General features: G+C 45.0%; 2 protein-coding genes, 1 long non-coding RNA gene and 2 other non-coding genes across 8 annotated transcripts; 1 reads left to right on the top strand and 4 right to left on the bottom strand.

Annotated features, from left to right (window-relative positions):
• Positions 1-26,937: 26,937 nt before the first annotated feature.
• Positions 26,938-30,391, bottom strand: Rasl11a (RAS like family 11 member A). 2 transcript variants are annotated; one of them, XM_050161899.1, is made up of 4 exons: positions 29,456-30,385; positions 29,126-29,182; positions 28,927-29,006; positions 26,938-27,646 (listed from the first exon to the last, which is right to left on the bottom strand). In XM_050161899.1, the coding sequence occupies exons 1-4, from the start codon at positions 29,577-29,579 to the stop codon at positions 27,179-27,181; spliced, it is 729 nt and encodes a 242-aa protein (XP_050017856.1). In that variant the 5' UTR covers positions 29,580-30,385; the 3' UTR covers positions 26,938-27,178. The 2 variants fall into 2 exon arrangements, with proteins under 2 accessions (XP_050017856.1, XP_050017857.1); XM_050161900.1 differs by lacking the exon at positions 29,126-29,182 and having other exon boundaries at positions 29,456-30,391.
• Positions 30,392-38,749: 8,358 nt separating this feature from the next.
• Rpl21 (ribosomal protein L21) lies at positions 38,750-41,908 on the bottom strand. Of its 3 annotated transcripts, none has more exons than XM_050161970.1 (6): positions 41,883-41,908; positions 40,629-40,707; positions 40,293-40,354; positions 39,602-39,714; positions 39,031-39,181; positions 38,750-38,886 (listed from the first exon to the last, which is right to left on the bottom strand). In XM_050161970.1, the coding sequence occupies exons 2-6, from the start codon at positions 40,693-40,695 to the stop codon at positions 38,797-38,799; spliced, it is 483 nt and encodes a 160-aa protein (XP_050017927.1). In that variant the 5' UTR covers positions 40,696-40,707; positions 41,883-41,908; the 3' UTR covers positions 38,750-38,796. The 3 variants fall into 3 exon arrangements, with proteins under 3 accessions (XP_050017927.1, XP_050017926.1, XP_050017925.1); XM_050161969.1 differs by lacking the exon at positions 41,883-41,908 and adding an exon at positions 41,315-41,749; XM_050161968.1 differs by lacking the exon at positions 41,883-41,908 and having other exon boundaries at positions 40,629-40,942.
• Positions 39,435-39,563, bottom strand: LOC126513540 (small nucleolar RNA SNORA27). Its single transcript, XR_007595377.1, has one exon. It is a non-coding gene; the product is annotated as a small nucleolar RNA SNORA27 (small nucleolar RNA).
• LOC126513545 (small nucleolar RNA SNORD102) lies at positions 39,807-39,877 on the bottom strand. The gene has a single exon (XR_007595380.1). It is a non-coding gene; the product is annotated as a small nucleolar RNA SNORD102 (small nucleolar RNA).
• A 281-nt stretch (positions 41,909-42,189) lies between the features above and the next one.
• Positions 42,190-62,028, top strand: LOC126513517 (uncharacterized). The gene is made up of 3 exons (XR_007595362.1): positions 42,190-42,245; positions 49,575-49,706; positions 60,896-62,028. It is a non-coding gene; the product is annotated as an uncharacterized lncRNA (long non-coding RNA).
• The last annotated feature ends 8,693 nt before the right edge of the window (positions 62,029-70,721 follow it).

Here is a 70,721-nt window from a genome sequence, read left to right as displayed (position 1 = left end):
GGGCAATGGGAGAGCTGGCCCTGGTGGTGTGGGATCAAGTGAGCCCAACACAAGGGCCTGAGAGCAGGAGACCTGGCAGGCTTCAATCCAACAACCACCCAAGCCCAGAACCAGGGCTATGAGGTAGCCCACCCTGACATCTGCTGTGGGTCTTCTCTTCATCAGGGTTGTTGGCTACCAGTCCATTAGAGCTAAGGGAGTAGAGCGGCCAGCAGGGTTCGAATGACCATGGGCATGACAGAAAGGACTTTGGAGAGTCAGCTTCAGAAAGTCACAGCTCATTTTATTGGTCCAGGGGTAAGGAATATAAGGGCTCCTAGGGTTACAGGCAGGAAGGGCTGATTGGTCATGACACAACACCTAATTATCATACGGGTGGGAGGAAAGAGAATGACTTTTTTTTTTTTGGATTTTTCAAGACAGGGTTTCTCCGTAGCTTTTGGTTCCTGTCCTGGAACTAGCTCTTGTAGACCAGGCTGGCCTCGAACTCACAGAGATCCTCCTGCCTCTGCCTCCCGAGTGCTGGGATTAAAGGCGTGCGCCACCACCGCCCAGCGAGAAGGACTTAATGTATTGAGTCACACAATGTTTTCAGGGAGCCCTGTGAAGGGTCATTCTCCAAATAAGGTCAGGCATCTGAGTTAGAGACACCTTCCAAATAAGGTTAGAGGAGAAGAAGAAGCCTCCCCGAGAAAGGGAGTCCACCATTTTGCACCAATCTCAAAGTTATCCAGATATGATGGACTGCAACCTTAAATGAGGGTTCTCCAAGATCTCCCCACTTGATTTTATAATGGAGAGGTGTCATGATAAACTTTGAGACCTTATCAGAGGGGCCTAGAGTCTGATAGTGGACTATGCCATGATTTGTGGCAACACTAGCAGTGGTGGTGATGCAGGAGGTAAATATCAGAATAAAACATAGCACAATTAGGGGACTTCCAAAGGAAAGGAGCCAAGAAAACAAGGGATTGTTGAACCTGCCTAATTGTTCAGTAGATAGGAATTGTTCTCCATAACATTTGATTCATTTACATAAAAGTAACATTCTTCTCCCAACACTATGCAAGTCCCCCCATGTTCAGCAGTTATTAAATCTAGGGCCCCTCTGTTTTGTAGTACAACTCCTGCTAGGGAAGTTATCTGTCATTGAAGAGACTCAGGGCTGTTTGTGGCTATGGCTAGTAACCAGGCAAGTTCTTTGAGTTCATATAGGTAAGACTTAGGAAGAGGAGTTGGAGGGATGGTTCAGCAGTTAAGCGTGCTGGTTCAATGGCTCTTCTTCCCAGTAAGCGCACCTTGGGGTGCTACAAACAATTATTAGAAATGGGCTAGTTCATGTGCGAGAGTTAGCTGAGAAGAGGCTAGATATAATGGGCAAGCAGTCTTTAAATAAATACAGTTTTGTAGGGATAAGCCCTCCCCTTGTGGGCGGGCTGCCCTCGGGAGTATGTTTACTGATAAATTAGGCGCAGAGAGGCTGCGCTTCCCTTCCCTTCCTCGCTGTTTCTGCTGGCTACTCCGCTGGAACCTTGGTTTCGTGAGTCTGGTTTTGTTATTAAACTTGTTCAAATACTTAATATCATTGGTGCTTATTAATCCAACCGCTGCACAGTTTGTGTGTTGTTATTTCAGGCATGAGCTAGCAGGCGGCCTGGGTGCTGGGGACGCAGCCCTGCCGCTCTTATTTCAACAAGTCTGCACCAACTGTGGAGAACTATGAGTATACACAGAGGGATGTGAAGCATAGCCAGTGGGGTATGGCTTTCCCATGACTCCCACTCTCCATCTCTAAAGTAATGGTTAGACCATTACTTGGGTCTTGAAACAGGCTATTTCTTTGGGAACTGAGTTCAGTTGTACAGAACTAGAAACACCAGCCACTGTAATGGTCCTGATTCATGAGGCAGCCTGTAGGCAGAAGTTTCTGTCCTGCCAGCAGCTCCCAAATAAACATTGAGGTTTATGTTAATTACAAATCTCGGTCAATAGCTCTGGCTTATTACTAACTAGCTCTTATGTTTTAAGTTAACCCATCTTATCTTATCTTATCTACCCTTTGTCAGGTGGTAGTACCTTTATTAACATGGCATGTTAATCTCCTGCTCCCTCTGGCTGGCAACTCCTGACTCTGCTCCTCTCCCTCCCAGCATCCTCTTAGTCTGGGCTTTCCTGCCTAACCTTATTCTGTTCAGCTATTGGCCAGTCAGCTTCTGTATAAAAACCAATCACAGTGACATATATTCACACAGTGTAAAGTAATATGCCGCAGCATCAGCCTGCTTCTCCTTTGTAATCCTTTTGCCAATAGGGGAAGCAGAGAAACGGGTTGGGGGTCACAGGGGTGCAGTTAGGGTAGATGGGAATAGAAATAGAGCTTTGGCATTCTTCACTGGGGCAGTCCACAGACCTGGTCTCCTGGTTTTTGTTGTCATAGGTTTCCCAAAGGGAAAAACACCAGTGGTAGGTACTAGGTGAAGAATAAGAATTAGGAGGTGGCAGGACAGGCTGTAATACAACAAAGACTGTCATTGAACTAGCAGAGAAAGAGGCTTGGGGTGGGGTCAGGGAACACGACTTGGGCAGTGGCGACCAGGTGGTGAATGTCCTTCCAGGAGATCTTGTTGTTTTGCGAGGGGCGGGGTTTCCTCTTCTCTGTCCTTAATCAGTCGAGAGTGAGAGAAGGGTCATCTTTCTGATCAGTGGGGTGATGTCAGACATTTCTGGCTGGGACCCAAATAGGCCTCAGTTGGTCCTGTGGAAAAACACAAGCAAATACCCCTTCCTGTTGTGAGGTGTGTGTGGGGGGAGGTTAAGTCCCGTTCATATTCCATCCAGGGGGTCACTACATTGTACCAAGATGGAAGAGGCTGCTCCTGGTTTGTGTCAGTGAAGGAAAAATGGAAGGGTGTTTGGAGTCTTGTAGATGTCCAATATATTTAGGGCGACCAGGCCCATTGCCAATTGTATGCTAAAGGTGTAGATGCTCATTTTTGTTTTTAAGTTGAACCTTTAGAGTTTGATGTGTTTTTTTTTTCTATGATCCTTTGGCCCTGAGGATTGTAAGGAATTCCCTTGTGGTGGATAATCTCCCATTGTGAGCAGAAGGCCTTGAACTGAGAGCTAGTAAAGGTGGGACCATTGTCAATCTTCAAAATTTAGGGTGGAGTATGTGAGCCATACCCCATAACAAGTAGGGACTGAGGGATGCTGGGAGAACCTGGTCCAGCTTTGATATGTTAAATAGGTACTTCAGCCTTTTGTCCCAGGTTTGAAACTTAACACCTACCTCCAAGCTTTCCCACATACCTCTCCTTGCAAATTTCAAATTCATGGTCACATTTTTTAATTTTTTTTAATTTAAGCAAGATTTTATTAAATTTTTAAGTATTGACCAAGATGAAATTTAATCAGGACCATCATCTGGAAACTTTCCAGCTGAGTAGCCTGGAGATAAATGTTGTTGGAGCTTATATGGACAAAACCCATAGGACACTGTATTTTTTCCACGAAGCTTTGTTGCTATTTTTCAAGAACTACAACTCCCAGAATTCCAGGAAGTTATCTGATCCTTGGGCAGGTGGGACTTACAGGTTAATTTAGGGTCTAACAATCCCCCTGAAGTTGTATTCTGGATCAAATCATTGACTCTATGATGAATACCAGTTTATATTTGGATCTAATAGCCATCAGCTGAATGGTACCCAAATAGGAAATATCGTTCGGTTACTGCATCAATAAGCCAACAGAAATGAGCAGAAAGAAGAAGGGCCAAAGGCCCTATGATGGATAATATCTCTTTGTTTTGCAAAAAGCAGGCCAAGTGTCCGATCATACTGTAAAACCATTTTGGCTAATGAAGCTACTTGTTGAGAAATCTGAGTCCATTTTTCCTCGTATATTAATTGGCATTATTGGTAGCCATTTTGTCTCTGATGTCAGAGAGTTTCCTTTTGACTTAAGTCTTTTCCAGCCTATTATGGGGCAAGGGCAATGTACTTTGTTCTGTAGCTGCTCCCAGGTGAAATGGGCGTCAGTTGTCAGGGCCCGCGAAAGGCTACTCAAAGGCTGGCAATGCGGCATTTATCAGAAAGCATCTGGTTAGCTGACGCAGGTGAAGGGATGGAGAGAATGACTTCTGTGGGACTGATTCCTATCAACTTGCAGCAAGTCCAGAGCGCAGCAGCCTGCAGCTTGCAGGAGCTCCCTGGATTACGTGTCTGTTAGCCAAGTGGAAATTTGCTGAGATATAGATAAGGGACAGGAGTTAAAATTCATGAACTTAAGAAAAACCTTACATTTGGAACCGTTCCATTTGGCCTGTTGATAAGTGGACCTAAGCCTTATGACCTTTTTTGATTTCCTGAAGTTTATATGAATTTTAGTTGACTAAAGGAGAGAAAAGTTTTAGATATCTGAGCATAACCATTGTTTTGAAGTCCACATTGTAGAAAAGTCAGTTAACTGGCGTCTGTGAAACAGCTGAAGTGGACTCATGCCTTTGAGTCCTAGCAAAAGTCATAACGCTGGGTTAAAATCCATGAGCATTTTTTTCCTCTGTCCAGAGAGTCAGATATGGATTGGACAGAGATGGCTTCAGTCCTATGAGATACACCTTTAAGTCTATATTTAGAAGACAGCCAAAGGGAATTTAAAATCATGAGTCTGTGACTATAACAACAGTCGGTGTTTTACCAGAGCTAGATTAATAGCTTAACAGAATTCCGTTGGTGAATGGTAAAACTCTGAACTTTTGAAGTCTTAGAATAACAATAGCATAGTGAGGAAAAGGAAAACCTTTTTTTTATATATACCTTAAGCAATCTTTTTATACCTTAATAAATTGTATCCATCCACATACCCCAAAACACTTTCTCAGCCAAGCGGTGGTGCAAGCCTTTAATCTCAGCACCCAGGAGGCAGAGTCAGGTCAATCTCTGTGAGTTTGAGGCCAGCCTGATCTACAGAGTGAGTTCTAGGACAGCCACCAAAGCTACAGAGAAACCCTGTCTCAGAAAACCAGAAAACAAGTCAAAACGAAACAAAAGGAAAATACTTTCTCACATCCTTGCAACCCAGTCTTATGTCCTTAGACCTCTATAACTTGCATCTACACACCTTAAAAGTTACTTTATTCATGTCCTCAGACATTCATACATACCCTAAAACACCTTCTTAGACTCTAAAATATTTTCTTCAGTCCTCATAACTTAAGCTTTCGTATCCTCGGAACTTATATAAACTTTCCACCTTTTTTTTATTTGCTCATTCATCATAAGAAACAGGTGGTTGATTGCTGAAAGCAGGCATTGGAAAAGATTTTCCTTTAAATAAAGGAATAGTAAAAAGTTACACTGAAATCTGTTTTGTGAGTTTACCTGTAAACAGAGACTGTGCATTGGTTTCCAGACTGCCCTGGCCTGAATAATCACACAGAAACTATATTAATTACAACATTGTTTAGCCAATGGCTCAGGCATATTTCTAACTAGCTCTTACCTCTTAAACTAATCCATTTCTATTAATCTGTGTGTTGCCACAAGGCCATGACTGACAGGTAAGTTTCTGGAGCCTTTCTCCTTCAGCAGTTAAATGGGGTCTCTCTGACTCCACCTTCTTTCTCCCTGAATTCTGTTTAGTTTTCCTGTCTACCTATATTCTGCCCTTCCATAGGTCAAAGTAGTTTCTTTATTAATCAATAGTAAGAAAACATATTCATAGCATACAGAGGGGAATCCTACATCATTTGCCTGCCTTTTTGGAGTCTGGTATTAAGATAAACTGTGTTTAGATCTAGGAGTAGCTCTTAGGAAAGCAAGGTCTGTGTTCTGAATTTTATACATGTAGAGAACTAAGAAGACAGCTGAAGTCTTGGGAGAGGAACTGGGTGCTTGCTGCTGTTAAATCTGCCTATTTAGGGCTGGAGAGATGGCTCAGAGGTTCTTCCAGAGGTCCTGAGTTCAATTTCCAAAAACCACATGGGGGCTCACATCCATCTATAATGAGATTTGATGTCTTCTTCTGGCATGCAGAAAATTATGCAGACAAAGCACTGTATACGTACTAAATAAATAAATATTTTTTAAAAAGCTGCCTATTTATCAAGACTGTATATTATAATAAAATATTTTATAAACTCAAAATGATTAATAGCATTGTAAATTTAAATATTTTTAAAAGTTGCTTTTTAAAATATATCCAGTATTTTTTGCAATTTAAATGTTTTGAAAAATTCCAAAATTTTCTCTTAAAAGGTTTAAAATCTCTCAAAAAAAAGTACCCTTTTTTACTTCAAGAGGGAAAAAAAGCAAGCACAACTATAATTCACACAAGGCAAAAACAAGGCCTAATAGGGCAAACTATTTAATATTTAATGTCTGGGATTTAGTCATAAGCTGTGTTTAGGATAAGACAGGAATTATCACACAAAAATCCACTCTGATATAAAATATCTTGGAGACCTATTGTTTCCTCCTTGGTAGCCCCACTCCATGTGGTCACCTTTAATTAAGATGTCTGTGAAGTCACATGACACCCATCTTCTCCAACATTAGCAGAGATGGTGACCAGCAAGATGGTGACCAGCCACATGGCTGCCGAATGAGGGCAGCAAACCCCATGATGCTTTTGTCCCAGAATGGAATCATGCCACATGGTTTCTTTAAGATTACCTGGGCACAGATTTTTAACTACCAACCACATGTTAACTAGTTTTTAGTTAACCTTCTCCGTAGATTTTATAGATTTTTTTAACCTTATCCAATAAAATGAGTGTATAAATCTTGAGGCTTAGAATGGTCACATAAACAAAGTCTAATTTTTGGGGGGGTGTTCTGCTTTGCTCTCAGTGCCTAATGACTCAACCTGCCATGGGGCCTAGAGGAAGCCTTTAAACATGCTTGAGTCTAGAGAAGAGGGAGCCAGAACCCAACTCCAGAGCCGGCTCTCCAAGGAACTAGAACAGCATAAGACAACTAATGCGATCCACACCAAAAGGCATCTAAACTCCTGCTCACCGAAATCCAGGGACCAGGGGCTCAGAGATATATTCTGAGGTCCAGCCGTAAAAGCAACCATGTGGTGACTGGTGGCTGGTGGCAGCAGAGACAACAAAAATATCTGACCTATTTTTTTCCCCGTGCCATATTTAAACAATCCTTATGGACACACCAGAACGCAAAGACAGACTTACTAAAGGCACAGGCAGATACAACTTTCTCGAGAAACAGAGGAACAAAACTTTCCGTGGGAAACACACTTCGTTACAAATTATATAGATTTTTAAACCATGTCAGGTGAACAATTTACAAATCCTGAGCTAAGAGTTGAAGAACATAGTCTTACTATGCAGAGCAGATTTTTAAGGGTGGGGAAGTAGAACCTTAGAGGTAAGAGACTTTGGGAACGTAGCAGAGCAAGTTTAGGTATAAGAAATTTGGGGACCGTTTGTCTGTGGCAGTAACAGCTGTCAACAATTTGTGAGAATTTGGAAATCAAGTCCTTCGGTTTAGATTGTATTGAGGTCAAGGGATGAAAATAAAATCTGAGTTCATGGAAGAAGAAAGAGACGGGGCAGCAAAGTAGAGCCCTGCGGGTGAAGCAGGCTGCAGGACTGCAGGTGAGAACGGAGAGATGCTGTAGTGGATCTGCAGGGGGCTGCAGGTCGAAAGAAAACCAGTGGGGAGCAGAAGAGGAAAGAGGGGTCCGCGCGTGTGTAGCAGAGCCAGACAAGCGCATACGTGACCACGTGGGCATGCCGGCAGAGGGAAGCCGAAAATGAAGCAACAGACTCTAGAATTTGGAATCAGATTCATAGACAAATGATCCCTGCATACCGTATTGCGTATTGAGGGTTAGATCAGCAGACACTGCATGGGAGAACCCGGGAGCGGGCGGGGGGTGGGGGGTTGCTAGGAGCACTGCAGCTGCCCTCTGGCTCCCACATTGCAACAATGTATGGACAGGGTGTTTACACAGTTTAGGATGGGAGAACCTACAGAAACAGAAAGAGAGCAGATCTATTACGGGTGGAGGGGGCATGTAGGATTCCAGTGTGGCCAGACCAAATGCCAGGAGAACCTAGTGAGTCTTTGGCACCAATGAAAAGATAAGAAAGCGAGTGGTTGCCTTTCCGCAGACCCTGCCAAGGTGTACCACTAAGAGAATACATTATTTGCAACAGAATTAGTGCAAGATGTTTATTGGGGGGAGGGTGGGGGTAACGGGGCAGACATCTGGACCTGCAGATCCAAAACTGCAGGATCTCCACAACACAGGGCAGCAACAGGATATCCAAGAGGAGTCCCCTGTGAGGACCCAGCACTGATAGCGTAGCAGAAACCAAAGGCCTCGAACCAGACCAAGGACTCATGGCAATGAACACTTTAACAAGTAAGGATGCATAGACTAAAGGTACACTGTGTGACTCACTGTGTTACACTGTGACTTCCACAGTGTGCTGTGGAATAACGCTTTTGTGCACTGTAAATTTTGTCACTTGTATTAGTTTAATAAAACGTGGATTGTTCAGTAGCCAGGCAGGAAATATAGGCAGGGAAATCAGACTAAGAGAATTCTGAAAAGAGGAACAACAGAGAAGAGACATGAGCCAGCCAGCCAGCCGAGGAAACAAGACATGTAGAAAATGAGGTAATGCCACAGCCACATGGCAATACATAGACTAATAGAAATGGGTTAATTTAAGATGTAAAAGCTAGCTAGGAATATGCCCGAGATATCAACTAAATAGTGTTGCAATTAATATAGTTTTCTGTGTAATTATTCGGGTTTCTGTTTACAGCAGTGAGACTTTTGTTTACTTAATTATTTTTTCTTTGTATGTTAGTTAGTTTGGTTAGGTTTTTTTTTGTTTGTTTTGTTTTGTTTTGAGGGGGAAGGTTGCAAGGGTGGAGGGCAGTTGTGAAGGGACCAGGAGGTAAATGGGATTCGGATGTGTGATGTAAAACCCACAAAGAATCAATAACAATTTTTTTTTAAAAAATTGAAAATAGAAAGGGTGGAGAAAAGAAAAAAAGGTTGTCTTCTCATCACTTTTATTTGGTGGTGGTGGTGGGGATCTCTGAGTAGTCCTGGCTGTCCTAGAACTCTGTAGACCAGGCTGGCCTTGAACACAGTGATCCATCTGCCTCTGCCTCTGAGTGCTAGGATTAAAAGTGTGTACTGCTGCCACCACTGCCCAGCCACAATCCTTTTCTGTAAGGATGCTAGTCACACCACATCTATGCTATGAACTTGTTTTAATTTCATTACCTTGTTAAAGACCCAGACTCCAAATGTCACATTCTCAGGTACTGTGGATTAAGGTTGCAGTTTAGGATCCCAGGGGACACACTCAGCCCACAACAAAAGGACATCATTTCAGGAGAACAGAGCCACATGCAACTGTAGACACCCAAGGGGGTCATCCAAGGCTGCAGAAAAGAAAGACAGTCACAATAAAGCCCCTAGAAGCTTCTCTGTGCCCCAATCCAGTACCCTGCTCTGGGGACCAGAGACATAGCTGCCAGGGACCCTGGCCATGCAAGGCCTTGACTTTCCTGGCCTGAGAAGCTTGACTATGCCAACAGGTTCACAACACACTCAGAAAAAAAATGCAACTTTGACCTCCACTGGTCCCTTTAAAGCAGTGTTTTTGAACACCAGACACATCAGGAAGAACCCGTCCTTGTGGGCATGTGACAAGAGTCATAACCGAGTAGCCCTGTGAAGTACCGCTTTTCTGCCAGCTTTCCAGCACAGACAGACTAGGGAACGGAAAACTTGCAATTAATGATTTCATTTGCCCTCCAACAGTCATTAGCTCTTACCCTGGGAACTGGATGGACCCCAGGTCCGCTAAGATTCTAATATTTTCCTCTCATAAGAGCTAGGAAGAACTGTGGAGGCTGTGAATGTTCCTCTCCTTCCCTCTTTCAATCTCTCATGCAACAAACACATCTTTCTAAGTGCCTGCCGTGTGCTCAGGGGAGGGGACAAGATCAGAGGATACTGTGTGGAGGATGGGGGGCTTTAGATGACCCTTTCAGATAGGGTAAGGTTTCGATGGCCAAAGGAGTTCCGGCAGGAAGGGCATGAACAAAGGCCAGGAAATGGGAAGACAAGCCATACTTAGGGTCTACAGTGAGCTGCCGCTTCACGGAGTCAGAGAAAGGGTTGTGTCATACTAGGGGGGCTGCCATCTCCACGTGTCGGTTAGAATCATTCTGTTGGGAAGGGAGAACGCCACCACCCCCGTCCTTTGCTTCTGCTTGAGGTAAAAAAGAAGGGGCGGAAGAATTAAACGGGGGGGGGGGGAAGGCGGTAGAGAGATATTTCTTCCGGTGAAAGGATGCAGACAGAGAGAGAGAGAAAGCTGTGATGATTACAGCTGCTTTGCTGAACAAGCGCACTGTGGGAAGAGTCGCTGGAGCTCTTGATTCAGCTGGTGTCGTGGGCGGTTGGATTTGCATGTCAGTGTGGGAAAAGTGACTTGGCTCAGGCCTATTTCTGAGCATCTAAATCAGTCACCCGATGAGTGATTTTGTTTGTATGCCATTCACAGGCTAAGTCTCAGCGCTTAGGCAAACACTTCCGTTCAAGTGGGGGTAGAGGAGCCTACAGAAGGATACACACCACAGCTTGTGATGGCCCCGCAGGATTGGAGTTAGCACCTATTGCAAGATCCCTCAGACACAATCATACGTACACCATAGCCTTCCCAAGAACAAGGAGAGGGTCTGTGACCACCATCTCCATGTGAAGGACAGACTGTCTCCTAACAGCTGATCACTGCGGCCATCACGGGGACTCCCGCCCTGTCTTGTCAGTCAGACACTGACAAGTGTGAGATTCAGTCTTCTGAGCATTGAGGAAACAGCAAAAGGAAGCTGTAAAATGCCATTTCCCTTCTGGAACACAAAGAAAAAGTCAGGAATACTCTGCGATGTGCCAAAGGATAAAAGAGGCTGCCTCTCCAGAAGAGAGGTGCCATTCAGAGAGACTGCACACAAGGCTCAAAACGCTCCTTGAACTGTTCTTTTCTAAGACTGTGTGTGCCTGTAATAGTCAGCTAGATCAACGAAGCCTTAAAGACGTGACAAATACAAGCTTAGCTCACTCACTGGAGGAGAGAAGATACTGTACGCAGTATGACTGGGACGGTGAGACGGCTTGGTGGTTAAAGCGCTTGCTGTGCAAATGTGAGTACCAGAGTTCAGATCCCTGGAACCCATGCCAGGGGGAGAGTCAGCCTATCTAGAATTCCAACAGTGGGAGGCAGAGGCAGGGGATTCTCTGGACAAGCTGGCTAGCCAGACTCACCATACTGGCTCTGGGCTCTTCTGAGAGACCCTGCCTCAACAAAACCTGGTGAATGAGCAATTAGTGCCGGTTCTCAAAATCAATCTTGGGCCTCCCCACATGCACCCACCCCCACACACATGTTGTGCACATACATACGTGCATACCATATGCACACCACATGAACATGTGAAAATGCTCTAAAGACAAAGAAAGAAAAGGAGAGGAAACCATTGGGCAATGGACCCTTATCACAGCCGCTTGACTGTCCAAAGACATATCACAGCAAGTCGGGAAGGATGTGAGAAACTGGAACCCTCACACGTTGCTGATGCCAACATAAACTGGCACAGTCACCTTGGAGAGTGGTTCCTCGAAAGGCTGAAGTTACCCCACGATCTAGCAATCCCGTTCCCAGGTATGGAAACAGATCCAGACGAGAATTCCCATGTGTGATGGTGTCCCTGACAGCAGTAGCAGTTGTACAAGCGTCCATCACCGGACAGGCTGATAAGCGAATGTGCTCCTGCCAGACGTGGGACATGGTTCAGCCCAGGAAACAAGCCATCCAAAGTCACAGAGGGCCAAGCGTGCTGGCTCCTACCCACGGCTCTAGCTCTTGAGAGGCTGAGGCAGGCTATCTACCCAGGGCCAGCCAGGGCTATAGCTGAGACTGGAGCTCCAAACCCACAATAAAGACAAAGACGACTCTTAGATGCATGTGTCATTAGCCACGTGACATTCTAGAGGAGGCAAAATGATGAACACAGTAAATAGTGCAAAAGTAAACGGGAGTGGGGGTGAACAGGTGGTGCCGAGGAGAACTTAGGGGGCAGGATTGTTCTGTAGTGCTGCTATCAAGGTGGGTGTGGGTCAACACCTATTAGCACCTATTAGCACCTAAGAGTCACCCCTATTGTCATATGGGCTTCGATAGTTAAGCTGTCTTTTTTTTTTTCTTTGTGGTGTAGGGTGGAACCCTGGGCCTCCAGATGACTAGGCCAGCACAGTGCAACTATGTTACTACCAGGACCCTCTGCTCAAATCCCAGTGGAAGACCAACGAGCCTAGCTTCCGTAATAGGAGGTAACAACGTCTGTGTTGATGGAATTCGCAAGTCTTTGATAATTTATCCTAGCAGCCTTAGGAAACCATGCAAGGCTAGGCATGTTGGCACAAGTCTGTCATTCCAGCACTTGGAGGCTGAAGCAGGAGAATTGTCATGAGTTAAGGCCAGGCTGGGTTACATAGTGATTTTTAGGTTAATCTGGGCTTCCGGGCTACAGTGTGAAATGCCATCTCAAAAAAAGAAAGCTGGGTAGTGGTGGTGGTGGTGGTGGCTGCGGTGGAGCACACCTTTAATCCCCACACCCAGGAAGCAGAGGCGGGAAGGTCATGAGTCCTGGTCCAACCTGGGCTACACAATGAGACCCAGACTCAAAACAAAACTGTCAACAAATTACAGGGACAGCCTCTTCTAAAGTCCGCTAGTCCCTCTAGAGAAAGGAATGGCAGTCGCCTATAGATTCGGAAGTGGAAGGGCACAAAGACGAAAATGTGTCTGTCGAGCACACGGGACATAAACTCGCTGCACTGCCTTGGTGAAGTGGCACCCAGCAAGGCAGAATTGTTCTAAAACTAAAAACAGGGGCTGGGAAGCTAGCTCAGTGGGTGACGTGTATGCTGCCTAAGCACAAGGACCTGAGTTCAGATCACCAGCGCCCACGTGAAACCCAGGCAGGGCGGTACCTGCCTGCAACCACTCAGCTCCAGGAGCCAGACAGTCCTGGTTGTTTACAGGTTCAGCTGAGGTGTGGCGGATCCAGGGAGAGATCCTGTCTCAGAACAATAAGGTGCGGCCCGGAGAGACGGCGCAGAGTGGAGGGCACTGCTTGCTCTTGCAGAGGACCTGGGTTCCCAGCACCCACGTCAGGGAACCCGTAGCTACGTGTACTTCCAATTCTGGGGATCCGATCTTCTCAGTGCCACAGGTACCCAGCACACACATGTGCACACGATTCATGTAAGCACACACACATACAAATAAAATAAATACACATAGAACAGTAATAAGGTGGAATGAAATTCTCAAAGAATACATTTTAAAATACTATATTTTTTAATAAAGAAAAGCAATAAGATGGAAAGTGGTATAGGGAGACACTTAACAATGCTCTCTGCCCCTGGCCATGCGCAGACCAGTGTGCCTGCATACACATACGCACACACATACACCATACACGCATGCATACCCACATACACCATACATACATACAGCACATACACACATACTTAAACATGCAACACATACACCACACATTTGCATATCCACATACACCATATACACACATGCAACACATGTACACATATTCACACATACACCACACACACACATACGCACCCACATGCATACACCACACATGCACACCCACATACACCACACAAACACATATCAACATATACTACATACACAGACATGTAGACCCGCATAGACCGCACACATACTCACATGAATAAACCACCACATATTCTAAAAACAAAACACCACTTCTTACGGTACGGATCTAACCTGTCAGTTGGAACAAATGGAGTCTTAACAGCATAGACTATCTTTTTGTAAAGATTATTATGAAATCAAACATCCTTACAGGGAAAAGGGATTGGTGCTAACTCTGAGCCCTCTGAATCACACTGTCTGCCCTTCGACACAAACGGTGCCACACTTGCTAAAGCCACTGCCTCTACTCTCAAGGGGCTTCAAAAATCTGCACTCTGCATGGCCTCACACTCTCCAGATCTCCGCCTCCTCCTTCTAACCTGAGTGGAGGCGTCTTCATGCCTCTGAATGCGGGACCTTTCTCCAGCTCTCCTGTGCTGCAGACGCCAGGTCACCTTTGACACCTCTGGTCCCTTCCGTGTCAGGCACTTTTCCGGTACACTCGACTTTCAAACTGTCTCTACTGCATCTTCTGAGCTCTGCTCCTTCTGCTGCTGTGCTGTCTAGAGGACACAGGAGATGCTTCCCCCATCTTGGTCATTCCCTTGCACACTGCATCTTGAAGCCGCCACAGCTCCCTCAGCTGCTCCTCAGGAACCCTTCACAGAACAGACCACACCCCTCCCCGACTCTGCTGCACATCCGTGTTTCTCAAAGGGCAGCCGCCTCCCCTGAGCCTGGCTGTTGCCATTGTCATGGGCTTATTGACCTGTCATCACTAAACAGGCACAGCTGCTTTTGCCATTTTCCTGTAACTCTCAGTCTGAAAACTGCCCCTGCAGTGAGTCTGTACGTAGACGCTGTGGGTGAGCCCCCGGACCCACTTCTCCCAAGCAGCTGGACATTGCAACCCTGTCTCGGTGTCTTGTGAGGACAAAGCCCCCCCCCCCACACACACACACCTTGGCCCTCTAGCTCTCCTCGGTCTGTGACTCAGTTGCCTCTCAAGACACACTTTAGCAAATCATCTGGTCATTCTATCTGTGCAATAGTCAGGAACTGGTTAGGAAGAGAGGAGCAGGTTCTAGAGAACTCACTGGTACACAGATGACCAGATGATTCGTACGTGACATAGCACATTAGATGTTACATAGCACAGAGGCCTCAAACCACAAGGTTCAGATTTCAGTATGAACTGTGCCACTTACTGACAGACCATGAGATAGTTACTCAAACTCTCTGAGCCTCTATTTCCTCTTCAACCAAAAGGCAATGGTGAGGGAGGCACTAAGCGTGGGGGAGCCCGATGATTGCTGTGTTAACAGCTCAGCTGTTCATCCACATTGCGTGGCCACCAGCACTCCCACATCGGTCACACATCAACCTGGGTGTGTCTGTGATGTGGCTGTAGAGTGGACAGCGTGAACACTTTGGATCATGGGTGGAGTGAGCAGATTGCCCTCTCCAGGGTGGGAGGATTTCTCCAATCAGGTGAAGGCCCAGGTGAAAAGGCTAGAAGCAGGAGAGAGTTCTGCTGCAGCCTTTGGGCTCTATAACCTCAGCTTTCCTGGGGCTCCAGCTTGTGGAACACAGAGCCGGTCTGCATCCACGACTTCATGTCCTAGGTGGACACTGATGTTGGTCTGGTGATTCTTGAAGTTGTGGATCCCTCCTGTCTATTCTGGTTTCCTGGAGAAGACAGCCTAATGTACCCTAATGCATGAACTAATAGCTCACACTCAGTAACCATGGAAGCTGAAAGTGCCCATTATCTCTATCCCTGCACTATACACGTGACCAGCCTGTACTTGGCCCCATATCTTGAGACACTTAGGGTTTTTTTGTTTTGTTTTTCAAGACAGGGTTTCTCTGTAGCTTTGGAGCCTGTCCTGGAACTAGCTCTTGTAGACCAGGCTGGCCACGAACTCACAGAGATGCGCCTGCCTCTGCCTCCTGAGTGCTGGGATTAAAGGCGTGCACCACCATCACCTAGCTCATTAGGCTTTTTTAAAAAAAACTCTGGGCCGGGCAGTGGTGGTGCCCACCTTTAATCCCAGCACTCGGGAGGCAGAAGCAGGCGGATCTCTGTGAGTTCGAGACCAGCCTGGTCTACAAGAGCTAGTTCCAGGACAGGCTCCAAAACCACAGAGAAACCCTGTCTCGAAAAACCAAAAAAAACCCTCTGAGCCCACATACAGCATATATACACACATGGACATATACATACTCAAACACATATACAATACACATACATACAACATGCACATACGCACACATATGTATATGCATGAAGACCCACATCTATATATATTCACACAAACAGATCCACACATGCACACATACACATAAACATACACACATATAGTCCCACACCTACACACATTCATATGAACACATGCACACATATAGACCCATACGTGCACACACACATTCACATGTACATATATATATACATAGAGATTCTACAGACATACATAGACTCACATATGCACACATGAATATGAACACATGCATGTGGGCAGACTCACATGTGCACATATATATACAGACTCACACATACACATATTTATGCATACACAAATGTATATATGCACATACATATGTACACATGCACTTGTACATACAGAAACTCACACATACACTTGCACACTTACAAACAGACCCATGCATACTCTCACACACACTCAGAGAAACCTATGGATGCACACATAACACACACACACATACATACACATGTTCTTGAGGCAGTTCTGGACCTACTGGTAGGAGGCAGGCCATATTCAGGCCTTTAGCTCCTGAATGTGCCTTGTGGTTTCTGCCTCTGGCCTCTCTACTCTTAGTGGTAAGCCTCTGGGTCCCAGGGCCCCTGAGACTCTGAGGTTACATTCAGTCATTCTCCTCCTCCCTCAGATCTGAAGGGCTGTGTCCAGAGGGAAAGGAGGCTGAGTCACTGGGGGCAGCTTCCCAGGGAAGTCAGAGGAAAACTGAATAGAGAATGTGTCCAGTGGGGACCCCCAGGATCAGGAAGCTTTCATGACCACCTGTCATCTCTCACCTCCCACCCATCCTAGAGTGGCTCTCAAAAAGCTGGCTCAAGGGTTAACAGGTCATGGTGCTGAGAAGATCCAGATGCAGTCCCTCCAGGGTGCCACACCCAGCCCTAGCCTCTTAGCAGCACACCAGGTGATCCCCAACATACTCAGCAAGGCTTTCATGTCTGTTTGCAGCTAGCTCGGACCCGAATGAGCAGGAAGCCTGAGAGTCAGGCTGGGGTCCTGCTGCTGAGCTACAAACCCAGGACATCAGATGTCAGTACAAGCCAGGGGCCTAATAAATAGCTTCCTCCACACAGCTGGAACAGTGACCCCCGAAATAGGAATCCAGTGCCCCCTTATGACAAACTTCCCAAAGAGGGTGGCCTGGACACAGGCACATACAGAAGTAAGAGCCCTACTTAAGGGAAAACGTTCCTTCCTGGAGGCAGACCTTCTAGGCTCTTGACTTCAGGTCATTGCTGGGCCTCTATGGCCTCAGCTCCCTCATCTGAAACATGGGAGCTATTAAGTTGTTAAAGCAACTGGTTTCAATGATTTGAAAGTCCCTACAGAGGTCCCCAAAATGTGTGTTAAGCCCAAATCCACAACTGGAAGGTCATAGAGAACAGAAGCTGAGCTGGCGGCCTCCAAGAGGTGGAGCTTCCTCAGGTATTCGAGTTATAATAAAGCCGTGAGATGAGCCACTTCGGGTGGGTTCCTGACACAGGAGACTTATGAGTCAGGGAAGGATTAACACCCAGCATCACCCCAGGCTCTGCAGAGTCCCCACTAGCAGGGAGCCCCTCTCCAAATGGGGCTGCCTGATCCTAAACTTCCCAACCTTCCATCCAGGTGTGAAAGAAGATTGTTTTCTCTGTAAGTTACTCAACCTGTGGCATTCAGTCGCAGCAACATAAAATGGGTGAAGATACCAGCACACAGAAAAGGGTCAGTGGCTGTCAGGATTGTCAGTGAAGGAACGCTCCCCACCAAGCTTTCCCTCAGATACAGAAGGAGGGAAAGAGGGGGCATATCTTTCTATGTGGGGACTGTGTCTTTTAGAATGCACAGGCAGGCCTCCAAAGCACTGTTTCTCCAAATGGCTTTGTCATATGCCCATGTGTAAGGGCATGAGGGGAGTTTACTGAGTACCTGGCATGTCTGGCCTTACCAACCATTCCTCCCGTGGTCAATATTATTCTCATTTTAAGGTAAGAAAATTTGAATGTACCTTGCCAAGGTCACTGGCCCATCAATGGCAAAGCTGGGATTTAAACTCGGATCTCACGGTGGCACCCCATGCTGTCCCTCTTCCACAATGCTAGGACATCTGTTCAGCAGCAGGGGCTCCTGCATTTCCAGTTAGAGATCCATGTCAGTATTTATAGGCAAAATCTGGCTGTAGATGTCAGTCATACAGTCAACAAATCCTTCTGCAAATATTAGGAGGAAACGTTAGTATATGCTTTGATGCATTAATCTTCACTGAGCAACAAGTCCCTAGGAGACCGTGTCTTACTACAATTTAAAATTAAATTTTATGTTAAGGTTTGTGGATATGTCTCGCTACTAAGGGCATTTGCTGCTCTTGCAGAGGATCCAGATTCAGTTCCGAGCACCCATATGGTGGCTCACAACTGTCTGTCACTCAGTTCCAGAGAATCTGATGCCCTCTTCTGGCTGCCTTGGGCACTGCATGCATGTGCACATACAATCACACAGGTTCACATATGTACATATAAATAAAAATGACTGAATAAATCTCAAGCTTTTGTTCTATTCTCATTATATAGAAGTTTATTGATTTGTATAGATTTCAGGTCCAGTTAATTTTTATGTGTGAAGTTTTTATTTATTTGCAAGGGTTTTTTTTTCTTATAATAAAGTTTTAAAAAATTTAAAAAGGAACTTTCCTTAATTAAAATTTTAAAGTCACGTTTATTTATTTATTTAGTGTGAGGAGGGTTGGAGAGTATCTTGGGGGAGTCAGTTCCCTTCTTCCACCTTGCAGGTTCGAGTGTAACTCTCGGGCTGTCAGGCATAACTGCAAGAGCCTTTATTCATGGAGCCATCTAGCTGGCTCCTCACATTTTACAGTTTGCAAAGTAAAAAACAAAGGTGCTCTCTTGTTCTCTGTGAGATACCTCTCCTTCCCCACAGACCTTGTCAACACCCTCAGATGAGGTCAGAACCCTCATCGTGTCTCTCCCACAGCGTGCTATGCCCCCCAGAACTCCACTGCTCAGGGTTCCTGGGACAGGGATATCAACCCCAGCCACAGCAGTCCAGGCTTTGCACGAAGCCGAGCAGAGCTCCGGGAGTGTGGCTATGGAATCCTGCAAATCTTTTTTTTTTTTTTTTTTTTTTTTTTTTTTTTGATTATTTTTTTTTCCGACTTCTCTGTTTTTATGACAGGCCACACTGTTTTCATTACTGTAGCTCTGTAATAGAGTTTGAAGTCAGGGATGCACACATGACCTTTTTAAAGGTGAAGAGGAAATTGAAACATCCTTTTTGTTCAAGGAGCCCTTCTCTGAGAATGCTTACTTCCAATTAGAGAAGGAGGGGCTGGAGAGATGGCTCCGCGATAAGAGCACATACTGCTTCTCCGGGGGACCAGAGTTCTGTTCCCAGCCACCATTCAGGCAATTGACAACCCACCTGTTGTCAGCAACGCTTGCTCCATGGAGATCCAATTGCTCTAGATTTGCAGGCACCTCTGCACTCAAGCTCATGCACACACGCACACATGTGTACACACATACATACACACACAATTAAAGATAATAAATGTAATTTTTTTTGTAAATTTTTTTAAAGGGAGAGGAGGAAGAGCAGAAGAAGAAAAGGAAGAAACCTAGCATGGTGGTGCACACCTCTAATTCCAGCACTTGGGAGGCAGAGTCAGGCCAAACTCTATGAGTTCAAGGCCATCCTGGTCTACGTAAAGAGTTCCAGGACAGTCAGAGCTACACAGAGAGACCCTGTCTCAAAATAAATAAAGAAAAAGAAAAGGAAAGGAAGAGAGTAACTGGAAAAGTATGATGGAAAAAATAGAACACACACACACACCTGGGCTCATGAACGAGCCAGAAATAACCCTAGGTAGCTGTTTCAGGCTCCTCTAAAGGAACGGAGATGATAAAGTTAATTATATATCCAAAGGAGATTTATTAGACAGTTTACAGAATGTGGTCTGAGTAACTCCTACAGTTGCTGTCTCACACTAGAAAAGCTGAGAACCCCGCAGTGTTCCGTCTGTGAGGCTGGATGTCTCTGCAGTCCCAGTCTGGAGCTGGAGTCCTGGAGGATCCTGGACAGCTGCTGTCTTCAGGCTATGTTAGAATCCTGAAAAGGTTGGGTTGAATACCTACCAAAACTACAGAGTAGATGATCTCGTCAGCAAGAGTGAGAGCAGGCAGCTTGGTGGTGGGTGGCTCAGGGCTTTAATCCCGCTCTGCACTTGGGTGGGAGAGGTAGGTGGAGTTTTGTGAGTTCAAGGCCAGGCTGGTCCAGGACAGTCAAGGCTCCACAGAGAAAACCTATCACAAAAACAAACATTAAAAAAAAAAAAGAGTGAGAGCAAGCAAACGCTTTCTTTTCCTATGTCCTTTTTTGCTGCCAACATTTATGGTGGGTGGCTCTTCCAGCTTCAAATGATGCAAATAAGAAACTCTCTCTCAGGAGTGCCTCGTGGCTTGGGGTTTGGTTGAATCCAGATATCAAGTTGACAACCAGGACAAGCCATCACTACACCTTTTAATTTTTCTAGTGTTCCACTTTAGCAAATGTTTTCAATGTCCTGTTGTGCATTTGGTGTGACAGCAGGTCAGTGGCACCAAACACCAAAGACAGTCCATCCTAACTCTAACAGAGCTGACACACTGCAGAACCTGGGCAGAGGTGGGGGAGGGACGGGGAGGGATGGAGTTCAGGCCCAACAAGGATGTCTATCAATGACAGGGAAATTTCTACTTTGTTGTATTGAGAACTGCTCTGTTCTTCCAACCAAACCATCACATAGATCAAATTTATCACATTTAGGAAGAAAAAAATCTTTTTTCTCATTTTTATGTCTTTCCATATAGCTTAAAACTAATTTGAGCAGTCTTTCAAATGAGCCCTTGATTTAGAGAGCATGGAATAGAAGAACGGCTGGTTTCTTCATCGCACCTAAAGTCTTTGCACTGCAAGTCAGAAATAGCTGCATAAGAAGACGTGCAAATCACAACCTGATAAAGTGCATTACTTTAGTCCCAGCACTTGGGAGGCAGAGGCAGGTGGATCTCTGTGAGTTCGAAGCCAGCCTGCTCTACAGAGCAAGTGAGTTCCAGGACAGCCAGGGCTACACAGAGAAACCCTGTCCTGAAAAAATAAATAAATAAAACAAAACAAAACAAAAAAAAGTCAAACAAAAAAAGAAGAAGAAGCAACAGCAGCATCTAGAGAGAATAGAGACCTTAGGCTCATAGCTTTAGAGGTTGCAGTCCATGGTCTTTTTGCCCCATTGCTTCTGGCCTGTGGTGAGACATGGCATGAGAGAAGCGTGTGGTACAGGCAAACCATTCATTTTGGAAGCAGAGAGAAGGGTCAGTGGTTAAGGACACTGGCTGCTTTTGTAAATGACCTGGGTTTGATTCCCTGCCCCCACAGAGCAAATCCTTAACTTCAGTTCCAGGAGATCTGATACCCTCTTTGGAAAACATGAGGCATGTATGTGGTGCACAGACATACACTCAGGCAGAACACAAATGGATACACATAAGATAAAATATTAAAAAGGGTTGGGAGGACCATTTACTCTATCACAGGGAGCAAATGAGAATCAGATGATCTGACTCCCACAATCCCCTTTGGAGGGCATGCCTCCAATAACCTAGAGATCCCCTACTTCACCTCTTAAAGGTTCCACCTCCTCTCTCCCATAGCAACAAGACGACTGGGTGACCCAGCCTTCAGCACATGGGCCTAGGCAATACATGCCAGATCGAAGCTGCAGCGGGGCCCACGGGCAGCCATGGTCTTACCCCATCACAGGGATGGAGGTATATGACACCTCACAGGATATAAGTCTGTGGATACTGTCCTCTGCACTCCCACCCACATGGTCAACATCCTTCCGTGTTTCTGTCCCGAGTTCTGGGACTTCTATCCTGGAACACAGATGATGGCGTTTGGATTTTTTTTTTTGTGCCTCTTCTCCCTTCATTTTTGTGGGGTTGGCTTAGAGTGAGCAAGCTTCCTCTTGATGGCCCAACTGAGTCCAAATCCTCAGATTTTCTTCCTAACACACAGATCCAACAGCTCCCCACTTCCTCATGAATGCCGTGCTTATATCCTCCATCTCCAAGACAACCATCCCAGGAGCTTCCTAGATACTCTCTAAACATTATGAGCCCCAGGGGACCAGGCCACCAATCAGCATGAGGCTGGGACAGGGACGACCAGCCATTAAGCTCTGTAAGAGTGGTCAATCTGTTTTCCTGTTGTCATTTCTGGGGAACCGAATCCACTTGTGGAAGCCTTGGGGTCCTAGGGAATCTGCTACTTGTGATGCAGTGGGCAGAAATATATGGCGTTACACCCTCCCCTTAGCCCATCAGCCTGGCTGAGTGCACGGAGCCCAGGACTCTGTTTGAAACTGCCCTGGGAATCATCTTTTGAGCCCTGTGAGCCAAACCTGTTGCTTGGCTTTCTTATTGAAAATATCCTAATCGGGTGTCTGATCTTAGATCGTTGCTAGCAGAAGGGGCCCTGACACCAGGCAGTGATCTGAACTGGCTGTAGTCATGGCGATGATCAGAGACTCAGCTGTTCCTGAGTCTACAATGCACAAGCTAAGACACATAAGGAAGAAGCTGAACCATGTAACAATGGGAACAGTCACCTTTGTTCAGAGGTGGTGAAACCCAATGGAGGAATTAAACTATGTTTCCAAAGATGAAAGGATTCTAAGTAACATTTTTCAGTGTTTAGAACCTGTCCCCTCCCACTATGACACATGCTGGGTAAACACTCTACAACCCAGCTGTATCCCCAGCTCTCCTTTTACTTTTTATTTTGAGAGTAAGTTGGCCAGGCTGACCTTGAACTGACAGTTCTCCTGCCTTGGCCTCCCCGGGAGCTGATACTGTAGGCCTGTACTACCAGATCCTGTTTACATACTCGCTTAGACACGAACTGTTTCATTTTCTTGACTTTCTTTGATATTGCAGGTCTGGGAAGAGGCATGCTTGGGTGGAAGAGTAATGGCCTGTGTTATGGACTGGATCTAGAATGTTATCACAGTCCCGTGTCAAAACCTTGGCTGCCTACCATCATGGAAACTTTAGGAACTGGAGTCTAACGGGGAAGTTAGATCACTGGGGCTGTGTCCTTGAAAGGTATCATGGGACTCCAGCCCCCTTTCTTCTCCCTCACTGCTTGCCAGCAACAACACACCCCGAAGCTCTGCAGTCCCATAGGTTCCTGCTATTACATTCTGTCTCCATGCAAGCCCAAGAAAATGGGCCAAGTGGCTGGGCGATGGTGGCGCACGCCTTTAATCCCAGCACTAGGGAGGCAGAGGCAGGCGGATCTCTGTGAGTTTGAGGCCTTTAATCCCAGCACTTGGGAGGCAGAGGCAGGCGGATCTCTGTGAGTTCGAGACCAGCCTGGTCTACAGAGCTAGTTCCAGGACAGGCTCCAAAGCCACAGAGAAACCCTGTCTCGAAAAACAAAAAAAAAAAAAAAAAAAAAAAAAGCCAAGTGGCCATGCACTGAAGCCCTGAACTGGTGAGTGAAACCAGCCTTTCTTCCTTTGAAGATGATTTTCCCCAGCATCTTGGCACAGTGATGTCGCGGGCTGCGTCTCCAGCTGCTGAACTGTCTGCTTTTTGCTTAGTAAAAGTCATTTAAAACACCTTCCGTCCTTGTTTTGCAGGTGTCCTCATTCGCTTCCTTATAATTTCCTATGATTTTCCTTTGGCACGAATAAGAGAATAGAACATTCATTCTGTTGTATGTTTATTGAAAAATGATTATTCCCGGCTGGGGACATACCTCAGCTGGTAGAGTGCTCTCTTACAGTGAGCCCTGGGTTTAGTCTCCAGCCCTGCAAAAACCTGGGTGTGTTGGTGCATGCCTGTAACCCCAGTGTACATGGCTTTCTTAGACCGCCAGCCCCCGGTTCATGACACGGAGACTAATCACAAATGCTCAACCTTAGCTTGTCTCTAGCTAACATTTTTTTCTTTCTTTAGCTTAAATAAACTCATAGCTATTCATCTGTGTGCTGCCCGAGGCTTGTTTACCTCATCCACGTATTATCCATCCTGCTTTCCTGCTTCTTCCACATCTGGCTGGCTGGTACCCAGCTGGCTGGCTGGCTGGCTGACTCCCCTTTTCTCTCTGCCCACCAACCCTGCCTCTCCCTCCTCTGCCTAGCTATTGGCCGTTCAGCTTTTCATTAGATCGATCAGGTGCCTTAGGCAGGCAAGGTAAAACAGCAACACGTCTTTACATAGTTAGACAAATATTCTATTCCACAACATCCCAGTACTCTAGAGGTGGGAGCAGAAGGATCAAGCAAGGTACACATGGAATTCAAGACTCGCTTGGGTTACAAGAGACCATGTCGAAACAAGACAAGACAAATGAAAACAAAATACCTCCTAGTCTGTGGGTATTAGCAGAATGAAGCCAGTATACTAAGTCATAAAATACGGTTACTGCCCTTGGGGGCATTCTTTCTAACATGAGTGTTTCTGGTGCCACTGGGTGATAGAGCTCGGATAAGGACCCAAAAAAGGCATCCCAGAGCTGACTCTAACATGCAGCATGTGACATGAGTCTTGGAAGAAAAGTTAGTTAGTGCTTACTTAGATAAGGACTAGGTGAAAGTATGTGAGGCCTAGGGAGAGTTTGTGCCAAGGTGGGGAGCATGGAAGAGCCTGGGGTATACTGAGAATGCACACAGTCCTATTGGAAGAGCCTGGGGTATACTGAGAATGCACACAGTCCTATTGGAAGAGCCTGGGGTATACTGAGAATGCACACAGTCCTATTGGAAGAGCCTGGGGTATACTGAGAATGCACACAGTCCTATTGGAAGAGTCTGGGGTATACTGAGAATGCACACCGTCCTATGGGAAGAGTCTGGGGTATACTGAGAATGCACACCGTCCTATGGGAAGAGTCTGGGGTATACTGAGAATGCACATAGTCCTATAGGAAGAGCCTGGGCTATATTGAGGATGGCACACAGTCCTATTGTGTCAATTGTCAGGTGGAGTGTGTGTGTATATATACATGTGTGTGTATGTGTATACATGTGCATGTCTGTGTGTTGGAGAGAGAAGATAATGAAACTGGAGAGATGATACATAATCTTCATGATATTGCTCATTTATATTGTCTGCCATAGGTAACTGGGACCCAGTTAAGTGTGTTCAGTCATGAAAATCGACCAAGAACTGCTATTGGTGAGGTTGTTCTGGTATGAAAAATTAGAAAGATGTTACACAGGGACCCGGAGGTTAAGAGCAGTGACTGCTCTTCCAGAGGTTATGAGTTCAGTTCTCAGCAACCACATGATGGTTCACAATCTTCTAAAGTGATATCTGATGCTCTCTTCTGGCATTCAGGCAAACTTGCAGACAGAATACTGTATATATAATAAATAAAATAAATCATAACAGGAGGCTGGAGAGATGGCTCAGCGGTTAAGAGCATTGCCTGCTCTTCCAAAGGTCCTGAGTTCTATTTCCAGCAACCACATGGTGGCTCACAACCATCTGTAATGAGATCTGGTGCCCTCTTCTGGCCTACAGTCATACACACAGACAGAATATTGTATACATAATAAATATAAATAAATAAAATCATAACAAAAAAGATGTGGCTGGGCAGTGGTGGCACCTGCCTTTAATCCTAGCCCTTGGGAGGCAGAGGCAGAAGCAGAGGCAGGTGGATCTCACAGTACTGACAGTGCCGGTGCCTGGAGAGGAGTCTCATCCTCCAGCAGTGTCCCGTGAGCCTTATTAGACTCCATCTGTAAGTTAGTGTTCCACTTACTGATCTAAACTCTGCATTTCAAGACCTGTATACACTTGAGTTTCCCAGTGCCTTGAAAGCTGAAGCTGAGGCCAGGTTCTCCCTAACAGGGTCCTGAGGCGCTAAAGCTCAGGCTCACCCTTCAACCCCTGTACTCCCCCCTCCTTGTTTCACTCAGTGTCCATAATGCCCAGCAAGTCAGCTTCTTCCTAAAGGCGGGGTGAAGCTCAGCGCTGGAGTGTAAGGCCCTGGGTTCAACTCCCAATACCTCTCCAAACAAGATACACCTCAAACGTTAATTATACTTTTTCCCAGAGGCTTCCACCGTGATGTTGAAGGAGATGCCAACCGCTTTGGACCGTGTTCACCAGGCAGTCAGTGCCCCTCAGCCATGTAGTGTCTTCACGGGGAAATCATGTCGCACTGCTCTCCCACTCTGGATTGTGAGCCCAAGAAAGTCGTCTTTGGCCATTTTATTTCCATATACAGCAGAGGGTCTGGGATGCAGGCAGGGAGGAGAATGGAGGCCACTCTCGGAGGGTAAGGCTCACTTACTGACATAGTCCTGGGAAAGGGGATTTTCTTTCCTCTCTGGACAGTACTGGGGAATCAAACCAAGGACCGTGAGCCCACTAAACCTGCCTTTTACCACTGAGCTCCATCCCCTGATGCTGGTGTTAGGACAGAATTTCCATACGTGGTTCAGGCTGGGTCTGACACTTGCGCTTCTGCCCCAGACTTCTGGGCGCTAGAGTCCCAGGCATGTGCCAGCATCTAGCTGGGCTTTTGTTTTCTAAAATATTTCTTGCAGAGGCTACACTGTCATTTGTACAGATAAGTAAGTAATAATGGGAGTTTGTAGCATTTGGCCATCAGTTCCCAATGTATCCCTGTGCTGTAAAACCAGCGTTAACTTCCTGACTGTGAAGAACTGCCTCAATTAAGAACATCCTGTAGCTATTCAAACCCCCTTCCCTCCTCTGCATACTTCTCTCCCACAGCTGACTCCCTCGGCATGACCCCCTCCCTACTGCAAGACACCAATCAGAGTTCAGACTCAAGGCCAAGCACTGAGCACTTCTGGGCTCTGGTGCAAGCAAGATTTCTATAAAAAGACATTCAGAAAACAAGGAATCGTACTGCCATTTTGCCTTTAATGGAAAAGTGGCTAACAGTTACAGTAAAAAAAAAAAAATCCAACTTCTAGTCAATCATTGTTTGAATTTTCAGAAATACACATACACTTGAAAGCCAATAAAATATTATAAAAATAAACTCTCAATATGTTTTAAAGGGGAAAGGCCCAGTCTTTGTGGCTGCACAAATGCTTAATAGTAATAATAATAATAAAAGTCACCAGTCTATCTGAGATGGCTCAACCCAGAGCAGAGGGGGCTTTTACTTTGGAGGACAGGGCCTGCCTGAAGCGCCTCTTCAAGTCCTGCATGTTGGGGGAGCGAGGCCGGGGGATGATGGAGGCCCTCCTCCGCTCCCCACTGAGGCTGTGCAGCTTGCTCACTTCTTTGCAGAGATGTTGAAACACGTCACAGACATCTTCGTAGTTTTCACTAGTGGAAATTTCAAGGAAGAGACTGCCTAGCTCATTGGCTAGCTGAAGACCGTCCTGTGTCTGCACCTGCCGGGCATGCAAAAGGTCTGCTTTGTTGCCCACAATGATGACAGGGGCTTTCCCATCAGGGTGGACCTTCCGGATATTCTGGTAAAGGGGCCGAATGGACTGGTAGCTCTCATAGTCTGTGATGGAATAGACCAGCAGAAAGCCCTCGGCCCACTGCACGCACTTGGACAGGGAATCCACCGTTTGACTGAGGTTGTCTTGGGCCTGAGGAAGAACAAAATGTAACCTGGTCAAAGATGCTCAAACATGACACTGGAGTAACCCTCGAGGGAACACTGACCAGGTGGAGTCATGGCTAAATGCAGTTGTCAGGCCTCATTTCTGCCAGAGGCTTTTACAGAGAAAGCCTCAGATCAAGGCTTGCCCTGGATTCTTTTCAGAGCTGGTATGGATGTACACATCTAACACCCCCCCCACTCCACCCCCCACTCAACACACAGTCTCCAATGAACTCTGATGACTTAGGAATAATTACAGACCAGAATGGCTTAGTTTTCAGGGAACTAATTCATAACAAACAAAACTCTGGAAACAATCCAACATAAATATCTATTTCCAAGCCCATAAAAAAATATTTTTAGCAGTCATCTTCTTGAGAATGTTACAGAAACAAATTCCTTTCTCTGCACTCTTCCATGCGACCTTTCCTCCCCAGAAGGACTGAGCAATTAATTAAGTTGCATTCTTGACTGATGGCCAAGAGGTTATCTGATTGCAATTACTGGCTTGGAGAAACAGCCCCTAACCTTTTTGGCAGCCCTGGCCAGGAAGCAGGCGCTTTCCCTCCAGAATCCCACCTACTGCTTGCTCCTTTAATGTGGGGCTAGGATTTGAACCCTGGACCTGTGAGCAAGTCCTTACTACTGGGCTACATCCCCAGCTATAGCCACCACCATCACCACCACACATCCCTACACCCCCCACCCCCACCCCCGAGCTGTTGTCTTTAAATTGCTCCTGAATGTTCTCTGAAAGTGTTCATACCTGCCTAAGCAGCCCAGGCAATTATGATCAGCCAGAGCTGCAAAAGAAGCTATTGCTGAGGGTGACCGCTGATGGGGAGGAATGTGCCTTAACCTGTAATCCCCACACTTGGGAGGCTGAGGCATCAAAGATTATAGTAAATCCAAGTCAGGCCTGATCTACAAAGCAAGTGATAGGTCAGCCAGGGCTACATAGAAAAACACAATCTTTAAAATAACTAGGTAATTAAAAGTTGTGTTTAAAAGCAAACTAGTTCTGATCAACTATTCCCTTCCCCCTTGGAGGGCATCCAACATCCCAACCCTCAGCTCACCTGTGACAGACAGCCTACACACACACACACACACACACACACACACACACACACACACACACACACCGCCTACATTTAAATGCACATTTGACATGCTGAAACATCTCACCTGGGACCCAGAGGCAATCGCCTCAATGTTAGATGCAGCTGCACAACACACACTACACACCCTACTGACAACCCTTACCTGGATACCCCCCGGAGTGTCCTGGATCTGCAGAGATAGCTGGTCCCCCTCCACATAGACGAGTCTTGAATACAGTTTGCCTGTACAACGAAGAGGAGTTTGCATTTGAGTTCCCACGCTCGGATCAGCGAAAGAAAGAGGAGAGAGGGAGGACAGACTGACTTAAGCACAAAAATCAAGGAGCATGAAGCCATCTAACCTGTGTTGGGTTCGTAGTCGCCGATGAATCTCTTTGTCAAGAAGCGCACAATCATTGCTGAAAAGTGGGGGGGGGGGGGAATCGACTTAAGAAGTGGGTCAAGTTGGTCACCCTCACCGGAACAGCACACGTTTCCCCAAGTTCCCGGGGGAAATTGACTTCCCCACGGTACACGACGGATGAGACTGGAGTGACCCTCAACAGCCGCCAACCCCATCCAGAGCTCAGGAGTGGATTGTCAGAGAAGACAGGCGGTGGTCTTCCCGCATCCCCGGGGGTGGGGACCGACCCCTGCTGTCGTTGGGCAGCGCACTCCCTTGCCCCACTCACCGCTTTTGCCTACACGACCCGCGCCTAGCACCGCCAGTTTGATGTCCTTGGGCAGGAGGTAGTCGGAGGAGGATTCGGGAATGGGAGCCAGCAGAAAGTGCCCAGACATGGTTGGTGGACGCATGGGCGCGTCCCGGGACCGCGCTGCAGGATAGCCGACTGGACACGCGGCAACTCAGGGCGCCACAGGATGCAGCGCGGCCAGCAGAGTTGTCCCCGGCTCTCGGTTTTTAAAGAGCTCGGGGAGTGTGGTGGCCGCCTTTAGCGCCTCCTACTCCCCGCCCCTTCCTGGAGGGGTGGGAGTCGCGCGGGCAGGGGACCGTCACCCGCGGGCGTGCGTACCACCTGGCTGCCTGACGCGCTCAGCTCACCCAGTTGCGCGGGTCCCAGGCGATGGAGCCCAAGGGAGTCTCTGTTCAAATTGTGCCTGCCGGGTCCTGATGGCACCCGCTGCCGCGGCGGTCAGCCTGGACCACTAGCCTGGAGCGTGAACCTGAGAATGGAGCTGAACCTCCAGAAAGAGCAAAAGCGGCAACTGACTGGATGTTTGTGGGACAAAGGGAAGAAGAGATCCATTTTTTGTGCCTTTGATTGTCAGAGTGCTGACAGGAACTCTAGATTTGATCTTAAGCACCCTGTAAACTGGGTGTGCTGGCATACACACCTGCTACTCTAGGTGGTGGAGACAGGAGGGTCAGAAGTTCAAGGTCCTCCTTGGCTACAATAAGGTTTGAGTTCGAGGTCAGCATGGACTACATAAGACCCTGTCTCAAACGCACATCTATAAATAAATAAGTAAATAATAAAAAAATAAATTTACTCATTCAGTATCAACCAAGGTAATTGCAGTCACTTACCTGTGACCTCCCTTAGGGGGCAGTCGTTGCCTGCAGCTCAGCATCCAAACCCAGGCAGTCCCTTTTCTGCATGCAGTTCTAGGGTGAACTGACTCAGACTCAGGGAGCTTGATTCTGGCCTGATTGACCCCGGTAAATACCACCCTGCACACTTGGCTCCTGGATCTACTTTACTGTTCAAGCGTTTCCTGGAAGGTACTGGTGGAATTTAGGATAGAGGGTGTGAGTAGGAGGAAGGGGGCACAGGAGATAATAAATATGGCTGGTTCTTGGATCCCACCATAACGAGACAGAAGCCTGGCAGTCTCCTGTGGTTCCGACAGCCCTACCCTTAGTCATTCCCTTTCTCTATCTCGGGCTTATCAGCTTGCACGGCATGACAAACCACACAGAACTGAATGGCTCAGTGCAGCATTTACTTCTGTTCTTAATCTAGGGCAGTTTGACAAGCTTGATTAAGCTCTCTGAGGAGGTAGCAGAGAACTTAGGAACCCTAGGGAAATGAGAGGCTGGCTTGCTCCACCAGACCCACTCTGGCAGCTAACTGCTGGCTCTTCCAGGCGGTTGGCAAGGCTTGTCCTCGGAGTGGCTGAGCAGAGCTCCAAGACAGTGAGTGGAAGCAGACAGGGCCCTTGGAGGCTGAACGGCTCTACAGCAGACCCCATCCCCTTTGATGCGTTCTGTCAACCAAAGCAAAGCACGAGGCCAGCATACGTTCAAAAGAAGGGGTTATCACGTGCCACCCCTTTAAGGACAGAGCAGCAAGCCATAGTGGGAAGGGCCAGCATGTAGCAAGGGACAGAATGGGGTCTAGTTTTGCTGTTAAAAAATGCTAGCGGATGTGCTTCCATTCAGCAAGTCGCCCGAATCAGGTCCTTTGACCGACCCCTCTTGACCACGCCCTTCACATTACTGGTTTCTTCAGCTCACATTCCTGGGTGTCTCCCTGCCTGCCCTACTCCTCTTCTTTCTCAACTAAAGAATACAGAAGGTTCCTGGTCAGCTAGAATAGATGTATCTCTGCTTACTTGCCCCCCCCCCTTGAAGACACAGTGGGATCCCTGCCAGCATTGCTACCTCCATCTTAGCCTCTCAGGATCCCTTGGAAGTCTCAGTCTCAACTGTCATTACAGTTGGAATATTTGTTTGCTGTTTCCACAGGGAGGATTCCTACCTACCCTTTTCCCCAACAAGTGGGGATATTTAAAGGGGCAACCCTCCCCCCAAAGAAACTCAGGCATGTGCACGCACACATTTGGCTGACCTTCTGAATGACTGGATGGATGGATGGATGTTGACTCCACTGTATGAAATGGAATAGTCAAAAGTCCTGTTTACATCTATTGTTATGCTCTTGGAAAAAGATGCTCCAAGAAATGCCTGGGATGAACTGCCATAGCTAAGTGGTACTGATTTTAATCTTGTCCCAAGGTAGTCATCTTTCCCTTTCAGTTTAATCAGAGACATGAAGCGGGACTTTCCTCCCTAACTGAAGGAAAAACCTGGGCACCAAGAATACAAGACCCGTTTAAGGAGCCACTGAAGCACTGCTGCTTTCCAGGGCTGTGGAGCTCTGTGGAGGCTGGACTGTTGTTTCTTGGAGTCTCTTGGCCTCTCCCTGATGGACACAAGATGATTTCTGGAGCATCAAGTCCAGAAATAGAGAGGGAGGGGAGGCCTGCCTTGCTTTCCCTCTTTAACTATGAAATTAAACGGTTCTTGGGGGTGGGGACATAGCTCAGTGGCAGAGCCTTTGCCTAGTACACCCTGGAGCTTGGGTTCTACCCTTAGCTCAGCAAACAGCACTCAGGAAATAAAGGCAAGAGATCATAAATTCAAGGCTATCCTTGACTAATAGTAAGTTAGAGGCCATCCTGGGTTACATGAGACACCGCCTAAAAGAAAAATCTTATCTTAATAGCAAGAGCAGGCAAGTTAAAACAAAGGAGAGCGACGATCCAAACAGCTGGCAAAGGAGGTTGGGACGGCCATGCCGGCCATGACTGGCGTGGGTGATCGTGATTCCTCCTGGATAGAGACACTATTAACATCATGAAAAATGAAACAGAGAATGGGGGTTGAGCAGGGGATAATTCAATCTGTCACAAACTCCCTTAGCAGAATGTCCAAGAGAAAACAACAACAAAACAAAGCAGAGGAAGCCTTGTTCTAAACTTGAGGCTATCACTTCACTCCATTTACTGCATTCCCTGTCCCTCAGTTTAAGGCAGCGTTCTCAGCCTTCCAGTGCTACCTCATGTTGAGGTGATCAACCATAAAACTATTTTGTTGTTACTTCATAACTATTAATTTTACTACTGTAAAGAATTGTAAATGTAATGTAAATGTCTGTATGCAGGATATCTGACATGCGACCCTTGTGAAGGGGCCTCTCGACCCTCAAGGGGGTGGCAACCCCCTGCCTTAAACACTCAATAAGGAAGATTCTACAGCCTGGTCTGTCCGGGTGGTTATTACGCTCCAGGTTGAATTTACAGTGCACCTTGCTTGGAAGAGCTTGAAATGCGTCTCTATTCTCCTTGGGAAAGCTCTTCACATTTACAGATACACAAAATAAGCTGAACCTTCAGCGAAGACAATAAGCCACCACGCTGGGGAATTATAAATAGGCTCTCCTGAATCGATGCTGCCTGGGTTCTATTTTGTTTCATTCTTGTGTCCAGAGTTATGTAAAGCTATGGTAAAAGCTTTAAGCCAATGTGACACAGACAGGCTGAGTGGTTTTTATAAAGATAATAGGAACGCGTGGGCATAAACACTACACAAATCTGTGGATGGCTAGAATGAGTGTGAAGGGCAGAATCTGCAAATAGCAAATAATACCGGCTGGGCAAGTTATTAACTCTTTCCTAGCCGTGAACTCAAGCTCTTCATTGAGATTTGCCCAGGGGCCCACTCTAGTTCATGACCATTTCCACCTACCTTTCATACGTGTAGTCAACCAATGCTTTGCACCGTGTCTAAAGTCCCTGACTACTAAGCTTAAGGATGCTTTGGAGACTGTACCTGTGAGCTTCTCCCCAGGACAGGAATCAGGCTTCTGCCCTCTACCAACTCCATTATCTCAACTTATCCATTAGAATAACTGAAGATCCAGTCCTTGCAAGGCCCTGTGATGGGTGCTGGTACAAACCACAAGAGAACAGTTACTCTGTGGTACCAGAACTGAATATCAGACACTCCTGCATGTTTTCAGACACCCTGTAGTGAAAGAATCAACTTAATTCATCAACTATAAAATACTTGCATTTACAAAAAAATTTTCAGCTGGGCAGTGGTGGTGCACGCCTTTAATCCCAGCACTCGGGAGGCAGAGGCAGGCGGATCTCTGTGAGTTCGAGGCCAGTCTGGTCTACAAGAGCTAGTTCCAGGACAGTCACCAAAAACTACAGAGAAACCCTGTCTCGAAAATAAAAAAAAAAAAAAAAAAAAAGCAAAGAAAAAAAATTTCAAATATTATTTCCTGTGTGTGTGTGTGTGTGTAGGCCAGAATTCAATCTCAAGCATTATTCCTTGTTGTTTTGTTTGTTTTTGGTAGGATTTTTATTTTTGAGAAAGGGTCTCAACTGTGTAACCCTAGATGTCCAACTGTGTAACCCTAGATGTCCTGGAATTCACTCTGTAGACCAGGCAGGCCTCAATCTCAGAGATCCACCTGCCTCTGCCTCCCGAGACCTGGGACTAAAGGCGTGTGCTGTGCCCTGTGTGGTCTGCATTTTCAGCAGGTTCATAGGTGACTGGTACGATAGCTAGAGAACCAAAGAAAGCAACCTGTGGTGGGGAAAGAAAACTGGTTGGTCTGCCAAGTATTAAGGAGATAAAAAAATTAATTTGAAAAAAGTCTCCAAATGTGCTAACTAGCAGGATTTTGGCAGCCTCTGTGGATAGTTGCATCAGAATGGTGGAGGTGGAAGCCAGATTTGTAGTGAGCAACCAGATTTAGCTACAAAAGGGACCGGGAAGGGACAGGAAAGGCTGCTGCTTGTCTGAAGTCAAGGAAATGGCAAGTAGAAAGGGACAAGATGCCAGGATCAGAAGAGTCAGTGACCATGCGAGGGCAGAAAGTTGCAGGCCACTCCATTACTGTCCAATCCACTGCTGTCTCACTGCATCCTCAATAAACTATGGGGGTGGGGTGGCCAGGAACAAGAGTCCTGCCACCAATTGTCCTTTGTGTCCTCCTTTCCGTTCCTAGTGCCCTTTGGCTTGTCTTCTCTACCTTCCAGGGTTGTGTGGCTGGGTCTTCTTTGCCCTCTGTTGACTGCAGTAAGTATTCCTGACCTTCATAGGAAGCTGCAAATGATAAGTTGATTAAAAACTCAGACTTCCCCCAAAAAAGATATATTGGGTCATAAATACTATAAAGGAACAAAAATGATAAAGGAGCTCGCTATTTTTATAGGCCATTAAGAAACAGTCTTGACAAAAATCTGGGCAGAGGTTGAATATGGTAAGGGGACAGACCACAGGCATCTATGTAGGACAAGCTTTCCAGCAAAGGAAACACCAAGCACAAAAGCTTTGAAGAAGGGTGTGCTTGGCATATCAAAGGCACAGCAAGGAAGGAAAGAGTAACCAAATCCAAGCTCTGGGCTAGAAGTCACACAATGAAAATGTCAGAAAGCCACAGCTCAGGTGGAGGGCTTTGTAGGTCAGGGTCACTGTCTGGATATGATATTCAAAACCATAAAACCAAAAATCATCTAAAGAATTAAGTCACTTCAATAATGGTCAGAAAGTCAGCCCCACCCCCCACAAATTGCAAAAATGAAAGTAAACAAAATCCAAACTAATTTACATTTTCTCCTGCCAAATTTGCAAAGTCTTAATAACTGATGCTGGTAAAAGCCCTTAGAGAAAGCTATTTTTGTTTTCTCAGCACAGGGTTTCTCTGTGTGGCCCTGGCTGTTTTGGAACTAGTTCTGTAGACCAGGGTGGTCTTCGAATTCAGAGATCTGCCTGATCTAGCCCTCCAGTGATGGTACTGTATATTGTATTAAAGGCATCAGCCAGGAAAGCCCAGCTTTTTTTCAGTTTTTAAAGATACATTCTTTTTTAATTTATGTATGTGTTCAGGTCAGATCCCCTTGGCGCTGGAGTTAGAGGCAGTTGCAAGCTGCCTATGCAGGTGCTAGGAACTGAACTTAGGTGCTCTGGCAGAACAGTACATACTCTGAACCACCAAGCCATCTCTCTCTAACTTGTATTTTTTTTCTCCATGTTATAGATGTGCACCACTTTTGCACAGAATACTCAGTGGCCAGAATAGGGTTTTGGATCCCCTGGGACTAGACCTACAGATGGTCCTGTGTCACCATGTGAGTGGGTGCTGAGAACTAAACCTGGTCCTCTGCCAGAGCAGCCAGTACTCTTAACCATAAAGCCATCTCTCCAGTCCCCTTGTTAATCACTTGCCAAAAATAACTCAAGCCATCAGCAAATCACATTCTTTTACCCAGAACTGTGAAGAAGCCTATCTTTAAAGATTATGCATATTCACAGCTTAGCCATTTGTGTTTTAGGAAATTGTTCTGCGGTACACCAAATGGAAAGAATTTTCTGAATAGGTGTCCTTAAAATAACAGTGCCCCTAATCCAATGGTTCTCAACCTTTGGGCTGCAACGGGGGGGGGGGGGGGGGGGGGGGTTGCACATCAGGTATTTGTGACTCATACCAATAGTAAAGAAGTCATTTTATGGTTGGACTGTACTGAGGGGCTACAGCATTAGGAAGGTTAAAAACCACTGTAATCACTTCTGCTGGTGGTTGTTCCTTTCCCCATTGTCAACTTCATTACCCCTTGTGAATGGAGGTTTCTCTTTGGGTCTGGGTAAATCATGAATCATAGACTGTAAGGGCACAAGGACCTTCAGGAATCATTCATTCTGGCCCTGTGCCATGTTATTGAAAAGGCAACAGATAGTGAAGACTACAAGACTTTCTGGGAAAGAACAAAGCACTGTCTTAGATCTCCAGTTTTTCCCACATCACAGGAGGAGCAAACAATCCCAAGTATTCATGAGCAAAATGGTAACCAGAAACCATAGCAGAAAATAAGACCAGTTTGGCCAGGCTGCGGTGGTACACACCTTAAAGGATTAAATCCCAATGCTCAGGAGGTAGATCTCTGTAAATTCAAGGCCAGCTTGGCCTACAAAGTGATTTCTAAAACCATCAGCGCTACACAGAAAAACCCTCTCAAAAAACCCAAAAGTCTCCTATCTTTTTTTGTTTTGTTGAGACAGGATTTCTGTGCTAATAGTCCTGGCTGTCATGGAACTCACTCTGTAGACCAGACTGGCCTCGAACTCAAAAGATCCACCTGCCTCTGCCTCCCTAGTGCTGAGATTAAAGGCGTGCACCATATTTTTTTAAAGGCCACTCATACACATTGGCTACTGGAGTCAAGCTGTGTTGAAGAAATTTGGGTGCATACTGGTGTCAAAGCTCAGCTCTGCCAGATTCTTGCAGTTAACTTATACATAAAACACAGCAGTCCTTACATATCACAAGCTGTCATGAGGATGAAATAGTATACCCTAACAGATCATAAGAAACCTTGGTACTAGCCAGGCTGTGGTGGTGCATGCCTTTAATCCCAGCACTTGGGAAGCAGAGGCAGGTGAATATCTGAGTTTAAGGCCAGACTGGTCTAAAGAGCAAGTTCCAGGACATGCTCTGAAACTACAGAGATACTGTCTCAAAGGGTGAAAAAAAGACCTTGGTACTATTATCAATAAAAAAGGCAGAGGGCTGTAAGTTATTCAGAGGATGGTGGCCTCTGATATAAGCTGTAGAACAGATGGTCAAGACCCTGCCTTGCCTTGCCCAGGGCTGCCAACCAATGTTGCTTGCAAGCAGGTGGATGGCCACCACCTAGCTGGTACACTCACTTACCTTACCTTAATAGCAAATACAGCAGCCAAGAACTCTTATGGAGCTCCGGCAAAACCCTTATCTTTTGTGTTCCTGCTGCAGGAAACCAAAGCCCTGGTTGTGAGAGAAACATCTGAGAACTGTGGGTTTTGTTTTGGATCAGAGTATCATTACGTACTAATTCTGACTATATAGCTGCTTGCTTGTAATTTAGCAGTCACTGTATCCTAGGTAGATATTAGAACAGCTATTTTTTATAAGTGCTTTGACCTTGAAGAATCTTTGTGGAAAAAGAGATTGTTTTCCATGATCCACAGAATTTTTTACTTAGGGAGCATAGGTCACAAAACACCTCAGGCACACCTGAGAATTGTATTACTGTGCATTGCAAATGATACATAAGGACTAGTCAGAGGGGTATGTGACATGTAAATTATATTTAGGGACCTTGACATGAGGAAATATTTTCTAATAATAAATATGCCTTTGTATGGCTGTTTGGGCTTCTGTCCATCAGTCTGCACCTTCCCGATGCCACAAAGACCTTAAATTTCATCTAATACCTTCTTTCTTTAACCAACTAGCACTACACGTGCACCCTAACATTTGGCCCCATGCATACCTAGTAAGGTATGAGGTCACACAGCAGCCAGCTGGCAGCTACATTTTGAAGTATTTTAGATTTGGATGCCGGGAAGCTATTCTGCACTCAAAAGAAAACTAAGTCCATAGCTGACTGGCACTTAAGAGTCTGGACTAGGAGTATCACCTAAATGGACTTGAGAAAAGCTCAAGACCAAGACACTAAATACAACATGAAGAGCACCGAAGGGTGAACCTGGATAGACCCAAGAACAAAGAACATGAAACTGACCAGACCTGGCAAGGGCTAGATTTTGTTCCAAAGATGGGGAGACTGGGCCACTTCAAATATTTAAAATGGGGTCAAAGACATATGACTTCGCTATTCATAAGGTGACTGCCGTGGCTTTAAATGTGACCCTTCAAAAATCTGTGCTAGACTCACAATACCACCCACTGTAAAGAAGTGAGGCTTTGGGGGAAGGTTAGGAAAAGGACCAGGGCTTTTCTCACCAACCAGTGCAAACTGTCCAGGCCATACTTCCACCCCTCTTCCTTCTGGCTTAAGTTTTGTTTGCCCCTTTGGAAGATACAGCTGTAAGACACCATTTTCACCAGGAGGGAACCATACCAGATCTACATACACAGAATGCTGACAGCCCCTCACTTTGGACAGTGTCATCTCTCTGCTTCAAGATGATCTTGAAGACCCTCCTGCCTCAGCCTCCAAGTGCAAGGCATTGCACCGGCACGCCTGACAGATTCACTAGTTTTTCTATGAAAACTACCCCACCCCACCCAGTGATTTACAACAACTACCTTGGTATTTTTCTAATCAAGAATGTATTTCCAGTACACTAAGTTGTGTCAATTAGCAGGAAAAAATTAGTAAAATCTGAATAGGAAAGACACAGTGAACCAGCATTTTCTTTCAGGGAGAAGATACCACACTTCAACTTAAGAAAAAACCTTTATAGTCCAGGTCTTTTATTTCTTTTTTTACATCAGGCCATGAATTCGTAGGGAATGGGCTCCAGCAGCTCAGGCTCCTTCCCATTAGTCCTCACAAAGTGTGCTTCTCTGGGTGGAGCAGGCTGGTAAAGAAAGAAAAGGATTATGGGAAATTTTAAAGTGCTCTTTAGAACCAATTCTTACACTTATTAACAAAATAAAGGGAGCAAAGTTTTAAAGATTCCTCAATATTAATAGCAATAAACACTGCCTGGTAGGACTCTCACCTGGCGCTTCAGCTGAACCCAGGTGCCCTTCTCTTTGGCTTCCTTTTTCTTCTGGTCGTTCTCCTTCACCCGCTTCAGGAAGCTGTCTCTGCTCTTTGAGTGCTTGATGTGTTCAATCCGCACATTAATTCTCTTGGCAAGAATCTTGCCCCTTAAAAGACCAATAAGTTTCTAAGTACTTCATTCAAAACCCAACAGAAATGTACACTATTCCTACAGTAAGTTAGCACCACACTCACGCTTGTCAATCACTCTCACCCAAAGGAAGAGGCCGAGAGCACATTTTAAAGCTACTTTTCTGATGAGCATGGTCTGAAACCAAACCAGGCTAATGAAGCTTGTGATGAACTTTTAATACTACCGACACACCAGCACCAACCACTACAGACTTCTCAGTGAAATGTCAATGTATCCCCTGACAGGTTACAAGACAAACACTTAAGTTTGCCTGAGTTTTAAAAGGTTATTTCCTTTGCCCCACTTGAATGGCCAATGAAGACATTAAGTCCAATTGGCAAAGTGAAAGGGGGTGTGTAACCGACTACTTAGTCACAAATAGCATTCTACTTACTTAACTTGCTTGTTTACAATGATGCCCACAGCATGCTGGGTGACATTGTAGACTCTTCCGGTTTTGCCATGGTAACATTTATGGGGCATTCCTTTTTGAACAGTGCCCATTCCCTAGTCAAGAGACAAAGTATTTTTTTTTAACAGCAATTCCTCTTTTCAAATCCTTTTAAGTAAGCAAGGCTCCCTTTAAATGGCAACTCAAGAACTCTCAGAGCCGGTGAAATGTGGTTTTCACTTTGCATCAAGCAATCAAATTGACAATCATCATTAAGTTCCAGAGTGCCAGAACATACCCAACTATTCAGAGTGTAGCCTTCACTGGGATTTTCATAAAAAGTAACTATAACGGCAAATTTTATTATCTTTTTATATGGTCTAACTGTATAGCCCCAGCTGTTTTAACTCAAGAAATTTGCCTGCCTCTGCATCTTGAGAATAAAAGCATGATTCAGCACTTTTTTTTTGAGACAACATTTCTATGTTGCTCTGGCTGACCTCAAACTCAAGAGACCCATTTGAGTGCTGGGATTAAAGGCATGTGCCACAAAGGCTGCCTACATTCTCAACTAATTTTAAAGTCGAGACCTGCCTGCTTCTGCCTTTCTAATGCTGGGATTAAAGGCTTATGCAACCACCGCCTGGCCTAGTCCCTCACTTCTAATATTGACTTTTCCTCCACTCTAATTTACCTTGATGTCTACAATATCCCCCTTCTTGTAGATTCGCATGTACGTGGCCAAAGGAACAACTCCTACAAAAAAAAAAAGCATCAAGATAATGTTTAGAGCTACAAGGAGCACTTCCATAACTGTACTAGTTATAAACACAAAGCACAAATCTTTGGCAGTTCCATTAAGTATAGTGGACAATTTCTCATTATAAGCACTGCCAGTCAAATACTTCCTTCCAGGGTTAAGCCTGCACACCACAGAATTATCAGACTATGAGATCCATCCTTTCGCTTAGGACAGAATACAGGTGCATGCTGTTAACCAGAGGTAAACAAAAACACAAATATCACTTACCATGTTTCCTAAAGGGCCTAGAGAACATATAGCGAGTGCCCCTCCTCTTTCCCTTTGTGTTTGTCATTTTGGCGAGTTACTGAAACCAGAAAAGTTAGCAGTCAAAAACTATTTAATGTTTAACTATCCCCTTAAAATTCATCAATCAACAATACAAAAAGCTGGAACACTAGGATTGTAAATGGGTGTTCATGATTCCTCACGGATTAAATAGTTTTTTTTTAATAAAATTCTGTCACTAAAACCAGGACTGGATGTTAAAATTCAAGCCAAAACACCTTCCTACTAGAATATAGTACACACCAATGAATACAACGCATCTACAAGTAGAACAGTCTAAAAGGCCAAGGACACTGCAACCCCCAACTCCAGGATAATTTTGTGGTTGGAAACTACAGAATTCAAGCCTGCACTTTGTTAATAAGTTAATCCTTATTAACTTAATTTCCTGTCAAAAAAAATCTCTTAATTCTACACTTCCATTTGCTAATGAATTAGATCCCTGATAAATCTAAGGCAAGCCTCGACGATTCCTGCTATAAAGACCTACTTAAGTTGACATTCCTAACTGTAAATGATTTTCCATTTTTACAAACATTCATACTAAATAACATCTGTAAAGAGCCCCAGGCGGCTCTGGGCACAGGGAGAGTACTCAATCGGCAGCTAGTTTAGCACCATCTTACCTACTACAGATATTTAGAACCAGATCTTGTTTTCCAACAAGCCAATAGGTTTAGTAACTCCAACTCCAGTTATTCAGTGCATAACTGCCTGCTACTCCTGGTCATTATTCCGAGCCACAAGGGAACCCCCAAAGCATGTGTTAGAAGCATCGGTGTAGCAGCCGTAAGGTTACCGTCCCTTCCTACGCTCTTAGGGCCAAACGTGCAAAGTGCGGACTGTTTCACGCATCCCGAGGGAGTCTCCTTCACATCACTGCCCGGGCTGACTCGGCGGGAACCCTCCTCGCCAGAGCGAAGTCCAGGCTTGCACACACCCACGTGTCGTTAAGACCCACTGCGACTTTTAAGTCTCAACCCGACACCACATGCTCATGTCTAGGGTTAGGCGGACGCCCGGAGACCAGGACTGAGCCAGGCCCGGCTTCTCCGGATAAAAGCCCCCGCCACCCACCACCCAAGCCAATGGCCTCCAGACAGTCCCCCCACGACCCTAACACGCAGCCTCCGCGGGCTGAGCCCCTCGTGCAGCTTGTGAGGAGCGAAAGCCGCGAGAGCCACGCGCACCCACCAACCTGAAAGATGGCTACCGCGGCCGAAAGGAAGGGGGCGGGGCCGCGCGCACTTACAAGGACCGCGGGCTGCCCGCGGCACCGCCTGAAGAAAAACGCCGAGCCTGCGAGGCTCTTCGAGAGAACCGCGTCACCATGATAACCTGGAGACGTTGTGAGGACGCTCTCTCCTGCGCAGACTAAAGGCAGCCGGCTAACCCAAAGTCACACAGGCATTATGTTAGGCAGCCCGGAATGGGGCCCTTGCGGGCGTCCAGCGGGACGCTACTTCCGGAGCGTGCCGACGCAAGCCGGTGCGTCACGTGACGTAGGAATCTGTCGTTTTAACTCTTGGCCAGAAGTCATTTACGTTCTGCGGCGCAGTGAGTTTTAGTTATTGTAGGGTCTGTTAAGTCGCGTAGGCAAATAATTACGTGTGAACAAAAACTGTTTGTGTGTTTTTCAAGTTTTTCTCCTGATGTATTAAACAACGCACTATTGGTGGGTTAAAATTTTGGCAAGCCAGGCGTGTACGCATGCTCACAATCCCAGTATTTGGAAGGCTGAGGCAAGAGCAATATAGTGAGACACTGTCTCACCAAAAACTTCGTTTTGACTTTCTTTCCTCTCATACCTGTAGTCTGAGCCTGTGAAGACACTCACGTTTTGTTTAGAGTTTATTTATTGTACAATGTACTAGGTTTCATTTTGACATTTTCAGACAGGCGTGTGTGAGATAACACAGTTTGATCATTTTCACTCCCATTACCCTCCTCTCTTTTCCTCCCCTCCCTGATTGTAGATGAGGATATTTAATCCGTCGTTATACTGGAAGCAGCATTCCTAGTCATTAGATAGTCAATTTACTGTCATGGCCGCATTGGATGTTGAAAACATTCCAATAATAAACGAGGACTTTGAGAGATGGATATCGTTTTTATAATCGGTATTTGGGTCCATTCCTCTTATGCAATGGTCCCCCATTTAATTTTGGAGATATTAATCCTGTCCCTAGTATACATTCGTGGGAAGGTAACCCCATTGTCAGCAAGACAAGAAGCCAGACTCTTGAGTGTGCTAAGACAGCCAGAAAGCTAGAGTGTATGTCTCTGATCTTTACTCTGAATTGAGTACCTTTGAGACAGAGTTGACAATGAGATGACCTGACTGAACTGTCTCGCTTCCCTCAGCTTCTGCTTGATTCCAAGTCTCATCCTTGAATATTTATGAATTCTGAAAACCATCAAATCCTACTAATAGACCCTAGTAATAAACTCAGTAAAATCCATTGAATGATGTGTCCAGCATGGTTAGGTTTGGTTGTTTGAAGTCGCATTAATTCATGCTAGAAGATAAACATCTACCATGAAGATTAAGTAGTGGCATTGAAGCCCAATCTCAGAGTATATGAAAAACCTGACCTTGCCACAAGGACGTGTGCTCAACTATGTTCACAGCAGCTTTGTTTGTCATAGCCAGAACCTGGAAACAACCGAAATGCCCCTCGACCAAAGAATGGATAAGCAAAGTGTGGTTCATTTACACAATGGAGTCCTACACAGCAGAAAAAACTAACGACAGCTTGAATTTTGCAGGAAAATGGATGGAGCTAGAAAACATTATTTTGAGTGAGGTAACCCAGACACAGAAAGACAATTATCACATGTACTCACTCATAGATGGTTTTTAAACATAAAGCAAAGAAAACCAGCCTACAAACCACAATCCCAGAGACCTTAGACAACAATGTGGACACTAAGAGAGACTTACATAGATCTAACCTACATGGGAAGTAGAAAGTAGAAAAAGACAAGATTTCCTGAGTAAATTGGGAGCATAGGGACCTTGGGGAAGACTGAAGGAGGGAGGGGAGAGGCAGGGAGGGGAGCAGAGAAAAATATAGAACTCAATAAATATCAATAAAAATGTATTTTAAAAAGGCAGAAAGATAAATATCCTGTAAAACATTCAGCTAAATGGATGAGATTCCAGAGGCCTGATTAAATGCATGCCTGGTACTACATTTTTCTCAAACTTTCCTGGTTAAAAAAAGAAAAAAAGAAAAACGTGAATGATCTAATTAGCCAGGACTTTAAAAAGAGGCTTCAAATATTTGAACAAATTTTAATATCTGTGACCAAATTATATTCAGTTACTTTTAATTAATTTTTAATTATTCCTAAAGCAATTTTTATTTGATTTTGAGATAGACTTTCATTATGTTGTTTTGACTGGCCTGGAATTCACAGAGATCTGACTGCTTCTACTTCCTGGGTACTAAGGTTAAAGATGGGCATCACCACATCTGGCCCAATTCTTCTGTTTTTGTTTGTTTAGTTTTTCAAGACAGGGTTTCTCTGTGTAACAGCCCTGGCTGTCCTGGAACTCGTTTTGTAGACTAGGCTGGCCTCGAACTCAGAGATCTGCCTGCCTCTGCCTCCCATGTGCCAGAAATACAGGTGTGTGCCACCACTACCCAGCAATTTTTCTGTTTTTTTAACATATTACTTACCTTAGTTGATTTGGGTTGAGTGTAATAAAAATTAGCGTAAGAGTTAAAAAAAATAAAAATAGACAGGTGGTGGTGGCACTTGCCTTTAATCCCAGCCCTTGGAGGCAGAGGCAGGCGGATCTCTGTGAGTTCAAGGCCAGCCTGGTCTACAAGAGCTAGTTCCAGGACAGGCTCTAAAGCTACACAGAGAAACCCTGTCTCGAAAAACCAAAAAAATAAAATATAAAAATAGTATACCAAAATGAATACCAGAATTAAACATGTTCTTGCACTGGTCCATTGTTTTAGACTTTACCCATTGTCTTTTTTGTCTACTGTAGATAGTTGAATTCAGTGTGTGTGTGCATGTTAGCATTCCTTCATGTATATGCACATGCATATATGTGGTTGAGAGTTCCAGAAATCCTTATGCTAATGTGCAGACTGTATGTGCACCAACACCATGCTTCATCATCAATCCCTGCAGACAAGATACAGAATGTTGCCCCCCTCAAGATCCCTGGAACTTCCCTTCTACTCAATCCACTCTCCCTCCAGAATCATAAATATTCTTATTTCCTTTTTTCTTTTCTAATTTAATTTTAATTTTATTTTATGTGCAATGGTGTGAAGGTGTCAGATTACCCAGGGACTGGATTTACACACATTTATGAGCTGCCATGTGGTTGCTGGGAATTGAGCCTAGGTCCTTTGGAAGAGCAGTCAGTGCTTATAACTGCTGAGCCATCTCTCCAGCCCCGTTTCTTTCTTTAAACAAACAAGAGTGCTAGGGAATTGAGACCAAGGCGTGGTGTATGATAGAAAAGTGCTATACCCTCCCTCACCTGCCACCCCCTGTTCTCAGTAGCCTGATTTCTATAAAAACATTGTCCAGTATAGCTAAGCAGTACCATACAATTTATGTGCTTTTTTTACCCCCTGAGTTTTTATTTTGCATAGTGGTTTTTGAGATTCAGTTACGTTGTGTGTGTCAATAGTTGGACATGATCTGCTGCTAAGTAGTATTCCACAATATGGTTAGACTGAAATGTGACCTCTTGGTCTTTTGAGTAAGATCAAGTGAGATACACTACAATTTACTTTTCTCTTGATGGAAATATTAAATATTATTTTATCTCATTTAATAACACTGCATAAGTTTTTGTGAACTTGTTTTCTTTTGGGATGAATATGTAGGAGTTATATTTCTGGTCCTTTCTTAGGTCTGTACCTCATTTTATAAAGAACTGCAAAGTAATTCTCAAAGGAAACCACGGTTTTGTTTATCCAGCATTCTCCTCTGCAGGAGTAAAGCTTGCACGTACCTTATATGAAGGGGTCTAATTACATTGCTCAGGCTAGTTTTGACCTCTTGAAGTGACCCCTCGGCCTCAGCCTCCCTAGCCGTTGGGCCATTAAATGAGCTAGCTCCCCATCAATAAGGCATTCATTTATTTTTTTTACGACACGTATCTTATTTAGTTATTTATTTGAGACAGGGTCTCACTGCATAGCCCTGTGTGTTCCAGACCTCACTATATAGACCAGGCTAGCCTGGTTTCAGACTCATCGAACTCTTCCTGCCTCCACCTCCCCAGTGCTGAGATTTAAGGCATGCTCCACCACACCTGACTATCTTGTTGGCTGTTTCTGAAGTACTAGTGCTCAAACCCAAGCCCTCATGTTTGCTAGGCATGTGCTCTGCTCTAGCACTTCGTCTTGTCCCCAGCCTTGCCAGTTTTAAACACAGCCGTGTCACTAACTCCGTTGTACAGATTTTAAAGCCGAAGTTGTTTCCTGATTTCCTCGCCATCAATTTATCTCTAGTTTGAGGTCATTAATACAAAGAGAATGAGAAAAATGTTGAAACAGTTAAAGAATAGCCAGTCAGCGGTGGTACCCTACCTTTAATCCTAGCACTCCTGAGGCAGAAGCAAGCAGATCTCTGAGTTTGAGGCCAGCTAAAGAGTGAGTTCCAGGACAGCCAGGACTACACAAAACAAAAATAAACAAGCAAAAAAAGTGAAATAAATGTAGAAAGTGGGAGCATTCGTATTTCATTCACCATTTATGAGCATCTAGTCGGGCACTGCACCGAGTGACAAAACTATAATCATGAAACATGGTCCTTGCTTTCAAGGACCCTCAGGGAACCTGGTAGGAGAGAGAGGTGAGCCCACACATTATGCCAGGTAACAGAATAGGAGACACAACACTGTGGGAGTTGTGCAAAGGAAGCTGATGTTCCTGGATTGGAGGAAGTGAGCCAAATAGGAAGCTTCACACAGTGAGTCTTAGTGAAAGATTGACAGTAGTCAAGCCAGTGCAAGCAGAGCTCCTCAGGCAGGAAGAAAAGCTTGTGAGCAGGCAGAGTGGTGGGTCTCAGCTGAACTCGGAGAAATAACAATCTTCCAGTGGGTGCTAGAGAAATGGCTCAGAGCTTAAGTGCACTGACTTAAAAATTTTTTTTAAAAATCATCCAGTGGCTTTGTGGAAGAAGGGGAGCAGCAAGAAGGTGGCTGTTTACAATGAAGGGCACGTATCACCAGACTTGGGTAAAACACTGATCAAAACACAGCTTTGGGCTAGGGATGGAGGACACCATTAGTTCCTGCATGAAAAAATAAATAAACAGTTTAAGTCACGAAGGGACGTTTGCATCTCTGTATAGCATATTTTTGTGTTTTTTCTTATGAAGGATTTTTAAAGAATTGTGTGTGTGTGTGTGCCTGAGTGTATGTAGGTGCACCATGTGCATGCAGTGCCCACAGAAGCCAGAATAGGGTGTCAAATCTTCTAGAACTGGAATATAGATGGTTGTGAGCCACCAAATGGGTGCTGGGAATTGAACCAGAGCCTTCTGCAAGAGCAGTCAGTGCTCTTAACCACTGAGCCTTCTGTCTAACCTCAGAAGAGTTTTCTAAAAAGTATGTTTGCATGCCAGGCATGATGGTATATGGCTTTAATCCCAGCATTCAGGAGGCAGAGGCAGGCGGATCTCTGTGAGTTTGAGGCCAGCTTGGTCCACAAGAGCTAGTTCCAGAATAGCCAGGGCTACACAGAGAAACCATGTTTCATACTCCTCCTACCCATGAAAAAAAAAAAAGATTCAGTACATCCTAAAGACTCAGGACATTCCGACGGTTGGCTTGTTAAAACTCTGAAAGTAAACAACTAAAAAATGCCAAGAACCTGATGAGATGGATAAGGCCCCTTCCTCCACAACAGTGTGTGATCAGCAAAGGATTATTCAGGAGGCTCACAACAACTGATCTGCCTGGAAGAGATTTACTAACCTGTGGAGCTGCCTGCAGGTCGTACAGAGAGTCAGGGTTCCAGCTTTCATGAGCTGTCTGTCACTCACACCCGTACGGGCTCAGAGATGAAGCTGTCTTTGAGTCCTTCCTGCTCCTTTAAGTCACCCCTCACCTACACTCCTGTAACTAACCCCAATAAACTCAGTGAGTGAGTCACTAAATTGGACTTCTGTGGTATTGTTCCTTTGATCTGTTGTCAGTTCCCTCTCTGGGGTGAATAGACATTTGTATTGTGTCTCCCCAGGAAAAGTGTCAAAGACTATAAATATCTGACACGAATTCACTGGGAAGAAAAGTACCTCCACCAGCCACACATACATGCATGATCTGTATTTCACTCAGGAGACAGCCAGGAATATGTATGTATGTATGTATGTATGTATGTATGTATGTATGTATGTGTTTATTTTTGTTTTGTAGAGACAGGGTTTCTCTGTGTAATAGCTCTGGCTGTCCTGGAACTCACTCTGTAGACCAGGCTTTCCTTGAACTCAGAGATCTGCCTGCCTCTGCCTCCCAAGTGCTGAGATAAAAGGTGTGTGCCACCACCGCCCAGCTTCTTTAGTGATTTTAGATCTGCAGGATTTTACAGGGATATGGATTTATAACTCATTTCCATTTCTCTTTGTGAATTCTACACAGTTTTAGTACAGTCTTTTTGAAGGCTCCAAGCTCAAAAAGTTGGAGTTTTTGTTTTTTGTTTGTGTGTTTGTTTTTTGTTTTTGTTTATTGTCAAAAAAAAAAAAAACCCTCGGATTTGTTCTGTAAATGTGCTGATTTTTTTAAGACAGGGTTTCTCTGTGTAGCTTTGGTTGGTGCCTGCCCCGGAACTAGTTCTTGTAGACCAGGCTGGCCTTGAACTCAGAGATCCACCTCTGCCCCCAAGTACTGGGATTAAAGGTGTGAGCCACCACCGCCTGGCTCTGATTTTTTTTTAAAAGCAGCAGTTCTTTTGAGAGAGCATCATTCTGTATCCCAGGCTGGCCTGAACTTGAGGTGCCCTGCTTCTGCTTTCCGAGGGCTGGGATTAGAGGTGTAAGGCTTGATCTTGCTGATTCTGTCGTGGCTTTAGACATTTAGAAAACATGCTCATAATTCAACCTGCTCTCCATGAGGAAATAAGTCAGTGGTAAGCTATGCTTGTTTAAACTTTATTTGAGGAATATTTTTTATGAAAGATCCTTAAAATTTTTCTCAAAGTAAATCAGGTGGTGGTGGCAAAGGCCTTTAATTCCAACACTCGGGAGGCAGAGACAGCCTGGCCTATAGCTCGAGTTCCACGACAGTTCCAAAGCTACACAGAGAAACCCTGTCTCAAAAAAAAAAAAAATCTCAAGGTTGTATTTCCATTTGTCAGTTGAAATGGTGAGTAGCTGGGATTGTCATGACAGACACTAGAAGATGCCTGCAGATGGGGTTCAGCATCCCCTCTCTATCTCTACCTCGAGCCATCATTCAGGCGTGGGGCTGTATTTTCACAATAAGAAGAATGTGGTGGGAATTATCTTGACTGTCATACTCACTGAGCAAAAACTAAAACTTTTCTATCCATTAGAGAAATCCCTCTGGCTAAGATCTGCTGCGATGCCAGGAAATTCTGAAATAGGCTCCTTTTGGAAACAGACAATAGTCATCAGCATGAACCACAATGACATCAAAATATTTCTGTAATATAATTGATACAAAGTCCCTTTAAAGTTTTAGCCCTGGGATTTGTAGCTGAAGCATAAAACATAAAGTGAAAGCATTCGTCAGATATTAATGCTGCTAATTTGTGCCGTGCTTTCAAGTTCTGAGGATGGAACTGCACTGCTGAAAATTTCCTCCAAACCAGCTTCAGAATGTTTATGATGCTTAATTCTGCTTTCTGTAGTGCCCTTTTAATGGTTGCTCTTTTTTATCAGATCAACTGGCTTTGGAGTCACTTAGGAGGCACAGCTCTGGTGTCTGTGTGATTCTGTAAAGCTCTTACTGAGGAGAGAAGACCCATCTCGATTGCTGGAACCCAGGCTGAAGAAAAAGGGACAAAGGATCTGGTGAGATGTCTCAGTGGGAAAAGTGCCTGCCTCTGACTTCCACATGTGCACCATGGCACGCTTGCCCACAACACACATATACCACACACAAAAAACACACATACCATACACACACAAAACACAACTACTTGGTTGGTCCTGGTGAGAAGGGAGTACTTCCCATTCACCAAATCTTCCCCACTCTGATGGGTTCCTCTCAAACTGGGAACCCAAATAAGCCTGCCCTTCCAGAATCTGCTTCTCCTTAGGTATTTTGTCACAGAGATAAGAAAAGTAACTGGAGCCAGGTGGGCGGTGGTGGCACACACCTTTAATCCCATCAGAGGGGGGCGGGGATCTCTGTGAGTTCAAGGCCAGCCTGGTCTACAAGTGCTAGTTCCTGGACAGGTACCAAAGCTACAAAGAAACCTAGTCTCAAAAAACCAAACAAACGAAACCAAAATCCNAAAAAAAAAAAAAAAAAAAAAAAAAAAAAGAGGGGAAAAAAAAGAAAAGAAAAAGATCTTAGATTTTTGACAGTGCTCTGATGACTCAAAGTAGACTTGAGAAAACCATACCATAAACATGGAGGTTCTGTCTCTATGAGATTACCATTATGTACCCAGGGCTAAACATATAATATCCATACAAAGTATATCTGGAAAGAGAGGGAACTGTAATGGAAAAATTAAAAATTCTGCAGGATCCTCGCTGGGGCAAGCAGCAGAATCGCTGCAGGTCCCCAAGCCGTGGCAACGGGCCATGTGGCAGCAGGCAGCAGGCCCTGAGAGCAGCCAGTCCCTGAGCAGTGGCTGGTCCAGGGCAGGGAGACATGCAGTGGCAGGGAAGAGACAGAGACACGGATAGGCACACCATGCAGAATGAGATTGGATATTTATTCAGGGGCTATGGAGGGGGAAGGGAGAAGGGGAGAAGAGAGCAGAGAGAGAGAAAGAGAGAGAAGAGAAAGACAGAATAGGGGAAGGGGAGAAGCGGGGAGAGGCAGAAGCTGCCTCTTTGAGAGGGAGATAGAAAAGAGAGAACCCTGGCTGGAAGCTGAAGATCAGCAGATGGGGGAAGGAGTGGGTGTGGCTTGTCTCTTAAAGAGACAGAACAGATCCTTACAGGAACTATAAAAACAAACAGGAAATGAGCTCTCCCACCTGGATTGTGTTAGTATGGAGTCATTACTTTAAAAATGATTTATTTATTTTTATGTTCATTGGTATTTTGCCTATACATTCATCTTGTGAGAGTGTCAACTTCCCTGGATCTGGAATTACTGACAGTTGTGAGCTGCCATGGGATGCTGGGAATTGAAGCTGGGTCATCTGGACTAGCAGACAGTGCTCTTAACCACTGAGCTATCTCTCCATTCCTAGTAAGGGAGTCAGTAACTGTGACCTTGGTCTTGTCAGGGAATTTTCATTCACTAGTTGCTGTCTAGATAGGATGGTCAGCTGGTGTGTGAGGTGTGACTCTGCTCAGCTGATTGGTTCCCAGCAACATTCAGGGCTTTCACTATTTAATGGAGCACACGTTTATTAGATAACAGGAGTGAGATGCTGCACTGTAGGTTCAGATGACAGAAAAATCCCTGTGCTCTTGAAGTTTACCTTCCAGCAAGGAAAGCGGGTGATACACAATGTGATGTTATATATATGATTATATATGTGTGTGTGTGTGTGCTGGGGTGGAGGCAGGCACTAAAAGAAAGCAGAAACGAGGCATCATGGATTATACTCTGGCCAGAGAAGACTTCACAAGCAAGGATTTTTCTGAAAAGATCTGAGGAAGGAAGGGAGGGAGGCACAGAGGCATATCAGAAGGAGGGCAGGGCTAGGACCAAGAACAAGTGTTGGCTGTTTCGATGCACAGTGTTGGGAGTTGGGATGGATACTGTGGAAAGAAAGCATATTAGTTACTGTTGCTGCAGTGAATATGTGCCAAGAAGAAATGAAGGGAGGCAGAGTTGACCTCAGCTCACAGTGTGAGGGTTCAGTCTGGCATGGTGGGAAAAGGCAGCTCTCAGCCTTAGGGGCAGGACTTGAGACTGCTGGTCATATCGTATCCATAGTCAGGAAACAGGAAGATGGATGTTGGTGATCAGCATAAAATAACCCAACAAAGATACTTTAATTTTAATAAATTTTGGATTTATTTGTTTTATGTGTGTATTTTGCCTGCATGCATGTTTGTGCACCTCGTGTTTGCCCGGTACTCACAAAGGTCAGAAGAGGACATCAGAGCTGGACCTGCACTTACAGATGGCTGTAAGCTGCCATAAGTGTGCTGGGAATAGAAGCCATGCCGTCGGCAAGAGCAACAAATGCTCTTAATTACCAAGCCATCTCTCCAGCCCCTAAAAAGAAACTTTTAAAAAATAAAAGAATTAAGAAAGGAATCCAATGATACCTGGCCTAGAATTTTCTTTTTTTAATATTTATTTATTTATTATGTATACAATATTCTGTCTGTATGCCTGAAGGCCAGAAGAGGGCGCCAGACCTCTTTACAGATGGTTGTGAGCCACCATGTGGTTGCTGGGAATTGAACTCAGGACCTTTGGAAGAGCAGGCAATGCTCTTAACCACTGAGCCATCTCTCCAGCCCTAGAATTTTCAAATTTATATATACATGTATGTATGGGCATCTGGAGGCGGGGGTCGGGTGGGGAGAGGGCTTCAGATCCACTAGAACTAGAGTTACAGGTGGTTGTGTGTCACAGTGTAGGTGCTGGGCCTCAAACGAGTCCTTTGAAGAGAAACTGGTGGCCCTAATTGTTGAGCCATCTTTTCAGCTCACTTTTTAAATCTCAGCAGGTGTGATGTGGTTTTTTGTGTGTGTGTGTGTGTGTGTGTGTGTGTTTTAATTTTCATCATACCTATATGTGATACTTCTACCACAACCATACAGTCTTGATTACTATAGCTTGGTATTGTGTTTTTAAACTGATTGTTGTCAGTTTGCATACATATGTTGTGATTTGTTTGTTTGTTTGTGTCTTGTCTTTTCTTTCTTTTTCTTTTTTCCAAGATGGAGTTTCTCTCTGTAACAGCTCTGGCTGTCTTGGAACTCGCTCTGTAGACTAGGCTGGCCTGGAACTAGCTCTGTAGACTAGGCTGGCCTCGAACTCACAGAGATCCGCCTGCCTCTGCCCCCCAGATTAAAGGCGTGTGCCACCACTGCCCAGCATGTTGTGATGTTTTAATGTATGTATTCTGTGGACCCATGTTCCCACTTCCTCAACGACACTGTGTTCACAGCCTTTCCTCCTCTCCCTCCCCTCTTCCTCCTTCCATCGTCCCTTCCTCTTCTTGTCCTCCTCTCCTATTCCCCTTCTTTTCCTCTCCCCTTCCCTCCCTCCCCTCCCATCCTCTTTCCTCTCCTCCTCCCCTTCTCTTCCTTCCCTGCTCAAATGTCCTTTGCAAAGCTGCCGGTCAAAATTTGCTGTTGTTATTATACTTTTAAATTCTAAATTTTCTGTTTTATTTATTTCATCATTTCTGTTTTACTTCCTTTGAATCTTTTAAATGATTTGATTGTTTGAAAATATGTTAAGGTAGTTGGTTTAAAGTTTTTGGCTAGTAAATGTTCCTCAAAGCAAGTGTCAAACATTGCTTTTCCCTTATGAATGGACATTCATTTTACATTCTTTGCACGTCTTTTTTTTCTTTTTAAAGAACTGGGACATTTTGAGTAGTGTCATGTGCCATCTCTGGATTTCTTTTCCAAATCATTGCTGCTTGTATGTAAGTGAATCTTCTGAGCTCCCTGTTCACATATGCCTCCCAGACTGGCTTCAAACTCCTTCGCAATCCTCCTGCAGCAGCCACAGCTTCTAGGGCTGGAACTACAACATTCAGAATCCAGCAATTGAGCTCATTTTAGAAGAACCTATTTCATTAGATTTGTAGACCGGATTTGCCAGAAATTTCCTTAAATTTGTGGAGCAAAACAAACAAAACACAGCACAAAGTTCCTTTCAGAATGGCTCTGTGGCCTGGCACTGCTTCAGTGCTTAGCAAGGCACGGCTTGAAGGTCAGGGAGTGCAGGGAGGGGGTGGGGAGGGCTTCCCAGGGCTTTCTGAGCGTGCCCCAGGCATTCTGAGTCCCCTGAAACAGAAAGCTTCTTCCTTGAGGTGTGTTTTCTCTGACCTCTTCATTTCTAGGCCTTTTAGTCAACTAATCCTCCCTGTAGTTTCTCTGCCCCTGCCGATAAAAGTTTATTGGCATCTCCTTCAAGTATTTTCCAGCAAGTCCACCAGGAAGTCTTGCTCCCTGGAAGCTCCGAGGCAGGTGCCACAAAGACAAGCTGGTGAGCAAATCCTCTAGATGGCTTGCTGGTCCAGGCACAGGACTGTCATTTCCGGAGAAGAAGCTCCTTATTTGGCACGAGCAGTCTAATGCAAGCTTCCACCCTCAAGACTGCAGCCAAGTAGCCAGGCTGCCAGAGCAGAGAAGTTACCAGAAGAATGCAAATGGCCACAGAACTCTTAGGGGCAGGAAGCTTTTGCTTAGGTTATAGTATTGGGAAAGTGATCAGTTTTGAAAGCCCGTTCATTTGCTTTGTGAAGGTTTTTTGTTTGTTTGTTTGTTTTGTTTTTTGAGACAGGGTTTCTCTGTGTGTAGCTCTGGCTGTCCTGGGAAATCTCTCTGTAGACCAGGCTAGCCTTGAACCCACAGAGATCCTCCCACCTCTGCCTCCCAAGTGCTGGGATTATAAGCTTGGACCACAACCACCCAGCAAGGTTCAGTTTCATGATTCTTTTCTTGGCTAATTCCTCTGGCAGCTGTCCAAAGGTGAGACTAGAGAGATTCGCTTGCTGTCAATCGCCCATGGCAAGGACATCGGTTTCTAATTCCTAGTCTGTCCTATTTGGTTGTGAGTCTAGCAAGGCTGGGTACTCATGTTCCTGTAGGCTAGCAGTTCCACCAGAAGGTAAACTATAAAAGCTTTCGTACATGATGAGGAGACACCCATAAAGATGTTCCTAACAAGATGGAAACTGCGCGTCTACCTTTCCCAGAGCGCTAGAGGCAAAGGTCTGCCTCCTTTACTGAGCACCTAGAACTTAGTTGCAGGTGTAATTCCTTCATGAATGTAAAGGACAAAGAAGGAAGGGTTTCTTTCTTTTTTTTAATTTTTATTTATTTATTAAAGATTTCTGATTCTTCCCCGCCACTGCCTCCCATTTCCCTCCTCCTCCCCCAATCAAGTCCCCCTTCCTGGTCAGCCCAAAGAGCAATCAAGTTTCCCTGCCCTGTGGGGAAGTCTAAGGACCACCCACCTCCATCCAGGCCTAGTAAGGCAAGCATCCAAACTGCCTAGGCTCCCACAAAGCCAGTTCGTGCAGTAGGATCAAAAACCCATTGCCATTGTTCCTGAGTTCTCAGTAGTCCTCATTGTCCACTATGTTCAGCGAGTCCGGTTTTATCCCAGGCTTTTTCAGATCTAGGCCAGCTGGCCTTTGTGAGTTCCCGATAGAACATCCCCATTGTCTCAGTGTGTGGGTGTACCCCTCGCTGTCCCGAGTTCCTTGCTCGTGCTCTCTCTCAGAAGGAAGGGTTTCTTAAAATGACTTGTTCTTTTTTTTTTTTTTTTACTCTGGATAATTTTAACATACCATCTGACTAACAAGTCACCTTTAATAAAATAGGACTGGAAATAGATTTTATTTCTTTTTCTTGTCTAGACTATTTAATTTTATTCTCTCCTGTCATTGTCTACTCCCCAGAGAAGCAACTGAGTGTGAAATTTGTGGGAAGGATGCTATCCAAAGTTTCATTTTATTGCAAAGTAACCTAGAAAAAATCCAGCAGAAAGCAGAGATTTCTAGAGGATACTAAGAACTTTTTGAAAAATGGACAGGTTGCACACAATTTCTCTAAACTAGAGTATTCGACCTTTGAGGTTAAAAATTGAGGCTGGGCATAGTAGCACATGCCTTTAGTCCCAGAGGCAGGTGGATCTCTGTGAGTTCGAGGCCAGCCTGGTCTACAGAGCTAGTTCCAGGACAGCCCAGAGCTACAAAGAAACCCTTGCTCAATAAATAAATAAATAGATTAATTAATTAAAAAGAAAGAAAAAGAAAGCTGATTAAGCAAATGGATGATATAAATGAGTTGTTGATTCAAATGTGATTTTGACCTTGCCATGTTTCTAAGGAATTGGTAGCATTGTCTGGAATACTTCTAAAAGTGATCTCTAATCCCCGGTTTGCCAGGGGAGGAGTTTGGTCACCGTTCTTTACAGCTCGTTGGACTGTAAATGCTGATATACCTGGAAAGCACATCCTGTGGCTGTCTGTTGAGAGACGGACCATGAGCACAGTGCTGGGGCTCTCTGAAACTTAGGCCCTACCCCAGCCTACTGAGTCAGTCTGTATCTGAGGACAGTCTCAAGTGACACAGCGGACACATGACATTTGAAAAGCACCAGGCAGGCCGATGGTGGCGCACACCTTTGATCCCAACACTTGGGAGCCAGAGACAGGTGGATCTTTGTGAGTTTGAGGCCAGCCTAAAGATATATCTATAAATCTATGTTTATATCTGTCTATATCTATCTGTCTGTCTGTCTGTCTGTCTGTCTGTCTGTCTGTCTATCTGCTCTTTTCCAGAAAATTCCAAACAAGCTAGGCTAGTATAATACAAAAGGTACCCACTGTGTAAGTCGTGCTGGCCGCCATTTCCTCTTCTAACCCCAGGTACCAGCTCATTTTATCGAGAAACTTTTCTATATACCACTTTTAAATAACCAAATTCCACTACCACATTTTCCAAAGTGACCAATAATTCCTTGATATCTAGTACTGATCACATTGCAATTTTTTTTTTTACAATTTCGAAATGACATTTAAAATTAGTATGCTAAGAACAAGGGTTCAAGTAAAGGCCATTTAGGATTATTCTTTCTGTTTTCTAGACTTCTCTTAATTTATGTGTTTCTCAGAAACCTTTGTTGCCCTTGGGATTTATTTGTGGAGTAAATCAGTTGTGACTGTGGCGTACCTACGGTTTGGATTTTGTTCACTGCGCTCCAGGGTGTTATAGTAACGTTTGCTTTCCTCCTATTTTCTGCATATTATTCAACCTGATAAGGACAAAAAAAATCAAACCTGTCAAGTTCTAACAACACCTCATGGGTTGGAGTGAGGGCAGTGCTGGGTTCATGAAGGGGTCACTGTGTGTTAAGTTACTTAGTTCTAGCTAAACCAGGACCCCGGTTAGAGGCTGAGGTTGTTGGCATGGGTCAGGGCGGTGCGGAAATGGCATGGGCTCTTTGCCTTACTTCTCTGAGCCTCTGATGCAGAGTGACTGTGGTGAAGCTGTAGGACCTGAAGTTCCCGCTTTCAGGCCTTTCCTGAGGAGGCTGTAGTACAACAGGTCCTTTCTGGATAGTTTCATCCTAGTACACAGATCTGTTAATAAATCTGGCCCACTCTTCTCTTCCTGTGTTAAGTAGCTTCTAGAAAGTCCCTGAAAGGCCATAGGTTTCTGTGGAGAGATCTAGAAACTAGAGAGAATTCCCCTTGCCCTTCCCTCCCAAGGCAGCCATAAAAGTTAGCTGGCTGCCCTCTGGAACCTGTATCATAAGAGCTTCATTTCAGAGGAGCCCCACCCTGCTCTGGGTGAAGGAATGAAGCCCAGGCATTGAATCTGAGTAGACAGGCTCTGCTAAGTCCCCCAGATTGTTACCGTTGGATCAGACTTGTGTTCTTTCAGTGATAGTTCTCTGCACAACTGTCCATGAAAATACAGTTTCCGCCAGGCTGTGGTGGTGCATGCCTTTAGTCCCAGCACTCGAGAGGCAGAGGCAGGCAGATCTCTTGAGTTCTAGGCCAGCCTGGTCTACAGGATGAGTTCCAGGACAGCCAGGGCTACACAGAGAAACCCTATCTCAAGCAAAACAAAACAAAACAAAAAACCAGTTTCTAGGGCTGGAGAGATGGCTCAGTGGTTAAGAGTATCTGCTGCTTCTGCGGAAGACCCTGATTGGTTCCAGCACTACTTTTACTGTCCGTGTACATGCGTGATGTGAGTATGGGGCCATGTCAGGGGGCTGTGTGGAGGCCAAAGGACAGCCTTGTGGAGTTGGTTCTTTCTTTCCACCCTTGTGTTGGACTCAAGTGTCATTGCCTGCTGAGACATCTCTCTGGCCCCTGTGTTGCATAAAATCTACATTCAAAACATTACTGTGTACTCTTCCCTTGTTGCTCTATCCTGTTCTAGGGTCTTGGCTGTGATGTGTGAGGTAGAGACCTCTTCCCTCTTCCCTCTGAGATACCATTTAAACTTTACAATGAATGGTTTTCACAGTGGGCTATTGACATTATGTAGGCATTTGTGGCTCAGGGCCTAACGTTTTAATAGCCCCAAGCTGCTTTTTTTTTTTTTTTTGCAAATTAGTTAATTTTATATGCATTGGTGTTTTGTCTGTATGCATGTCTATGTGAGGATGTCGAATCCCCTGGGACTGGAGTTGCAGATGGTTGTAACGTGCCATATGGGTGCTGGGAATTGATCCCAGGTCCTCTATAAAAGGAGCCAGTGCTCTTAGCCACTAAGCAATCATCTTTCCAGCCTCCCAAGCTGCTTTTTTTTTTTTTTTTTTTTTTTTTTTTTGGTTTTTCGAGACAGGGTTTCTCTGTGGCTTTGGAGCCTGTCCTGGCACTAGCTCTGTAGACCAGGCTGGCCTCGAACTCACAGAGATCCGCCTGCCTCTGCCTCCCGAGTGCTGGGATTAAAGGCGTGCGCCACCAAGCTGCTTTTTAAGTGGAAAAAAAAGTCATCAGTAAAATAGGTGATAGGTTTGGTGTTTTGGCACCTCTGCTTGCTAGATTCACATCCCCTGTGGAGTCTGATGGTCAGGCTTCCTGTACTTTGTGTACTGCGTCCTGGACCTGAGAGGGCTTCATACTCTGTTCCCACTCAGAATTGGTAGTTTCATGGTATCCAGGAATTAGATTAGTGCCAAAGTCAAAACATGGTTTCAGTTGCCTCTACAATCCACTTTTTAAAAATGTCCCCAGGAGACCCTTGGAACTTCCCCAGCGTAGAACTTTAAGGACTTAGGTTTCTGCTTCTCCTTGACATTTGTGTGTTAACGATATCCTAACTCTTGTCTGCTCACTAGGTCCAGTTCTAGGCATTCTTGCTGTCGGTGGCATGGATCAATGTGGCTGTGAACTACCCAGTGAGGTCCCAGAGGGATTGTATGCTAACGGGGGGTTGATTCTGCCTGAGACAAGTCAGGGGCCATGTCTGCCTTGATTGTGAAGGCAAAGTGCATTCTGCTTCTTTCACTGAGAGAAAAGGGTAATAAAAGCATTTCTAGATCATTAGCCACAAATTGGGTGCCAGGGTGTCTCCTTGAGCGTTCCACCATAGCAACCACACTGAGAGAAACCCACAGTGATAAATATGCAGCCTCATTTGACCACCACTTCCCATGTCCTGCTGGGATTTCCAGATAGCCACATCCAGGGAAAGCAGATCCTATAGGTCAGCCTGTGGGACTCAGGAGAGGACCAGGATTGTGGGGGAGGTTGCAAGCAGAAGCCACCCACAGTGCTGGCACAGTCTATCGCAACCAACTGATAAAGGAAACAACACGCACACACCCTGCTCTGATGTTAAGGGCTCCTTTCTCAGATGTACAGGAGAGTCATGGCACCTGGTTGGGGGAAGCTCTCTGGGTCCCAGGATGCACGGGTTCACATGCCCTGGAGCAGGGGTCACAGGATGCATGGGTTCACATGTTCTGGAGCAGGGGTCACATGTAGGAGCACTCTAGGATGTGAGATACTGGGAGACTCTAGTGTCCTCTTTTGATTCATCATAATTTCAACAGTCTCGTTAGTGGATAGAACTTTGACCATAAAAGATGATTCTGCTTTTGAGTCAGGCCCAAGTACGTTCTTCCTTTTGGAATTTAGCAGAAGGAATTGGTTATTGAGACAATATGGATGCTTGGAATGGGGAAGCATGTTTGTCCGTCAGCACTGAGAATTGAGAGGGGCTGCAATTCTAGGCCAGTCTGGGCTATGTAAGGAGACTCTGTCAGGAATAAACAAAACAAAACAAAATTAGCACCCATGGATGATTTTTATGGACGTCACACTCAAAGAAATAAGTAAACTGTTCAAAGACAAACACTAAAGAATTCCATCTACATTTGCCTGTTGTGGGTATGTCAAGCAGTGAGCTGAACTTGCAATAGTGTTCACTGATGTCAAAAGGTCACCCACCGATCAGACACTCACAGTCCTGAGTCAAGGTTTGGGGGTTTCCATAGGTGTGAGTGACCTTTAAGTTCCCAAGAGACAACTTAGACAATGGTCACCGCGCTCACACATCAGAAGTGCCCTCTGTTGTACAACTAATAGGCTATGTGATTCTAAAGTTGGTAATTCAGGACTGGAGACGTGGCTCAGTGGTTAAGAGCATTGGCTGTTCTTCCAAGGAACTCTGATTGGATTCTCAGCAGCCACCTGGCAACCAACAACCCATGTGTAGCTGCAGCTCCCAGGCATCTGTCCACCCCTTCTGGCCTCTGTGTGCACCTACACTCATGGTCACTCCACCACCATAATTAAAAAATAAAATATTTTTTCAAATCTTGAGCATTCACAAAGTTTATTTCCAAATATGCTTCTCTCCCAACACTTAGCCGAGGATGTCTGCCTTCTGAAATGAATTGGAGCCCAAAGCAGAGGGGAGACATGGAATTCAAGAAACAGGGAATTAAGTTAGGAACTGAAAGGGAAATCACAGGCATTAATATGTCACAGGCTTAAAAAAACTGTAAGATCAAATTAAAACAGGAAGGGAAAGCCCTCTTTTTTTTTTTTTTTTTCCGAGACAAGGTTTCTCTGTAGCTTTGGAGCCTGTCCTGGAACTAGCTCTTATAGCCCAGCTGGCCTCGAACTCACAGAGATCTGCCTGCCTCTGCCTCCCTGAATGCTGGGATTAAAGGTGTGTGACACCAGCACCCAGCTAAAAGAAATTTGAAACTGTGTGGAAAACATTTTGTATACAAAATTCCAATATAAATATAAAACTAAATAACCCACTACACACACACACACACACACACACACACACGTATGTGTATGTATAGACTTAAGGTGCCACCAGAACCACTGACTTGTTTAATTACCCCTTGCGGGGAACAACTCCTAACAGTTTTTCTTACTTTGTTTCAGAGACAAGAGTATGTCCACCGCTCTTCTGGACCCTGTGCTGGCACACGCTCCCAGCCCTAACCTCTGTGACTTAAATTTTTGGTTGTGAGCCTAGCCTCTAACAACTGAGCCATCCCTCCAGGCCCTAGCCTCTGTGACTTAAGCGAACTATAAGGTGCCTGGGGATGAATTCAGAGAAAGCCACTAAGATGACTAATAGCTCAAAACAGTCACCTTTGGGGAACAGGAATGAGTCAGCCGGGACAAAAGATGTCTAGAGGGTGACTGAACAAGGATTCCTTATACAAAGGACTGGAAGGACACAGAGGCAGGGAAATGGAAGCCACTGGTCCAGTCCTGGGAGGCCTACCACGTTAGACAACCAGGCTGCCTCTGAGTTGCAAGCCCAACCCTGGTTTTGTTTTCTGATACAACCTCACTAAGTAGCCTAGGCTGGTCTTGAACTGACTATGTGGCCCAAGCTGGCCTCTAACTTGTTATCTCCTTGACTCCCAAATGCCAATATTTTTAGTTCTATACGGCCACACCTGGCTTTGTGGAATCCCTTTTGAATGCTGAGTATCCACCATGCTCCCCGTGTATGCAGGAGGGAAGAAGGCAAATTCAGGAAAGGATGGGCTGGGCTGATGACAAGAGCCACAGGTGGTGGGGTGGGTGTAGGCCTTTCTGTGTTCGCGCTCCTCTCAGTGCGATGTTCTCTCTTCCCATTGATGTGTTTGCAACTGACTGATAATCGAATTCTTTTTGAAATTCCATAATCCAGTACTCTCTTCTGTACTCTGTCAAAATTATTCTCTCAAGTTGCCACAGTGAGATTTTCTATTTCATGTCAAGCATTTTTGGAATCATAAAAATGTTATTCTTCGTAGACGTATATGAATTCTGGAAAGTAGTTCTGCAGCGACTCACATCTGGACTCGGGATGGAAGAGAAGGAGATATAAAATGAAAGGAATTCATCAGCTTCAATGAAATACTTGGGGATGTTATGTATGAATTAAGTTACAAATGAGGTTGAATGAAAGTTGTTTTTTTTTAAGTTCCTTTTTATAAACTAAAAGATGAGCATTAAAACAAAATCCTTGTCAGGCATGGTTGAGCACACGTGCAATCACAGTGCTTGGGAGGAAGAAGTAAGAGGAACAGGGATTTAAACACAATCTGGGATATTCGAGACCCCCAGCTTGAAAATCCTAAAAATAAATAAATAAAATGTCATTTTAGAAAATTGAACATTTTTGTTGTTGTTGTTGTTGTTGTTGTTTTTTCAAGACAGTGTTTCTCTATGTAGCCCTGGCTGTTGTGGAACTCACAGAGATCCGCCTGTCTGTGTCTCCTGAGTACTGGGATCAAAGACGTGCACTATCACTTGGCCAAAAGTTGGACGCGTTGATTATGAAACCTCTCTCTCTTACCTTAGGTCTGGCCACCTAGCCTACGCTGGCCTTGACTCATGATCTCCCTGCCTCAGCTACTGAGTCCTGGGATTCCAGGCATGTGCTATAAATACCTGGCATAAACAACTCTTATTAGTCCTTTTTATTATTCTGTTATTTCTAAGCAGGAGGCAGCAACATCCATGCCCATTTCAAGCAGCTGGTATGGTGGCAATAAGCCTCAATCAGACCACACAAGCCTCCTGCCTCTGTGAGATACTCAGAGAGCAACCCTACTATTCTTTCAACTGAATCTTGCAGAGGGCACTATCACCCAGTGCCCGGTGAAAATCCTACATATCATGACCTCCAGTCACCTTTGCAAATTCTGAGTCATGTTTTACTGATACCTTATGACCATAACACCAGTTATGACCATATAAGAACTATTTTTTTTAGTAGAAAAACTGGCTATTCATTTTGTGGCACACTCCTTTAATCCTGGCAGAGGCAGGCAGATTACTGTGAGTTTGAGGCCAGCCTGGTCTATAGAGTGAGTTCTAGGACAACCAAGGTTACACAGAGAAAGCCTGCCTTGGAAAACCAAAAGAAATTAAGAAAAATCTGTTACCCAAATAATAGACCATGATGAACTAAAAAGAGACAAATTTCATATTTTTATTACAAACATAAAAATGAACTTTGCTATGGCCAACGCATGTTAGATAAAAAAGAAAAGGCGAACTATAAATTTATAGAAAAATTTAAGATAAAAATAGAAAACTTTCAAAAAGAACATTAGGAAGCTAATGTTCAAGGACAGTAGAGGAGCCAGCAAAATTACAGGCATGTAAATTACAAAACCAGAAAGTGCAGATTGTTAAGAAATATGTAAAATTGCTATCCTGAGCAAGCAAAGAAAAGCAAGGTGAAACGGGAGATGGTTTTAAAAGTCTCCTGCTAACAAATATTTGAAAACAATACCCTGTTAAAGAGAAGTGAGGGAAGGAAAGGACCTTTGCTCCTGTCTGGGGGAGAATGTCCAGGTTTTTTCCAGATGCTATGAGCCCTTGCCTTATACTGAAGAGAGGGGACATGTTCGGACTGTCATCACGAGCGTGAGGCAATGGTTGGAAGGCTAGAGTTGACATTAAAGTTGTTTGTTTTGAGCCAGGATCTTTACTGTGTAGCCCTGACTGCTCTGGAGCTTAATGTGTAGACCAGGTTGCCTTGAACTCCCAGAATTGTGATGGTGTATGATTTTAATAACAGCCCTTGGGAGGCAGAAGTAGGAGGATCTCTGTGAACTCAATGCCCCGCTCTTCATAGTGAGGTCCAGGACAGCCAGGGCTATGTAGATATGTAGAGAGAACCTGTTCCAACATAACAAAACAACATCAAAAAAGAGTTCAAAGCAAGTTTGAGCCCCTCTCAGGTTATAGAAGATCCTGACCTAAATAAATAAATTAGAAAGAAAACCCTTCCCGAAGGCAGCTCTGACCTGAATGGAGGTATGTTACTCTGCACCCATTTATGACTTCCTCCCCTATGACAGAAAATTCAGAAAGAATTAAGCATCAACTTGCCATATGCCAAGGACGCCTCTGAACGTGTTACAAAGATATGTTACACTCAAGAGAGACTGGCTCAGTGGGTAAAGGTGCCTGATGCCCTTAGTTCAATCCCCAGGACTTAGGTTATCTTCTGACCTCCACATGTGTGTCTCCACATATGCACACACAAAAAGTAAATAAATAAATGATTGGAAAAAAATTCTAACTGAGAACACAGACACGAGAACCTGGAAGCACGATGCTCAGTGGTTAGGAGCGCTCGCTGCTCTTGCAGAGGGACCAGGTTTAATTCCCTGAACCCACGTGGCCGGCTTGTAACTGTCTGTATCTCCAATTTTAGGGCACTTGATGCCTCTTGTGCCCATGGGTTCCTGCATGCACGTGATGCACATATATACACTAAGGTGCACACCTATACACTAAGGTGCACACCTGTACACATAAAAATTAAATAAATGCACACTATAAAAAGAACGACGGGCCGGGCGGTGGTGGCGCGCGCCTTTAATCCCAGCACTGGGGAGGCAGAGGCAGGCGGATCTCTGGGAGTTCGAGGCCAGCCTGTTCTACAAGAGCTAGTTCCGGGACAGGCACCAAAGCTACAGAGAAACCCTGTCTTGAAAAACCAAAAAAAAAAAAAAAAAAGTGACGATTCACTCTGGTACATACAGATATATAGTGACATGTAAAAGGCAGAGGCGACATAGAAGGTACAACTCGTTTTCCTTGCAAGATATGTCTTTCTCGGGACTTCTAACACTCCTGCAGATCTTGAGGGAGGGAGAAAGACATGCCAGGAGAAGAATGAAGAACATCTGTAGCCTGACTCCTAATCCCTTGCCAAAACTTGGGCTCCCCTGAATGATAACGGGAGCTGCTGTAAGGACAGGAACAACAGTTGTAAACAGACCATCCAATGCACTACAAGTCACGTGATCTCTCCTGGCCTAAAGAGCAACTGTGGGCAAAGGTGGAGGCTAATGGAAGCACCCTGGAAGGCAATCAACTTCAGGACTTTGGAATGAGTGTGGAGGTGAACAGGGAGAGAGATGGTGCAGGAGTGGGGGGTGGGGCTGCAATGAGAACTGTGTTTTTTCAGCAAGGAACGCCATGACCAGATCTGCATCCGGGGACAATGGCGGGGCAAGCATGTAGGGAAAGGACAAGAGGAGCACAGCCTGGAGGAGAAGTGGGGCAGAGGCTGGTGCAGTGAGGTGCTGGGGAGGCACGAGGTCCTGATCTCAAGCAGTATGAAGGGTGGGGGGTGAATCGGGAATCACGGACAGCCAGGGGAGACAGGGCTGGGAGGTCAAAGGAGAAACAGATGGTGCCTGTTTCCAGCTTGGGTGCCTGGTGGCTTCTGCCCAACTCCCCCCCAAGGTGCTCTAAGTAAAGAATGACCTCAGCCGCTCGGCTGTCTCAGAGAGTCCACAGTGAGGAAGACTCTTACAGGAAGCAAGTGGCCAGCTCAGCGGCTGAACCACAAAACCCAAGGAGTGAGCACTATTGGTGAAGAAGGGGTGAAGGTACCTCTCTGGGAGCCGGAAGGTCCAGTATCATGCAGTAAGGAGGCAGATAGGCCGGGCATCAGGCTCCCAGAGCCTGGTTTATGCTACACACAGGCAACCTCATGCATTGCTTCTTCTTTAGCTTTGAGTCACGACCCTGACGGCGACAGGTGATCTGGGAAAAAACGGGAAGGACATGAAAGACAGGGGGCAGAACAGGGATTCTGTAGGAAAGCCAAAGCAGTGAAAGTGATGGGTTCTTTGGGTGCGCAGAGAATGAGCAAACAAATCCACTACTTGGCATTCTGTCTTATCCGTAAGTATGTGTGGGGGGGGGTATTCACTACTGTTTTCTGATTGTTGCTTTTTGTTGTGGAAGTACATATACCTCGTGATGGTTACCATTTTGGCTATTTGCAGATACATGATTCATTGGTTTTGACTGGGTATGGTCACCCATGCCTTTAATCCCAGCACTTGGGAGGCAGAGGCAGGTGGATCTCTGTGGGCCAGAGACCAGACTGATCTACAGAGTGAGTTCCAGGACAGTTAGGCAGGGCTATGCAGAGAAAACCAGTCTCAAAACAACAACAACAACAACAAACAAGCAAACATAGCAAGAGAAAATATCTGTGGGGCTGAAGAGATGGCTCAGTGGTTAAGAGCATTGCCTGCTCTTCCAAAGGTCCAGAGTTCAATTCCCAGCAACCACATGGTGGCTCACAACCATCTGTAATGAGGTCTGGTGCCCTCTTCTGGCCCGCAGGCATACACACAGACAGAATATTGTATACATAATAAATAAATAAATATTTTTTAAAAAAAGAAGGAAAATATCTGTGATTCAGTGGTTTTAAACGTATCCACTGTGTTTTGTAACTGTCACCTCGGTAGTCACTTGGAATGTTTTCATCTAGAATGCCTCCCCCAGGGCAGATGCTGAAGGCTGGGTCCCTATCCTTTGGCGCCCTTGGGAGGTGATGGAAACTTGAAGAAGTGACAGTGGAAAAGAGTTATCTTTCTGGGGCTGGGTCCTTCAAGGGAGTATTGGATGTTTCTCTTTGATTCTCCACTGCAGTGAACTGTCTTGATCTCCTCTGCCACATGTTGCCATGGTCTACCGTGTGCCACCACAGGCCCAAAGCAATGAGGGATCAGCTGATGAAATCTCTGGAACTGTGACGCAAAAGAAACTTTTCTTCTTTATAAGAGAACTAGCTCATGTATTTATGTCATAGTGAAGGAACACTCACATAAGTCGTAACCTTTAAACGCTTTATGACTAGCTAAATGAATACATTTTCAATATGAAGTGCTAAAGGAAAGCTTCCTTTACTCTGCTCCCCAGACAGTCAATCGTTCACATCTGAATCCATACTGTTCAACATTCTATCTAGATCCAAGTTTGCATCTATCACCATCAATGCTATCATGAACGTTGTAGAAGCTAGANTGCAAATAATATCTACTTCATTAATAAAAACGGCATAAAAACAATATTCACAAGATTATTTTATTTATTTGTTTGTTATGTACACAGTGTTCTTCTTGCATGTGTGTGTGCATGTCAGAAGAGGGCACCAGATCTCATTACAGATGATTGTGAGCCAACGTGGCTGCTGGGAATTGAACTCAGGACCACTGGAAGTCAGTGCTCTTAACCTGAGTCATCTCTCCAGTCCCTCACGTGTATATTTAAAATTAAGCCTTATTGCTGGGCGGTAGTGGAGTATACCTCTAATTCCAGCACTTGGGAGGCAGAGGCAGGTGAAGCACTGGGATTTCAACGCCAGTCTGGTCTACAAATTAAGTTCCAGAGCAGCCAGGGCTACAAGGAGAAACCCTGTTTAGAGCTGGAGAGATGGCTCAGAGGTTAAGAGAACTGGCTATTTTTCCAGAGGACCTGAGTTCAATTCCCTCCAACCACATGCTGGCTCAATCTGGTGCCCTCTTCTGGCCCAAAGGATACTGTATGCACAATAAATAAACAAATGAATAAATGTGAAAGAAAGAAAGAAAGAAAGAAAGAAAGAAAGAAAGAAAGAAAGAAAGAAAGAAAGAAAGAGAGAGGAAGAAAGAAAAAGAGGAAGAAGAAAGCCGGGCGGTGGTAGCGAACACTTTTAATCCCAGTTCTTGGGAGGCAGAGGAAGGCAGATTTCTGTTGAGTTCAAGGCCAGCCTGGTCTTACAAAAGCTAGTTCCAGGAGAAAAACCAAAATAAATAAATAAATGAATGAATGAATGAATGAATGAATGAATGAAATTAAAAAGAAAAAAAAAAAGAAAGAAACCCAGCTTAGAATCCTTCACAAAAAAGTTAAGGTCTACTTAATATCTTTTTCTAAAATGTTAATTAAAGCTGAGGCTATACATCAGTAGTGAAGTTGCTTAGGATAGCACAAGTGCCAGGGTTCAATCACCAAAACTACAATCAGGAAAAAAACTAATGCTAATAATAAATGATACCAGGTGGTGGCAGTGTGCACCTTTAATCCTTTAATCCCATCACTAGGGAGGCAGAGGCACGAGGATCTCTGTGAGTTCAAGGCCAGCCTGGTCTACAGAGCTAGTTCTAGGACAACTAGGACTGTTGAAACCCTGTCTCAAAACAACAACAACAACAAAAAGGACAATGGAAATTGCAAATTAAGATGGAATTCCGGAGGATTTACCTGTTGAACTGAAGGAGGAGTAGGAGTCGTGAGCCCAGCATCTCCACCATCAACATCAAAGAGGTCGTTCGGACTAATCCCACTCTCGCTCAAGGCAGCAAGCAGTAAATCTTGCCCTGGTTCCACCATCTTAGAACAAAGTGAAAAATATTAACTCTCTTCTAAACACAAGCAATCCAACATTTTCTATCAGAGCTGTTCATTCAGTACTTATGAAGAACCTGCTACATGTCGGAAAAAGAGAACATCTTTGACCCCAGTAACCTCACACTAAAATAAAATGAAAGGACACAGAAATACAGCATTCAGAGCCAAGAGTCTCTTACTCCTTGGCCTTTTGACTAAGATCGAGAGGTTATTCCTAAACACTATGAAGCTGGGCATGGCAGTACATGCCTTTAATCCTAGCACTCAGGAGGCAGCAGAGGCAGGCTGCTCTCTCTCTGAGTCTGAGGCCTGCCTGGTCTACACAGTGAATTCTAGAACATCTAGGGCTATAAAATAAAATAAAAACACACTACAAGGTCAAAGGAGGCAAAAGTGAACTCTGCACAGGTTCCTAGGTAGATGACAATACTGAGTTCAGGGGAAGAAATAATCAGAAAGACTAGTGTCTTCTGAATCCTGCATTCCAATTAACTGTAAATTCACATACCAGGGACCCACACAGGAGAAGGTTATGATCTGTGGCCTCACTCATCCTTCTACAAGGATACAGGCCACTACTGGGTTTTCAGATGCAGGACAGCTTGGGACAACAGTTTCTTATGTAGAAAGATTACTGACGGCAGTGTAAGAGCAAACTGAGGGAACTTAGGAAGACATCCACTGCAACAAGCACTGGGACTGCAGTGGCTAGGAGAAGGAAGACAAATATGTTCTAAGGTATTTAGCAAATTAAAACCCAGGGGCTGGACCTGGCGGTGGCAGAAGGAACACACCTTTAATCCCTGCACTGGGGAGGCAGAGGCAGGCAGGCAAATCTCTGAGTTTGAGGTCTGAGAAACCCTGTCTCAAAAACAAAACAAAACTCAAAAAAGAAGAAAAAGCCATGGGCTAGAAAGTTGGGTTAAAAGAGCACATTCCACTCTTCCAGAGGACCTAGTTTCAGTTACCAAATTACCAAATACATGCATACAAAATGCCCATATGCATAAATTAATTTAAAAACTTTAAATTTTAATTTTTCTAAATTACACATACATTCTTGCGATAAGTTTTTCCTAGGAAATACATTGTGTTACATACACAATATACCTCAGCTGTGTGATACATGACATCCCACACGAAGAGGGTTAGTTAGCAAAGCACCAAAGCTGCAATCTAATAGCAACTGTTAAAGAGAAAGTAGACAGAGAAATCCTCAGCCCGGCCTATGTCACATTTACCAGTGAATCATTTAGATAGAAGGAAGTTCTAAGTCAGGTGAACATTCTTACTGAAACCGAAGTTTTGTAGAAAACAAAGTTTTCTACAAAAATTTTCAGAGAGCCGGGCGATGGTGGCGAACGCCTTTAATCCCAGCACTCGGGAGGCAGAGGCAGGCGGATCTCTGTGAGTTCGAGACCAGCCTGGTCTACAGAGCTAGTTCCAGGACAGGCTCCAAAGCCACAGAGAAACCCTGTCTCGAAAAAACAAAACAAAAATTCAGAGAAAGAAAAGGAAGTCTGAGATAGAAAACCATCTTGGGGACTGGAGAGATGGCTCAGTGGTTAAGAGCAATGCCTGTTCTTCCAAAGGTTCTGAGTTCAATTCCCAGGAACCACATGGTGGCTCACAACCATCTGTAATGAGGTCTGGTGCCCTCTTCTGGCCCGCAGGCATACACACAGACAGAATATTGTATACATAATAAATAAATAAATATTTTTTAAAAAAAGAAGGAAAATATCTGTGATTCAGTGGTTTTAAACGTATCCACTGTGTTTTGTAACTGTCACCTCGGTAGTCACTTGGAATGTTTTCATCTAGAATGCCTCCCCCAGGGCAGATGCTGAAGGCTGGGTCCCTATCCTTTGGCGCCCTTGGGAGGTGATGGAAACTTGAAGAAGTGACAGTGGAAAAGAGTTATCTTTCTGGGGCTGGGTCCTTCAAGGGAGTATTGGATGTTTCTCTTTGATTCTCCACTGCAGTGAATTGTCTTGATCTCCTCTGCCACATGTTGCCATGGTCTACCGTGTGCCACCACAGGCCCAAAGCAATGAGGGATCAGCTGATGAAATCTCTGGAACTGTGACGCAAAAGAAACTTTTCTTCTTTATAAGAGAACTAGCTCATGTATTTATGTCATAGTGAAGGAACACTCACATAAGTCGTAACCTTTAAACGCTTTATGACTAGCTAAATGAATACATTTTCAATATGAAGTGCTAAAGGAAAGCTTCCTTTACTCTGCTCCCCAGACAGTCATTCGTTCACATCTGAATCCATACTGTTCAACATTCTATCTAGATCCAAGTTTGCATCTATCACCATCAATGCTATCATGAACGTTGTAGAAGCTAGAAGTGTCTTCAGGGACAGTTTGCACCAGGTAGTAAGCAGGCTGGAGACACAGCACTAGACTTGAGCTGTGGAGGGTTGACCTGAAAGATCAATTTTAGAATGTCTGGTATAGAGGCCAAGGAGATGTCTTAGAAGTTAGGAATACTTGATGCTCTTGCAGAGTGCCTGGGTTTCGTTCCTAGCACCCATCCAT

This window comes from Alexandromys fortis, unplaced genomic scaffold (genome assembly GCF_014885135.2).
Source record: "Alexandromys fortis isolate MF-2015 unplaced genomic scaffold, M_Fortis_MF-2015_v1.1 scaffold_118, whole genome shotgun sequence".
Lineage (NCBI taxonomy): Eukaryota > Metazoa > Chordata > Mammalia > Rodentia > Cricetidae > Alexandromys > Alexandromys fortis.
Note: the sequence above shows the minus strand (reverse complement) of the source record. Positions and strands in the feature narration are given on the sequence as shown.

Excerpts from the sequence above, each read along its gene's own strand:
- Rpl21 (XM_050161970.1), bottom strand. The coding sequence starts at position 40,695 with ATGACAAACACAAAGGGAAAGAGGAGGGGCACTCGCTATATGTTCTCT. Across the intron at positions 40,355-40,628 it reads TAGGCCCTTTAGGAAACATG|GAGTTGTTCCTTTGGCCACG; the intron begins GTAAGTGATATT and ends TTTTTTTTGTAG. Across the intron at positions 38,887-39,030 it reads GGGTTCAGCTGAAGCGCCAG|CCTGCTCCACCCAGAGAAGC; the intron begins GTGAGAGTCCTA and ends TTTCTTTACCAG.
- Rasl11a (XM_050161899.1), bottom strand. The coding sequence starts at position 29,579 with ATGCGTCCACCAACCATGTCTGGGCACTTTCTGCTGGCTCCCATTCCC. Across the intron at positions 29,183-29,455 it reads GGGTCGTGTAGGCAAAAGCG|CAATGATTGTGCGCTTCTTG; the intron begins GTGAGTGGGGCA and ends CCCACTTTTCAG. Across the intron at positions 29,007-29,125 it reads CGACTACGAACCCAACACAG|GCAAACTGTATTCAAGACTC; the intron begins GTTAGATGGCTT and ends TTCGTTGTACAG.